At 42.5% G+C, this 72,089-nt stretch overlaps 2 protein-coding genes across 2 annotated transcripts; both read right to left on the bottom strand.

Moving 5' to 3' along the window:
• Positions 1-51,403: 51,403 nt before the first annotated feature.
• On the bottom strand, positions 51,404-59,258 carry LOC142053941 (histamine H3 receptor-like). Its single transcript, XM_075086164.1, has 3 exons — positions 58,718-59,258; positions 55,917-56,083; positions 51,404-54,199 (listed from the first exon to the last, which is right to left on the bottom strand). Exons 1-3 carry the CDS (start codon positions 59,004-59,006, stop codon positions 53,414-53,416), a joined length of 1,242 nt encoding a protein of 413 aa, XP_074942265.1. The 5' UTR covers positions 59,007-59,258; the 3' UTR covers positions 51,404-53,413.
• A 3,092-nt stretch (positions 59,259-62,350) lies between these two features.
• On the bottom strand, positions 62,351-70,865 carry LOC142053354 (histamine H3 receptor-like). Its single transcript, XM_075084882.1, has 3 exons — positions 70,506-70,865; positions 68,190-68,356; positions 62,351-65,842 (listed from the first exon to the last, which is right to left on the bottom strand). Exons 1-3 carry the CDS (start codon positions 70,792-70,794, stop codon positions 65,057-65,059), a joined length of 1,242 nt encoding a protein of 413 aa, XP_074940983.1. The 5' UTR covers positions 70,795-70,865; the 3' UTR covers positions 62,351-65,056.
• Positions 70,866-72,089: the final 1,224 nt, after the last annotated feature.

The following is a 72,089-nucleotide window of genomic DNA, read 5'->3' as shown; positions in this document are numbered from 1 at the left end:
AGAGCCAGTAATTCAGAAGACAATGGCAAAAACTAGATCAGAAACAAGATCCTCAGAGTTCTCTCCAGCACCAAAGCCATCCAACCACAGGTGTTCCTGACTACCAAAGCAGGGCTTGGTCCCTGAGACTCAAAGATCGCAGTGATGCAAGTTGCATCTCTTTCTTCCTTCCTCAAATACTGTAGAAATTTGTTGACATCTTGGAGTGAAGTAGGAGAAAGTTGTGCTGAGAGGTAGAATTCACTTCATTTACTTGAAATCTTTTGCTTTCCTTGGATTTGTTCATCTGAATGGTAACTTGTGAATCTTTCCTATTAGGCATTTGCTTTTTGCCATTAGGGGTGGAATGCTTTTTGACAGCCACTGTCGCACAGGGTAATGTTTGTATATAGTAAATGGAGGCTTAGCAATTGCCTATCATCCTCTACCCTGGAGAACCAAAAAAATTATGATTCCTGATGCACACAGATGGCTTTTTATCTTCGGGGAAATACCAAGCAACTCTCTTTGCACCAGCCTCTGATGCTGTTAATGTTCATAATTGCTATATGTTTTCATAACAGCATATTAAGTTTTTTCCTTCTTTATGAGCATTTTCATTAGCCTTTGTTTGCTTCCTAAAATGAGCACAAGTTTATTTAGTTCGCTGCCACACTTTCTTAACTTCTCTTCACACTTGTAATTACCAATGAGTTGCTTTATTTTAAGCTAGAGCAAATGTCTGCTGATTGGTACCACCTCCCCATAAAGCTGGAGGGGCCAGAGCTTTGCAGGTTGTAAGCTAGGTGTATCACTTCCCAGGGTCAGGCACCTGGCAGTAGGTAAAAGATCCTGTATAATCAAGGCTGGGTGATGGGAGTCCAACGATTATATCAGCATAAGAGGTTGTTTATCAGAACATTTATCTGTTGGTGTCTAGTCTACTTTGTTTATAAAAAGAAGATTAAAGAGTGAAAATAATCTCTCCCTTCTGAGACATCTAGATGGAGGATGAATTTAGCTCATATCAGATGTACTATGCACACACCTTGTGAAAGCCTCAAGAGTAATGCAAACCCAGGAGCTTATATATGAAAGCAGCGGGAACATTCAGGAAGACAATGTTTCAGCCTATCAGGCTTGATAAAGGCCCAGATGGGTAAAAATGTCAGCTTTATGTGTGTTCCAGCCACTCTCAATCAATCTACTTTCGTATGTAGGTTACTGAGTATGTCTTCCCCAAAGCCTTGAAGGCTTTAAATCTTGTGCCCAGAGTGATGCCATTATTTTCATGATAAAATTGATCCAGGCACACATCAAATTTCATTTTCATGGTACCAGACTGGTGGGATTGTACTTTTCAGCTCAATGGTTCTAGAAATTCACATTGCAGTGGTGATGTATTAAATTGATTCTCCTTTGCTTTATATATCACTAACATTGCACAGGAGAAGTGGGTTTATTTTTTTCTTTCTGCCCACATTTGGTATGATGTAACTGAATTGCTCAAAACCAGGGGAATTTAATAATCTTTCCACAGGGTCTTATAGTGGGTGCAACTAGTATATTATAATTCAATCACTGTATTATTAAATGCACTGAAAAGGATTCAATGGTGAAGGGAGAGGATAGGCTGGGAGAGCTGGGTTTGTTCAGCCTTGAGAAAAGGAGGCTTAGAGGGGATCTCATTACAATGTACCAGCACTTAAGGGGTAGCTACAAAGAAGATGGAGACTCCCTTTTCACAAGGAGTCACATGAAAAGGACAAAGGGGCAATGGACACAAGTTGCTCTTGGGGAAATTCTGACTGGACACCAGAGGGAAATTTTTCACAGTAAGGACAGTCACCATTGGAATAATCTCCCCAGGGAAGTGGTTGACTTGGCCACGTTGGACACCTTCAAGAGTCATCTGGACAGGGTGCTGGGCCATCTTGTCTAGACTGCGCTCTTCCTAGAAAGGTTGGACTAGATGATCCCTGAGGTCCCTTCCAACCTGGGATTCTGTGATTTTAAGGCCTGATGTGTAGCATGCCTTCCCTTTTCTTGTCTTTTCCCACATCTGATTCTGTCCCTTTGTTTTCTCTTGGAAGTTCCACCTCAAATCCTATAGCCTCTACTGCCATTATATACTGTATTTACAACTCATCTCATAAATGCTTTTTTGTCTCCTTCCCATCTTTTCCTACTTCTCTCAAAACACTCCTCATTACTCCCACCTCTTGTTCATCCCAAGCAGACTTTTTCTGACGAGGTGTCTTGGGCTTCTCACCACCAGTAACTTGCCAAATTCTCATACAGTAGCACAGCTCTGGGCATCGCAAAAGTGAACTACAGGACAAAAATCACTACCTGTCTTTGCTACACAAAAGAAAATGGAAGGAAATCTGCAAGCAGGTAACAACCTGTGTTCAAGGGAGCAGGCACAAGGCTCAAGTACAGTGTTCTCCATTTAGGTGGTGGTTTTTGTAGTGTGAGGTCTCCTTGGCAGTCAAGCAGCACGGTGTGGTGGGAAAGGCAGAAAGCTGCTCTCGACACTGTCACACATCTCAAAACCCCTGGGGATTTTCAGGCCACCAGCCAGTTTTGGTTTATGTCTATCTTCTTGTTAGACATTGAAATAACCTTTTCTATGACATACTCTGAACTTGAGGAATTTACCCACAGATTTAAATCTTCACTGACCCGCAGGGAGTTGGTCAATGAGTGGTGTCTTTCTGTTCCCTGCGATTCCATTCTATTTTACAGAGATTGCTTCTCAGAAAATAACTGCAAAATTAAATACATTTTAAGGTTTTTTAACTTTTCTTGAGGATTTTATAGGCATAAATGTATGCCTCCATATTTATTTGCTACTGTCATAGTATCTCCATGCATCCATGATACCTAAAGTTAATATGTTTGTTGCAGGGAGAATAGCATCCTCCTTAAATCCTTAAGGTACTGAAAACATTTCCGGGGGATACCTTTTGCTTTCTGTAGAACCCTGCTGCTTCCATCTGTATCAAAGTCTGTGACACTTCTCCTGAGGATTTGCTTCTGCAGGAACACAGGTGTTAATTCTCAGCAACTCTGCATGTCCAACCCGCTGTGAAAATCACAGAAACTCAGAGCAGTTCTAATTTATTCTGTGCTTCCCACTGCCTCTGAGGGAACAGGTCTCCAGCATTGTCCCATTTCTTCTCTATGTTCCCCTCCCTGATATCTCTTGGACTTTACAAAGGAGATAGAATCATAATGCTGCATATCTACCAAACATGGGGAGACCCCAAGTGCAACAGCTACATCCTGATGTGAATATCAGCTGCCACCAAAGCCTCTTAATCTAAGCAAGTTAATACAAAGGTTGCCTAAAGTAGCAGAGTCTCAAGTCCATTTTTTTAATAGAAATAATTGTTCAAGCAGCTCATGAAAGCGGAAGTAAATGTTGATGTTCAATTCTAAAAGGGTAAGATGGAAAATTCCTTTCCTTACCGAGCAATATTGTAGCTAGTCATGTAGACCTTTTATGTGTATCTGAAACAGGGAGGAAGATTAGACTGTTATACACATTTCCCATTTCACTATCCTTGTACTGGAATTTCATAGCTAAATTTCTCCAGTGTAAGTCTATAATTTAAATAACACTGGAACATCAAAACAAATCAAGCTTCACTTCCCAGGACCACAGGGTGCCTTAAAGTCTAGATCCAAACCCAAACTGCCCCAAAGTTCTGAGAAGCTCAACTGGGGCCACATTATTGATTGAAAGTGGACTTTTTCTCATCTAACTCCCTAAGTCTGGTGGCATACTTAGGTGCTATTTAACACATAGAATTTTTTGACTGGGAAGCCATTGCATCAGGGGCATGGAAAGCATTATTTATCTATCATATTTAAAGCAAGTCCATTGATAGTAGAGGCTTTTCAGGTCATCCTGGTTTAATATTGTTCAAATCAAGGACTCTTAGCCAATTTATTGGTAGGAATATTCTGATTAGTTATATACCGGTCCTAACTCTATGCTGATGGCTTCAACACTCACACCCTTCCCATCCTTTAGCCTCTCTACCTTCATTTCACTTCTAAGCTGTCAATCTTCCTACTCCTAGTCCTTTCTTTCATCATATTTTCCTTCAAAATTCTCTCTCCTTTCCTTTTTCTTGTCTTTCTTAGCTTATTAAAAAAGAAATTGAACTAACATGACATTTACTACTGCCATGACATATATCTTCATGGTGGAGGACATCCCTTCCCAATACTGTATCTGGATTGTTCTTATAGATTTATGGCACAGACTATATTGCATTATCTGTGCAGCATAGCACAACTAGGCCTGACTTTTCAGTTGGCCCTTGTGAATTATGGTTAATTATTACTCATTTTTAACAATATTAAAATTTCTAGAGCATCCCTTCTCACTATGATCTTGATCCAAAGATCACTGAAGCTAGAGGAAGAACTCCTGCTGATGTGAATGGTCCTTACATTAGATCTGGGCGCTGTGGTTGATATAGCCCAAAATGAGAACTCAACACTTGGGAAGCCAATGCACACTAAATCAAATCTTTTGAGGATGAGTCATCACTATACTCAGCTCTGCTCAGTGACATTTAATAATAGTATTACAGATTTCCCAAAGTAGCCTTTTATATCTGCATAAAAATGTAAAGAAGCAAATACCGAATCAGCTTGTTGTATAATGAAGAGGGTAGAATTGTGCAGCTTTTACCACTGTGATTCTTTTATCTCCTTTCAATTTAACATTCAGAGTTGGTGCTTTTGAAATATAAAGCAGTTTTCTTAAGGGATAACAACACTGCAGGGTGTGGAATTACACAACTGAATAAGAATATTGAGAAGGCTGCGTACATCTCCCAGTCAAACACTTCCAAGTAACCGTCATCGGTAACTGAACATAGTCCCCCAGCCCATCTTGATGCGAATATGGTTTTCAAAAAGTACTGCCTCATGCAGCACTGTTGCAATAAAAATATTTATTTATAGACTTTTAATAGTTTCTCTGCCACAGTTGCAAATTCTGACTTCATTCTCATGCCCCACTAGAGCATTATTTGCTTATGGAGTACGTACAGAAATACGAGGGAAAACAACCTATTAAAAAAAAAGTCTACTCGATTTCATCACTTGGCATGCACTACTGTGTGGCTTTCCAAAGGATGATGTAAAGCACCAAATGACAGTTGTCCAATATATCCTGCAAATTCTGGGATTTCGGATGAGCTGGTAGATGCTAACTTCTCCCAAAGCCTGCTGTTGGAAAAGATGTGGTGCTGAGTTCCCTGAGGCCATCTCCAGTGGGAGACAGAGCTCATTTGGCATTTAGTGGGTTTTGTGTTGGCTGTTGTGCACAGGAGATCTCTCTGCCTGATAAAGCACTTTAAAAAAACACCTGGGAAGGGCTGTCAGGTCTCTTGTATAAGAAAGTCCAAAAGCAAGACTCCCCAAAAAATGCCAGTACAGGAAAAAAACATGAGGCGGATGGGCACAGTGTGGGGAGAGAGATTTTGTAGTGATGGAGTCACAAGAACTCCACACTTTAGAATAACAATACGACAAAAATCCACAGTGAAGCACAGTCTAACTAGTTAATGTGAGACTGACTAGATCACTACATAGTGATCACTAGATCGCTGTAAATGAAAGAGTGACTGTAAACAAATATTTGGGGTCTAAAACCTAGGATGGATGAGCTGAAACCACTGGTTTAAAATGAAAGTATCCCTATATTCGCACTTATGATTTAGGGGTATAAAGATGATCAATGAGACATTGTAATGCTATGATACGAAGGAGACTCAGTCAACAAGTTGGCTGGTTTTTTAAAGTATTCAGCAATATAAGATGAAATAATCTTCTTAGAAATAACTTGGGACATGGCTTGGAATTCCACGCACGTTAGGAGCGCAGGGCTATAGTCTTCAACAATCTGCTGAGGAAGGGAGATTATCAAATCTGTGAAGGCATACAATGATCAGATGCACCCACATAAACATGCTACATCTCTGTGTCAGTTGTCATGCAAGGGATAACTTTCAGATATGAGAAGCAGCTCCTCCTCAGAGCAGCTAGTCTGAGCATTTGCAAGAAGAGGAATATCTACCCCTACAGTAAGCAGAAACCCTACAAAAAGTTAGTGGGATCAAAAATCATCAAAGATAAGCACATCACAAAAAGCTAACTGACTTATTGTATTAACATGCACATCAGAAGCCAGAAGTTTTCACACCAAAGTAACCCTACATGGGGAATGGACTTGAAAGGTGTATTGCAAATAAGTGTCAGTGAAGGTGTTTCAGAGAAAATTAGTAATTCAAATCACAACAAATCAGGAAGTAGGATTATTTTTTTTACCCAAAAGCTTCAAAAGAACTCAAATATGAAGTCGATCACAATTAATTTTGGTTTGAAGTAGTTTATCCAACAGTCCTGTTTCATAACACAGGACGAAAAATTGCAGCTAGTTTTTAGAAAAGCCTTGCAGGAGTGATTCTGGGAACCACAGACCAGTAAACCTGACTTCTGCATCAGGAAAATGCTCAAAGCTATAATAAAGAATGGAAGTGGAACTGGCAGACACAGGAATAAATAAATTTGGGGAAAAGTCAACACCTATTAGTCCTCTTGAATCTATTTTGAAGAAATCAGTGAGCACAACTGTAAATGGCATTCAGTTCACTTAATAGGGTTTACTGGTGGCTACTAAGCATGATGAAACTTCCAGCTCACAAACCCACTAGGCTTTCAATTGATGGAAGATGGATGTCTTTTCTGGTTTTATAAGGCAGCACACAATGATTTCCCAAGGCTTTCAGTGATATCTCTCTCCTCTCCACCAAAGCAAATGGTAGTCTTGTTAGAAGCAGGCTGAGGCTGGGAGCTTTTAAATTTTTTCTGTTTTGCTGATGTATTTGCAGTGGCACATCTTTCCTCCCCTTGTACTGCTTCCATATGAACTTTATTTATAATTTTTCTTGTCTTCATTTTAATGAGCTATTTTTATTTTAATTCTATTTTTCAGTTGCTTATCACCCCAAGTGTCTCTGCAGGAGAGTGGGACATACTGTGCCCTTTATAAATTAAGTATTAATTACATGATTAATTATTATTATGTTCAGTTCCCTGGAAGGTTTTATACAAAGACAGTTAAAATGCATATATTCTCTAAGGTACGTCTGTAGAGTGATTATGGACTTCACGCTTATACAAAGCTATTGATTTCTCTCATGTACTCAAGTCTATAATACCATGTTCTGTTCCAAATAGACACTATTTTAATATGCTTCTCCTCTTTATGATCAAGTTTTGTATAAAATTTTATGGAAAGGAAAAAAAGAAAGCTGCAGTTTCTCATCTGCAGACAGAAATTTGTTTCCTGAAAAAACCTGTTCCCTTGGGAAGCAAGGAAATTGTACTTAACCTTTGTTTTCATTAGTTGCTCTACATTGCCATTTTGCTTCCACGCAATGCAATGATGACACTAATGAATGTTGCAGGCAGAGAAAGGATTTGCACTCATAGGTAAACTAGTAAGAAACCTTGCACATAATTTTAATGCTCTGGCTGTCATTGCCACCTCAACAACAGCCTTGTTCCTTGGGGAGTTTACACTCTGTAATTTATTTCAGAGGTGCTTGTGAACCCTTTTGGATTTTGATACTTCCTGCTATTTATCCAGTTCTCCTTCAGAAGCTGAAGAGCAGTGCCTGTGTGCTGGAGGGTGAGTACAGCCCTCCCCGGGCACAGGGGCACCCTGCGCTCACCCCACTACCGGGGCTTCACAGCATTCAAAGGGAGGACTCTTTCTCCAACCATTTCCTCCCCTTCAGTAAGGCTAAGAAGGTGAAGGCTTATGAAAACCCCCCAAAAAAGAGGTGAAATGAGGGCTATGAAAATCCAAGGCAACAGAGGGGCACAGATGGCATGGTCTAGAGACTCTCCCCCATGGGGCTTCTCCAAGAGCAGCTCTCCAGCATGGCAGCTTACGCTCCTGGGGACCACAGACACAGAAAATGGGATTCTCTGCACCAGGAAGGGTTTCGCTATATCCTCCTCCTATCTAATTTGAGCTCTGTTCTGTTCCTCCTCCTTCTGATCCTCAGGTGGTGATGGGGCAAGATCTTAGTTAAAGGATCAATTTGAGAGAGCAGTTCACATTCTCAGCAGTACCCAAAGTTTATCTAACCCTATTGAACTTCATTACTACTGTCATAACTTACATTCATCAGCAATAATCAAAACAATACTAAACCATAAATCATCCTGTCCCTGAGGAGAGGAATGTTCCACTTTGTAGATTAGAAATTTTTCTTTTAAAGCCAAAGATTGTCATCAATTCCTCTAAAAATGGTCTTGCTTGACAACATGCAGGTGGAGATTGTCTCCTCCTCATGCAAGAGCATGGATGCCATTTGCCTCACTGTCAATTAATCCTCTGCCCTGGAAGGAAAAATCTATCTGCTTGTATGTCTGTCCTGTAAACCGTTTGACACTGGTAAGCTTATCTAAACGACTTCAGCACTATTCATCAACTGGAGCTTGTGTGCGATTCTTGCAGGCATTTTAGAAGATATATTAAAACCTTCTGCTGCCTCTCCTGAAGTCCATGGCTACTGGGCAGGTGACAACAAGGTGGACAACTACGTTGTGATAAACATTTGCACGGTCATTTTCTTTTTTCTACCAGTTCTCTTTATTTAAAGACATTGTACAACCTTTGGTTGTGCAGTAACAGCCTTTGATTAAATCAGTCATTTTATTGCAAACAATGTAACTAATCGTCTTCAGTTATTTAAATACATTTACATGCAAAATAATAAATTATCATACTAATAACTACAGTGTGATAAGGGCAGTACTGTCTGTCCGAGTTGTCCCAGGGGTCAGTACCTACCTCTGATAAGGTTCAGACTCTAGATTTTGTACAGAATCTAGATATTGATACCAGAGCTGTATATTTACACCTTAAGAGTATTTCTCTCTTGAATATCAGGCTGGAGGAAGTGGTTGTCTGTGCCTATGCTTGCACTTCCACTGAGACAAGTTAGAAGCGAGGAAGACGAAGCTGTTCTTTCATCCTAACAGCAGGGCTAACCACTGCCAGGCGTCAGCCAGTGCTGAAATGTGGTACAGCGGGTAAGTAAGAGCAACCCTCCGTAAAACAATGAACTAGCACAATCCAGCTGTCACCACTGAGTTTGAAGTCCCATTAGAGAGATGGAAAAACACTACTAGAAAGCAACCAAGTAAGTCATACTTTAGGTACTCGGCAGACCAAGTAACCATCGCCTAGAAGAAATGTCTTCAGCTGACCTACTTATGCAACGGGAGCTGGAGTCCTGGTCTGGACTTGTGCAGGGAGCCAGAGCAAAAGCAAAACGTCTTCCTTCCAAGCAGCTTTAACATGTGAATGAGAGTGCTGCTGGAGGAAGACACCTTCAGTCCACAGGTCACTCCTTCCAACAGAGCCAGTGCAGGGAAGGAGGGGTGGGAGGAGACGTGAGCACCGGTCTTGGGGGCTAAGCCAGCTGCCCTCGCTTGCCTCCAGTGCCCAGATTTAAGGCACTCTCCCACTACACATCCTTCAGTAGCACACAAAACACCATCCCAAAACATGCTCTGTGTGCTCAATGCAGTTACTGGAGGCAGAAAGTGGCAGGAGAGGAAAGGCGTTGCAGGCCTCACAACTGGGAGCAGGGCCCACGGAGGAATGCAGCGATAATTGGCAGCAGCAATACCTCCACTGCCCTTCTCTCAAGCTGAAGAGATCATCCTCAGCTCCTAAAGTTCAACCCTGCTGGCCCTGAGCCTGTCCCGGCCCCCTGCCCCAGCTCTGCCTCTCATGCTGGGGGATGGCTGGTGAGTCACGCCATTGCAGTGCTGCGCAGCACCTCAGCCACATACCAGCTCATGCCACCACCTCGGCAGCACATTCGGGAACAGCCAGGGCAAACAGTAAGTAGCGGTTGTAAAGCAGGGATGTTCATGGGCTCAAATTTTAAGCTTTGTCCCTAAAATGAATTGGAAGCATCTGGCTGTTTTGCTGTCAGTGGGTAATGATGCAGCCCCGTCACAAGCCCAGATGTGATTCTACATTCCTGCAGCTGTTCTGGTGGGAGTTTCAACACCCGAAACATCTGCTACTGGGAATCAGAGGCACAATACTTACATGATCATTTAGGGCTGTTATTTTTGTATGTTTGCTATTTTGCTTTTTCCTTTCCTTTGGAAAATACATTTTATTTATGTAACATCATATTCCGTTTGTCCGGCAGTGACCGCTCCCCCAGTAAGAGGGGAATCCCCACGTAAAGTTGTGCTATAAGTCTGCAGCACCAGGCGCAAAAAGCAGCAGGTTCAGTGTGTCACAAATGAGGTTTATGGGGGTTGACACTGCAGAACATTATGGTCTGTCATGTAAATATATATGTAGGGAGCTGCTAAAATTAAGTCATTACTGTCTGCTGCATAAATATGTATTTAGACCATCTTAATAATACAGAAATGCCCGTCTATCAGGTAATTACATATTTAGACTGTGGGAGAAAAGGCTGTTTTGACATCCAGTAGTTACTTACATTCATTAAAGAAAAAAAAAACTCAAAGCAAAAGAGATGAGAAGACCATACCATGACTTTACAAGGACAATAAAGGGAAGATGAGAATGTGCAGGAGAAAGCAAACTCTGGGCTGTGGGGAGGTGGTAAAGCCTTATCGTGCCCAGACTGATCTACTGAGTTTTGTAGGAGGGGAAAAGCATGGTCCGGCTGGGACCTCTAAATTCCAGGATTAATCCTGAAGTGAAAGTTTGTGATTATACTACTCAAACCCATTAGAAACAGATTTTCTAATGAAAATGCTGACTTTGCACTGTAGCACAAGCAGTTGATATTATAATTTCTTATTTCCTGTTACCATGGACATACACTGAAAAGAAACAGAGGACCTGGAAAATTTACACAAGAGGCCGCGTCATGCCATTTGTTACCACGCCGTTAATTACACTTTGGTTCCCACTGCGCGACTCAGCACAGGTTCGCCAGCCCCCTGCATCTGGAAGCCATCCTCTGCTCTCCCACTTCAGGCAGCTAATCCTACGCCTTTTAGGTGCTGCAGAGGACACACTATGCCACCAAGTCTTCTATGTGCTAATCAACTCCCAAACAACCATGAAAGTGATAATCATCATGCCTCTGGTCCCCGTGTTACGCTATAGAAGTAAGGTGCCGGGAGGCCATGGTGCTGGTTGCGGGGATGGTGGGAGGGTCCATCTGCGCAGGACTGGAAGGCAGCACCACACCCAGGAGAGAGGGGAAAAGCCAGAAAGGTGGGAGAAGTTGGGGGTATCAAGGACAAGGTGGTATAGGGGGCAAGAGAATGGGGGGAAAAGGCAAGGAATGAGAAGGTGGGAAAGGTAGGTCAGAAAAGGAAGGAAGGCAGCCTGGAAAAACTGCTGCCCATAGAAATATTGCCTTATTCATGCACTGCCTGGTGGGGCTGCCTGGAGAAGGGCTGCTTTTGGACAGGGTAAGGGCTCCTGGGACAAACTGGGAAGCCCTGAATTATCCACCCCAGCATAGGGAAGCAATGAGGTAATGGAGCTGAAGGGGGAGGTGGGGGAGTGGAGGGGAAGGCACATCAAAGAGACGAAGCAGAAACATTCTCTTCTTTTGCAGAAGGGGAGGAAGCCCCGATTTAACTTTTCCATGTTTTCTTTGGATTGTTTTCAAGCAAGGCACCCTGGGTTGAATGCTTCATCTCAGGCAAAGAAACTCCAGCAAAGCAAGCCCAGATCCTCACTTTGGCATCTCAGTCAGCAGTAATTTATATTGCTGTTCCTCCTTAATAAAATCCATCGTGCACTCCAAAAGAGTAACTAGGACACTTAGTTTTTATTCCACATGCATCTCATTTGTCTTCAGCAGGTTCTTCCATAATCTCATCATTATTGCAATCACCCTCTGAGGACAGCTGACTTGCATTAATCAGCTAGGCCTCTCATCCCTCACTAGATTCTTTACAGTTTTACTGTGCCCTTGGGCATCCTAACTTTACTTGAAAAATTAATAAACCTCCCCTCTCTTATCTTACCTTATTAATGTCTGTCTTTGTAACCCATTATCCCTGCATCTCTTCGGTGACCATTTGAGGATGTGGTTACCACCAAAGGATTGTGCCCTGGTGAGGCAGCACACAGGAGTGCCCTACATAATTGAAACAAAAAAAAAAAAAAGGAGGGGTGGGGGTGATGAGAGAAAGAAGGAAGAAGGCCATGAAAACTTTCAAGTCCAACACCATTGTTTACAACATAGAATAAAAATATGGGAGTTGCTAAGGAGCCAATATAGACTATTAAAGCTCATCAAATAGTTCCTTTTTGCCTTATTCCTCTTTCCATGAAAGCAGGCCCTTGCCCTGCAATGCCCCCATGCACACCCCGGCTCCCACCCTTCCTTTCCTGTTCCCTTTCTCTCTCACATACCCTATTAGACCTGACTCATTCGTTTTAGATGTTTTGAAATCCTGGTACATTAATCACTTGTGTTTGTGCACACTTTATGTGGGTTGTTGGTCACGGTTTGTAGTTATACTAGCTGTCTCCCTTGCTTACTTAAAAGTACAATCCAATTGAAAATAAAGATTTTGCAGGTTTGCTCATTTCACACAGCGATAGCAGCTGGTAAGTGTCTTTTGCAATTCATCAGAGGCCTCCCAGACCACCTGCTCTTGGCATCCTGCAAACAGCTGGCTCTGTGTAAGTACCATAAGCTATTATCTTACTCAATAAATAATGAAATAAAGAAAGAAAGCAGGACAAAACAACATCTTTGTAAATAACATACACTCATGACTAGCCACCTCTCCTATTTCAGAGAAGAAGAAAATCAAGGTAAGACCTTTTGCTGGTTTTAGCAGTACCTTATGACCAAAGATGGAAATAAATCAACACCAATACATAGATCTCTGTATTTTCTTTCTTTCTTTCTTTTTGAAACCTGCTCTATTTCTGAAAAGGCCATAGGGAGCTTTTGTGAAACTTCAGCTAATGTCACCAGATGTCCCACTATTGAGAGGTGACTCTCGGTCTTTGAAGGACTGCCCCACTTAGGTTTTTTTGAAATTAACTTTTGTCCCCTCTTTCTGGTCCCAAGCATAGATGCAAGGTCACTTGCTCCTCCCCAGTGCTTTGCTGCCTGTGAGGCTGCTGCTGGGTCTCCTCTGGGCAGGAGGTGGGCAGGAGCTGTGGTCGGAAGCTCCACGGGCTGCCAGAGCTGGAACACAAAATGCACTCCTGTGACTTGGAAGGAACTTCAAAGGTGAGAATAGGGAAGAAGATGATGGGGGAAACAGTGCCAGAATATTCCCCCTGAAGTTGGATAAAGGTTTTAATAGGAAAGTGTTGTATTTTGGGTACAAAGCCTGTATCTGTTAAGGATTTTTATTTTTTAATCTATGAAGTCTACGAGGTGCATCTAACAGACTACTTGCACTGCAAACAAAGGCAATAAATAAATGTAATCTGTTGCATGAATGACTTATATCAGCACGGTTTAAATTTAGGGTTTGATTTATCTTTTTTTTTTTTAATGGCCTCCCGTTTTATGTTTGCCACAAACCGAGGATGCAAGAGATGGCAGCTGGAGATAAGACTGCTTGAGTTGCAGAGAAAACTGGGAAGTTCAGTGCCTGCCACAGTTGGCAGACACAGAGCCACTCTTTCTCCCGCAGAGGAAAGCCTTGCTCAGCAGGCTGTCTCATTCCCTTTAATGGCAGTCCTCTTGTAGTAAGGTATTAATCACTGCGAGAAAGGATGCCTGACCCCAGCTCCTGTTATTGCAAGCCAGGACTGGGAGAGGAGTGTTTAAAAGCGGGCTTTTAACATCCTGTAAAAAAAATACTTGCAGTGGTTTTCAGAACTAGTGTTTTCTCCCTCTTGCCTTGCAACCACCGCATGGGATTTGCTACTGAAACTGCAAACTGAGGTACCATCCCCTCTCCTTAAATCAGGTGGAGCAGCTGACTCCGAAAGGAGCGTGGAAGTGAAGGAGCCCTCATTTGATCCCATCTGTGCCAGGCAGCACAGCGGAGCTGGCACTGGGATGTTTTAGTTTGCTCCTGTCATAGATCAGTGGTGAGTTAATACCTTTCTGACATGGTGTGCAGCCAGGAGAGGGGCAAGGCAGGTAGTCTGCCTCAGAGAGATGTCTCTGATGGGCCCCTTAAAATCCTGTGATTGACAGGGCCATGCCATGCACTTCTAATGAAGCATTTAAATGCCCCGGTAGGTACAGCAAATGTGCACGATATCCCTGCAAGTTTTTCCATTTCGTTTCAACCTTCCTGTCCTTTCCATTCTCTCTCTTCTCTTGTTTCCAAGAGAAGTCAGTTCCAGAGGCCAATTCACACATGAACATGAGATGCAGACAAACCTGCCCAGCACTTACCTCTCTTTTCTGTAGATGATGGGGACAAACAGCCACAAAGAAAAGTCTTAAGAAAACTATGGTGCAAACAACACCAGTGGCTGGTTTCTAGATTTCATTTCCTAAATGCTTTTGAGGACTGGCTTCCAAGCCTGTGACAGGGCAGACCATCTCTTCGGGCCATTGCTATTCCAGCAGCAGGGCAGCCTGTTATTGGGCACGGCTGGCTGGAGGCCTTACAGAGGGAATCGCTCACCCCGGCCTCTGCAAGCGGTGTTTTTCTAATGAAACAGGAGTGAAGGAGTGATGGGCTTCGACAAGCATTGAGCAGTTCACCTCCTTCAATGAATCTTGCGAGGTCTCAGGAGAAAAATAATATAATGGGTGGCAGCATCTCTGTGGATGTCAGTGGGATCTGCAGAGAGTGGAGAGAAAGAACTAAATTGGTTACAGATACAGAATGTTTTGTGACTCCCCTTCTGTGTCATTTATATACTTTTGCCACTAAGGAGAAGTATACTGTCCTACTGAACATTACGGCAGTGTTAGCAGAGGTTTCTTGTGCTTGCACTAAACTGGAGCCTGAAGCAAAATCTCATACCTAAATGTTCCTCCATTCTGTGTATCAGATTTTCTTTATTCCCTATATCTTACAGCTTTTCTCTTTCTGCCACTAAGCATTTTCTGAAACTTGTGGCTAGAAGCTATAGTTTTTATGATATTTTTAGTACACTGCATGGTTGTTTAAAGTGCACCTTATAAAACTTCAGTCCTCAGCCAGCTCCCTATAAACTGGTTCTGTTTTACATCAACAGGCTTCAAACCTTCCTTGCCAATCCCCACCCTCCCCTTTTAATAACGAGGCAATCTATAGCAACAATTTCTCTTGCATGTGCTGATGCAGCCTACTCAGAATTCAAGACAGGAGGCTTTTACTTTACTTTATTATTTCACCAAGACTAAAATCCTCCAGATACTATTTTCATTTTTAAGAGCAGCCTGGGTAAACACCGAAGATGGAATTAAGAATTTTGCACTTGACAGAAAGAAGCTTGAATAAAATGAGCATGGGACATAGCATAACCAAGCCAGGAACCTGAAAAAAAATAGGAAAAAAAAATAGCTAGGAATTCATTATGAGCACAGGCTCATTCTATCTTAACTCAGGCTCCAAATGTCCTGAAACACATGGGCAGTTCAGATCTCATTTCTGGTCTGGCCAAATCTGTAGTCAAACTAGTGTTTCAATATTAATTTTGAAGAATTTGGCTTTGCAGCCAGCAGCTTATGTTTTTATATAAAAAGCAATGATGGGCAAAACTCAAAGGGTATGAGTTTTGGTTTACATCCATCTTTCCATCTTTACACCTCTCTCATAAGATAAGGCAAGGATATTTCTTTGAGAGTTAAGTGAACTACTGCGAGCATTTAGATCTGCAAAACTGGGTTAGAAACACCACAACTTTTCTGATGATATCGACTTCTTTTTGATCAGGACAGAACTATACAAATATCCTTTCCTGCAGGATACTGATGTCTCTAATGAATATATTACAGTATTTCTATTGGACACTCCCTAGAACACCCAACCAAGGCCAGAGCACCATTGCAGCAGGCACATAGTATATATATATAATAAGAAACTTAACGCTATGAAAAAAGTAGCCATTAGTGAATCCCCCTCATCACTTTTGCACTGACATCAGTGGGGCTTCTTTTCTGCTTGCATGGGTAGCACATGCTTGCAAAACTGTAACCTTGTTAGACTAAGGATGCCAGAAAGGAGGTGGTTTTACTTCCTCTATTACGGTTATTGTTATTATTTTGCTTCAGTGTTATTTTCGCTGAGGGAATGGAGTATCAGACTTTCACTTGTGGAAGACCTTCTGATTCTCTTCTGAATATGATATTCCACTCTAACACTTCAGCACTTGCCTCCCTTTCTCCAAGCATCATCATGCGCAAGGCAACATGTTTTTCAATCTGCCTGCAACTGCTGTTGAAACTCCCATACTTTAGTTAAAAACCAAAAGTAAATGGAGGATATGGAATATCAATGGGAGGTAGCACTCAAGCTGATGGTGCAGCACTGTTAATTACACAATACTTTTATTGAGCAATTCAGTGGTAATTCTTACTGCTATTCCTCCTTAATAAGATCCATTGTGCACCATAAAATAGTAACTAGGACACAGTTTGTATTCTACATGCATATCATATCTCTTTAGCAGGTTCTTCCATATCCATAATCTCATCATTATTACTATTACCCTCAGAAGACAGTTGGCTTGCATTAATCAGACAGGCTGCCATTCCCTTGCCAGATTTTCTGCAGTTTCATTGTGCTTTTGGACATTTTAATTAACTTGAAAAATTAATTAAAAATCTTACCTTATTAATATCTCCTACCTTCCCCCTACCCTGTAATCTATTATCACTGTTTATCATCACTGACCATTCAATTCCAGAATGGTTGTATTGAGACAGCACACCAGAATGCCCAGGTAATGATAAAACGATAGGGTGACTCTGACACATCTTAAAATGCTTGATTTGGTCTTTTACTTCAAGTATACATGACTGTCAGAGAAGTAAAACCAAACTGCTACAGCTCATTAAAGACTATTCCGATTCCTTCCACTCACAATCCAGCTTAAATGCTCAGATCTTTCTTCTGTTCTTGTACAGTTGGGTGGAGATTTCCAGAGAATGGACTGAATTAAATGAAGGCCAACTCACTTGAAGATGCCATGACACATCCCTGAAACCTGACCACCAATCATATTAGTTGGAGTTTTACAATCTTTATGAAAAAAAGAAAATTAAACAGGGAGCTATAGATATTAATAAGGAATCCATGGAAATTACTCCTAAAACATACATAGTTTAATGGAGAAAAAAAGCCTTTCTACTAGTATTTTTAAAACAAACTACAGAACCTGGTAATTTGCTCCAACAGTTGCCCCAACATGAAATTCTTTAGGGTGGTTTAAAATTCTCAAGAGGCTGCCATATTTTGTACAAAAAATACAGTGCGCGGCAGAAAGGGTATTTTTCATGCATTTTTGTATTTTCTGCCATGCTTCTTTCAATTTCTCATCACTATTAATATGATTACATCATGATTGCACTAGCATGAGCAGTTTCACTGGAGCCAGCTAGACTAACAGCAAAGAAGAGCGCACCATGCCACAAGTGTGCACAGGCTTGTCCTCAACATTTCTGTCTGAGGTGCCAGCTGGGATCTCACCTCCGTTCTCCAGCTCATACAAAGTCTCATGCCTGGACTGAAAGATTTGCAAACAAAACCACAAATTTTTGATTCAGTGCACCATTATTTTGAATTGTCTGCTTTTAGTGACCATCCAATGATATGTCAGTGGAGCTGCTATGTATTTCCTTAGCTTTAAAACTTACCCAATGTTGTATCTTGGTCTTTGTTAAGAAGAGCCAAGAGACACATTAGCCAGTTCCCCAGGTTTCATGAATGGGGGTCCTCAAGCTGCTAAAGTGATTGATGAAAGATCACTCACCTTGCAAGGGCTCATGTCCCTTTTCCCTGGGAAGGAGAGAGACAGTACCTGTTACATAGTCATCCACACAGGGTTTCTATAGGGAAAATAAAGAAAGAAACCCAAGTTCCTACAGACATTGCTTGTGATGCTGAACTTCTTTTAGAAAGATATGGGGCCTACTGGAGACATGGTGAGATTCAAGCTTTACTTTCCTAACAGTAAGGACAACTTGTCCCATGGGAAAGGCATTTGGCTCATGGCTTGGGAGACATGGGTTAAATCCCACCTATGCGCATCCTATCTGTGCAAATAATTTAGACATTGCCTGTCTCTCTCCCTCACAGATAATCACAGCCATGTAAGCAGCTGTAACTAACACTACTGCTCAATGGACAGAGCCAACAGCAGGGAAAAAGTGAATTGATTATAGATATTTTTTTTAAAAAACCTAAAAGTCCCCAGCAGATAAAATACAAATATTCAGAGCAAACATAGCACACCTGCAGTTCTTCCCAGACAGGACAATTCCAAGAGCTCTCCATAAAGGAGGATGATCCAAGAAAAGGATATCCAAACTGCCTGTGGTTTTAGTCCTTCCAGGAACAAAGAATTTGTTTTTCAGTAAGTGTCAGAGTTTCACACACAAAGGCCTTCACCCACTTTTCATCTGAGTAAATACCTGATGTAGCAGCAGAAGACAAAGAAAAAGGAGTAACCAGTATAGCTTAATTCCTAACAAAAAGCACTTTGAGATAGTTTAAAGCTGCACATCCTATCACAGCCAGGAGAAGCTTCTGAATTATTTAGTAACCACAGGCCTTTCAAAAGGAGAAGAAACTCATTGCCCAATTCCATGGGACTTAGATGAAGTTGTGTGGGTAGGAGTATTAGATATTTATTCACCATAGACTTTGATAAATAATTTACCAGTTCAACCGTGGCTAACAAGATCGCTGAATGGTGAAATCTCTGCAGTAAGCAAATAGAAATGTTTCTTCTGTCAACTGCACAGGTAAGGCCCAGGGCTTATCAAAAGAAATCTAGGCTGCATTTTGTAAAAATCAGCCTCATAGCCAGAAAGCTTTATGGCAGTGGACGGAAGTATTCTGCTTCGTAGTTATCATTACAGACTCAGTCTTACCCGGCGTACAGCAAATTCAGAGGTTTATTAATAAAACCTTGGACTACTGGATCAGAGGGGCCCTCTGCCCAGTACCACAATGCTTTTGACACAGAGGTGTCAGAGAGATGAGGAAAGTGTCTTCTTCTTACAGTGAACAAGCGAAAAGCATACAAATCCTTCTGCTCAAAACCAGAGACGGAGCACTTTCAGCTGTGCATACAGAAAGGGAGTTCTCCACTAACACTGATAAACGTACAAAAGCAGAATTTATGCGCATTCCTAAATAGTGTATCTTTCTCACTCTTTTTAAATGGATGGCTTCTTTAAACCCCCTGCCCCACTCTTCTTTTGAACTAATCCCATTTATACTCCTGCAGTTGCATGTGCACATTGTCAAGCAATAGTGACATCAAGTGGTCTAGTTTAGCTGATTGCTAGCATTTTTATTTCCTCACTCATCCCAAGGGCAGATATCGATCATCATCAATCCTTTGTGTAAACAGATCTGAAATAAATCCAGTATCAGACATTTATCCTGTTGAGGGTATAGCTCATCAGCTTGATTTAAGTTATGTTTATATGTGAGTATAGTATGATTTACAAGAGACCTTCCAACTTTTCTCTGTATAGTAGTTTGAAAGTTCTCTATCAGAAAAATACCTGTATAATACCTGACAGTAAGAAGATTAAGAGCCACCTTCTCCCTTCTGATCTATAGCACAGGTAGACCAAATCAGCAGAATGATTATTATTTATTGTTTGTATTTCCTGAGTGCCTAGTGTCCACCAGCAGAGATCAGGGTTCTGTTGTACCAGACACCACAAACATATGAGGAAAAATGTTCCTAGCACTAAAAGACCTTGTACTTTCCCCTATGAGAAATGCAGGAGCAGTCAGCAAATGGGAGAGCACAAAACTATGAAGAGGCAAAAGCAACATAGCAATGTAGTCCTGTCCCACCAGCTTCCTAAGTAACAAGAAGGAGGCATAAAACCCTCTTTTATGACTCCACACCTCTAAAAATATGAATACAATTGTGATGGCAAAACCACCACTGTTGGCTGAAGGTATCTGGCGATGGAATGAACTGCTAGAAGAGATCCAATAAATCCAAGGTCTAATCATCACCTGGGGCCACAGCCAAACCTTCTCCTTTTCCCTAGTGATACCTGCAGTGGCAGGTCTACCTCTGCTTCTCAAAAACAACAGCTGAAAATGTCTAGCCTTTCCCTCAAACCTATCAGCTCTTTGAAGATTTCAGAGAGATGTGCTAGCTGATGAGTACAAACTATTTTTAAGATATTTTTAGCATATCCATGGTGATATATTCAATTTGCTAATTCTTGTGAGCAATAATTCACCTGATATAGTTGGATAGCCACAAATACTACTTCAGTAAACTCTCCCTGAATTCTGAAAGTTTTCTGGGCCAAAGGGTTAAATTGATAAAGGTATCTATTCCTCAGAATTACTTTGACCAGCATCAGACAGTAGGGCACAGAGAAGGAGCTGCTTAGCAGACAGTGACTCCACCACACACATTTTCATCTATATCACAGACTTTATGAGCCCTACAACCTGTAACACATGCCTTCAGTCGCTTTGGAGAGAGGGCTTAGCACAGCACATGAGGAGGGTGAACATATGCTAGTGCATGAACTGAAGATGTCAATACAGAAAAATAAGAATAGGTGCTTTTGAAAGGAGAATGTTTTCCTCCACACTCTTTCATCAGTGACTGTGATCGTGTATATGAAGTATAATTCCAGCTTTTCAGCGGTATCTTTGGGTTTCAGCAGCAGTGGACATGACTGCAAAGCAAATTGGGGGAGGGCTGTCATGAGCATGCTAGTTTTAACCTAGAAGTGGCAAGCATAAGGTCATGGAATACACAAGAGAACATGCCTATAAAGGATTAATAAGGGTGGTAAGAAGGAGAAAGGTGCACAATCAGGGATGCTTTTGGCTTTCAGATTAAAGGTGGTGGTCACAGCCATATGACTGCACAGACTCTCTAGTCCAGCTGTAGCAGTGCAACCTCCAAGCTAGTCACAGGGCATATACCCGAGTCCTTGGTTGCCAACCTGTGCAGTGCACCTTCAGGGGTACTGATAGACATGCTGGTTAACTGGTGTCTGGCACTGGTGTGCCTTTTCATGCCAAAATCACACCTTCAGTTTGCTGTGGAGGTACATCCGTGGCACCACTTGGTTCCTCTGCATCAGAACTGCAATATGAGTAAGCTGGATTTCCTGCTAGAGTAAAGCATAAGGGGCTGGGTTGACCATATGTCCTGGCTTCAGCTGGAATAGGGTTAAGTTTCTTCATAGTAGCTAGCATCTGGCTATGTTTTGGATTTGTGCTGGAAACAGTGTCGATAATGTGGAGATGTTTTAGTTATTGCTAAGTAGTGCTTACACTGGTCATGGACTGTTTCAGCTCCCCATGCTCTGCCGGGTGCACAAGAAGCTGGAAGGGGACACAGCTGGGACAGCTGGCCCCAACTGACCAAAGGGATATTCCATACCATATGACGTCATGCTCAGCATATAAAATTGGGGGAAGAAGAAGGAAGGGGGGGACGTTTGGAGTGATGGCATTTGTCTTCCCAAGTAACCGTTACGCATGATGGAGCCCTGCTTTCCTGGAGATGGCTGAACACCTGCCTGCCCAGGGGAAGCAGTAAAAGGATTCCTTGTTTTGCTTTGCTTGCATGTGCGGCTTTTCCTTTACCTATTAAACTGTCTTTATCTCAGCCCACGAGTTTTCTCACTTTTACTTTTCTGATGCTCTCCCCCATCCCACTGCGGTGGGAGTGAGCGAGCAGCTGTGTGATGTTTAGTTGCTGACTGGGGCTAAACCACGGCACTATGGTCTTGTCCCATGTTTCCTTCCTGTTTCCTAACATTTAAATAACCAGATTCCTATTTCCTTTTCCCTATATTGAAAAGTTAGCTGGTTTACATACCATTGTCTACTGGTAGAGCCCCCGTATGGGCTCCTGAGGCCCCAATCCCAGCTGAAGAAACAGTAGTGTCTCGTGGCACACAGCAACATGCTATACACCCAGAGTGACCTGTCTGACACATGCACAGTGAACACAGTACCACAGCGGGGGGAAACAAGGCCTTTGGAACTGGGAGGCCCAGATTACGGGCCCCACCACCCCATGCTGTAAGACAGCCCTGGTTATTACTGAGTACAGGTGCAAGTGAGAGAACATGTTCCTCGTTATTAGCTATTCACCATGTGTGCTCCAACATTCATTAGTCTCCTGTTTAACTAGAGTTATTCAAGTAAGGAGCAGGGACAATACCATATGACTTATGTGAACACTCACACACCGTGAATAATGAATAGTGAATAGCCAAAGTGAACCTCTCACTGGACTGAAAATGCTTTGTCCAAGCTGTTTAACAAATACTTAGGAATAATATTCTCATTGACAGAAATTGGATCTTGTTGAGGAATAACTGATGCACATGCAGAAGAAAAGGAAAAAAAGAATACCTCCCACATACATCTCCCCAGTTTACTGAATTTACTCACAGTGAATAATCTCAATAGGCTCTGCTTTCCGGCAACGATGGGAATCCCCCCTTGGATCCACAAGATGGGGAAAGATCGCTTTATATATCTACACACCGTCCTTTTTTTTTTGTTGCTGTTATGGCTTTTTGTAATTTTCTAGACAGTAGTAGTACTGAAATAATTTTCTCTGACAGCAGACTGTTAAATGGAGGCACAGTGGAAAAGTAGGACAACGTTGCAGCCACACAGGGGCTCATTCACCCTTTCGGGCTTCAGCAGGGGGGATGTTCCTTCCAGTAGCGAGTTGCCCAAGTAGGATTCAGGGACTATGCAAAATGAACGGAGTTGCCCGAGCACAGACCCGCCCCATCAGTCGGGTCTGTCAGGGGATGACATTTACTCCGGCTTTCTCACGTCGGGTTGTCATGTAGTATTGAATTCATTCTCGACCCAGAAATGAGAGGTAGTGGGATCAGAATGGTCAGACAGCTAACGACGAAGATTACACAGGCTGGAAATTGTCTTTTACAAAGCAAAAAAAATAAAACTAAAGCTAGCTATATCTCCTGGTCATTATACTAATAACAGGTAGGCTGGGCAGATATGCACGGGCTATGCATGAATGCATTGAATAGCAGCTTGAATATTTCTCCAAATGGCTTAGGGAAGCTGCTGAGAAGAAACTAATATGTTAGACTTTCAGAGCAATCAAAAGCTTAACAGAATCTGAAATGGTTGCATCTTCTGCATTGTGTTCCACCACAAAGTGCTGTGAGCCTTGAATTAAATTAGAGAGATGCAAACTGAAAGCGAGGAGCTGTAGCCACATCTTGATACTAATATAAGCTTACTTCACCTCACCAGAAGGATCCAGGATAGCATTATAAACCAAATTTTCACATCCTCTGTACTCTGGCATAGCACATAGCATCATCCTTGGGAAATATATGACCTACCAGAAATAGAAATATATTGACCCAGGATGCAAAAAAAATTTTGCCCTTTGCAGTAAGGATCAACTTTTGTTCTTAACACAACCCTTTGGTCCATTTTATTTCATATTGCTCTGTTTTGTTTTTTTGCACAGGAGCCATGGGTAGTGCTGCAGATAGAGGGGAAAATCCCAGGGCTGTGTTAAAAAAATTCCAGATGTAAAGCAAAATGGATTAATACACTTTTCTACAAAGTGGTAAAATGAAAACACATCTGATGGACTTCCACACAGTTTGCCTCAGGCAAAGAGCATTCCATTAAAATAAAAATACATTTGGTTAGAGCAAATTAAATGTTCCCAAGGAGGAATAGCTTGAGGTCAAAGGTGAAGCCACTTTACTTGCACACATGTTTTCAATCTGTTTGACCTCTGTGATCAGCAAAGCTCAGATGTGCAAAGGGGAAGAAGCTTAAAAGAGACTGGGAAGAATAAAAAAATAAAATACAAAGAAGGGCATAAAAGATCTGCATAACATCACTGTAAACTCCCTGTACTGAAAGAGCAAAAGTTGTGAGTAGTTTTCCTGTGATCCTTTTCTGGGTAATAAAAGACCTGGAAGATCTTGACCATATTGCAGAATAATGTTTTTTCTCATCAGCTGGGACAGAAAGAAACGCTCTTAAGCTGTTGTGGCAGGGATTTGTGTTCTGATGGTGAGCATGCCTGAAACGACTCAAGGGAAGTGGATCAAAAAGAAGAAGAAGAGCAAGTAAAAGACTTTCTGCTGAATCAGTGCCCCATTTCATGCACAATCCTTGCTGCATGTGCTCTGGCTGCTCTCTTGCAGGCACGCTTTTGGGGCAGGTTAGCGCCCAAGAAACCAGAGGGCTGGAGCAATCAGGCAGAGGACAGCACCCTGCCAGTGTGCCAGGTGACAGCTTCCAACACAAGCTTCGCAGTGACTTAATTTCACAAAGGAAGAGCAGTCATGTCTGCCTCCTTTATGAGACTAACCTAACCTAAGGTCATATTCCTGCACTCTGGAGAGATCTGACAGACAGGGGAGACAGGGTGAGCAGGGGCAGGGAAAACAGGGTTCTGTGTTTTGCCTCTCTCCTCTCCGAGTCAGAGTCTTCTTCAGCACAATGTGAATGTTTTGAACCCATGCTCAAAGATGGTCAAAAAAGAGCAAAAAAAAATCCAAATAAATCCCAGCTAAAGGCTCTTCTGGAGCTTGCTCACTTCAGCATATATAGCCCAGAATGCTACAAACTACAGAACCCTTTTACTGCCAGCCACGGATTTATGATGCCTGATAACGCTGTACATTCGCTGCCCTGGCAGCCAGTGTTAGACTGGCTTTTTCCCCTGTGGCTGGTGCTTGAGAAAGGAGCCTCTCAGCAGTCACTGCTCCTTGCAGTCAGCCCTTAATCAGGTCAACAACAATAGGTTTTGCTTCTCACTCCCAATGAAAGGCTGTTGCATGAGCAGACTAGAAGTCCACAGATCCTTTGGACAAACTAGACTTACCCAGGAGCCACGTTTGGTCGTATTGCTGTTTTGAAGCCAGTCAGTTTAGCTACTCCATATTTCACAACTCATCTGTTTTCTATGGGTTAGCAAATCCATTGGCCCTTCTCCATCTCTGACAGCTGTGTTATTGCCTATGTCATTGCAGGAAAAAAAAAAAGAAAGGTGCTTTACATCTTTCCCAGGTTATTACTGTGGATTGATCCATCTACAGCCCTGCAGCTGCAGGTTGTATCCCCCATGGCTCACTACCCGCTCACATTCTAGGTGGCACCAGTGCAACCAGTGCATCTGCTTTGCAGAGCCCTGGGCTCAGCTGGGGGCTCAGGGCTCATCTGTGCACCCTTCTGGGCTCAGAAGATTTGAGTGGCATTTCCTTCAGGACTTTCAGCACCCTTTTGTCTCTTCAGCTGCTTCAAAGCAGCAGAAAACCACAAATGCATTTTTCAAAAAGGTAGTGTCTGCATCTCTACTAACTCCTGCTCAAGAAAAGCAGCTCTGCAGTTGTCATGAATCCATGTCCTCACTGGTCCTGAAAACCCAAAGCCAGCACCTCAGCCAGCATGAATGAGAGGGACTGAATCAATTTCAGTTATATGATATGGGTTAAAATCAGCAGAAAAACTGGGACCCAGGGTTCAGAAAGCACATGACCATCTAGTATGTGCTTCAGGTGCAAATCAGCCCCAGACTTTGGACCATAATTCACCCTGCTTTTAGTCAGTCCCAAACCTCACACCCCTGAGCTTTGGGGCAGAGGGGATCCTGAAATCAGGCTTGAATCATTTCCAAGATCAGTGCTATTTACGCCTTAACCGATGGCAGCAACACATCCAAAAGGGGTTTGCTACACCTCTCTTGAAGTAGCCTGGATCTGTGAGGTCGACTGTTTTATTAACGGGTAAGTCTGTGCCATGTGAGGAACAGCAGAATTTACACTTGCCATCTGCAAAATGAATTACATGTTCCAGGCATCTGCAGCTTCATAAATTATAACACAGTGTCAACAGTGCACCTGTGAGGAGATTTTAGACAACAGGAGCAAAGAAACTGCCAGCGTGCCGAGGGGATGCGCAGGCAGAAACGCTGGAAAGGCATTTGGCCGCTACCTGCTTTGGCTTGCCGAGCTTTCCCTCCTGCGCGCCCATCCACCAGCAGACTTGCACCACCCTCACCGAGGGTGGGAGAGGGCACGCTTTTATCAGCCTTCTAAACGCCCGCTCCTCTCTGTAATAAGGTGTGGTGATGAGGCTCTGCTTGGTGTTCCTCTGTGCCCCCCCCCTTAAGCACTGCTGGTGAGGGCCCCTTGGGGGAGAGGGGAGCAGGCAGGAGGGCCGGGGGGGGGAGCCTGGGGTTTTGCATATGAGATTAAGGACTGAAGATCCCGTTCATTTCCCTTTTATCTGTCTGTGTGCTGTAGCACTGAAGTCTCTGCTTTCCCTGTGTTACATTCAACGTGCAGAGTGACTCATCTGCAAGCGCAAATTACCTTGCTAAAGTATTCTTAGGAGAAATAATTAGCCACAAGCACCTCCTCACCAGCCTCCTGCATATGCCTCCAGGGACTGGGGCGCTTGACATAAATCATTTAGTCCCGAGCCCTAGCACACACCTTTCCCAAAGGACTCCGTAATTGGCAAAGTAGTTGCCAACCGGGTTTAAAGTGATTTGAAATTGTTTTCCATACAGCCTTGCTGATAGCAAAAGGTTTCCCCCTTTCCTCAAGCATGAGTTACAGTAACATGATTGAATGTAACCCGTTATTCAGTTCAAGCTGTGATTCTGATACGGTATAGACAATATAAATTCCCCAGAGCTCTGTGAGGCCACCTCAATGGTCCATTTAAGTCCAATTCAATTAGGCTCACTATAGTTCTTAGGATTTCTTAGGTATGTTTGCAGCAGCCTTGGGGTTTGAATGTGAGAACAGTATTCATCTAGGAGTTTTAAATTAGGTCTCAGGTGTCATCATTCTAAATGAATTATTACAGTGGTGTGTTCATGCCATTACAGGTAAGGTTATGTTAGTATCTCCATTCAGCCATATTAATGCACCGAGGGCTGGAGCTTGGTATGTAAGGTCCTTCCCATACAGTGACTTTTTTAACCCACTTTTCAAAATAATCAGGATGCTGGGCACCGAGCTGTATTTAAAATGCATGTAAGTTGTTTACTTTCAGCTTCTGAATGATTGTCAGCGATGTGGTTTAGGAGATGCTGTTATACCTGTAACAGTGCCAGTGCACTCCACTCCACAGAGAATGAGGGGGAAAGGGTCCTTGCCCTGCCTGGCTCGCCATCATTGCCCCTGGCAAATAGGCAGGCAGTGGGGAAGGGAGCGCTGGGACAGGCAAAGTAATGGGGGAAGGAGTGCAAGCTGCTGCCTTGCTCATGCCTTCGATTCACCAGCTGGGTTTTGAAGTCCTATTTTTTCTTTATTTCCCTAGCCACAGCTGGTGGGGAGGGAATCATAAAGATGATACTTTATTTTGCTTTCCCCAGCTTTTTTCCATTTGTGTCTGAATCTGATCTCTCCCCAGTATTTAACACTCCTCTCAGTGCTTTCAGGAATGAGTGTGTTGAGGGGAGGGAAGCACTTTAGCAGCCCGAACAGCCTCGCCATATTTTGTGTCTGCAGATGGACACCATTTGGTTCCTCTAACAAGGCAATGCAAATGCCAGGTATGCAGATGAAGCTTAGTTCAAAGAAGGAAGAAAGAAGAAGGAGAGAAGGTGTTTAATTTTTGGCAGGTAATTCTGGAAGCCTAACTGACATTTGGGTCGATTCCCAAGACCAGTATTTAAAGGGTAAAGATAACATGTCTTTATTGGCCTACATGGTGAAATTATTTTCATTATTTTACTCTGGTCCCCTCTAGTGGCTCCAAGAGAAAGTGAGACCCCCTTGGTCCGTCACTGCATTAACAGGAAAAGTCACAGTCCTGCTAGGGCTAAATAAAGAAGGGGCAGGGGACATTTCACGGGCAGGAAGCTGAGGCACAAAACAATCAGGCGGCCTTTACATACTTTTACACAGGCTGTCGGGTCTCCTGGATCCAAGCATCCTGAGACTCATGTTGTACTTTCTAGAAGAGTAGCCTACCCCTCATAGCCCTAACCTTTTCCTATTGCTTTTATCCTATAAATTTCATTTAGTTTCTCTCCATTCAGATTTGCTATGTCTTACCCCTGTTCTCCTGGGAGAAACATGCCAATATTTTGCCTGTGTTATGCAGGGGAATAGTCGGAAGAAAAGACTCAAAATCTCTTTCCTCCACTCTCTGTCATATCTTTGCTAGGGCAGACTGTAGCCCTAAGATCCTTCCAAGATCAAATAAATGCCTCCAGGAAGAAAAGATCAAAGGAGAAAAAAGCTTAAGAAGTCACTAGTCTGGGTATTTCCTTGTATTAGAGTAGTCCATCATGATTCAAGCCGTCTCCTGGGTTACAAAAATTAAGGGGCAAAGCATGCTTCTCTGGGGACAGAGACCCCCAGGTGAGGAAAAGCATCCATAGGGCACATCCACACAGACAGGAGGAGACCTTGTGCTCTCACTTTTCTCTTCTCCCAACCATCTAGAAAAGAGTCAGACCCTACCCACAGGCCATGTAGCAACATTAGTACCAATTATTTCCAAGATTCACAGCAAGTCTCGTGAGCATCAGGGTGCTAGCGTGATGGGCTCAGTGAGCCAGACATTTCTAGGCACCTCACTCCCTCTTCTGCCTGCCACAGCCAGGGTCCTCTTCTGGCTGAGCACAGAGACATGAGGATCAGGAAGGTCACGGCTCCTCCAAAGGTATTCAGAAAACAGACTGAGGCATGGCTCACTTGTTTATAGACCTGGGCTGGGATGTCCTCCCATTACTCCATGAGAGCTTTTCTGTGGGATTAACACTAACCTGCCTGCACTGCGCACAGATTACCACTTAACCAAACATGTTAGGTCACCTGCTAAGTGCTGGATGTTTTCCAACCCTTCTTCAGTATCAGTTTCTAGGCACGGAATTTCAGCAATTCATTTTCTTTTAGCTGGCTTCACATTTCTATCTTAGTTTTGTTTTTCATGGCATCTTCCTCACTTCTTTTAATACTGCTACTATTAAAGTACAATTAAGGTCACTTTAGGGTGTCACTCATGGGACTGTCCCTTGTTTGCAGAACCCCAAGGGAATTAGATCCAAATGACTTAAAGTTAGTAACATATTTAGATATCTTGTTGGGTCAAGATTACAGTGAAAGGGAATGTGTTAAAAGAAAAAACAAATATCTCCTAAGGAGCAGTGTTACTTTGAGACATTTTACCTTCCTTCAGGTACTGGAAAAGCCTATGCCTATCTGAAGTCTTACTTAAGTAATTGATTTGTTCAGATGTGGTTTCTTACCATTTAACTGTCTCCTTTTGCTAGAACCACTTTAGGAATTTTTTGCATCAACTGGACAATGATAATTTAGCAGGAAAACAACAGGCACCCACTTTCTGCTTTAAGAAAGGTGGGATATTTCACATGAGAAGACAAATCCTGACATCTCTACAGAGTTAATCTAAAGCCAGACTGGCAGCTGGGAGCAAAAAAAAACCTTCCCTAAAGCACAGAGCACAACAGGTCTGTGTTGGATTCCATGCTGATGATACCAAGCTGGGAGAAGTGGCTAACACACCAGAAGGCTGTGCTGCCATTCAACTGAGACCTGGACAAGCTGGAGAGCTGGGCCGAGGGGAACTTAATGAAATTCAACAAGAGCAAGTGCACCTGGGGAGGAACAACCCCATGCACCAGTACAGGCTGAGGGCTGAACTACTGGAAAGCAGCTCTGTTGAGAAGGACCTGGGAGTGCTGGTGAACAACAAGCTGACCATGAGCCAGCACTGTGCCCTTGTGGCCAAGAAGGCCAACGGTATCCTGAGTTGCATTAAAAGGAGTGTGGCCAGCAGGTCGAGGGAGGTTATCCTCCCCCTCTATTCTGCCCTAGTGAGACCACATTTGGAGTACTGTGTCCAGTTTTGGGCCCCCCAGTTCAAGAAGGACAGGGAACTGCTCGAGCAAGTCCAACAGAGAGCTACAAAGATGATTAGGGGATAGGAGCATCCCCCTTATGAGGAAAGGCTGAGAGACTTGGGTTTGTTCAGCCTGGATGAGACAAGACTGAGGGGGGATTTCATCAATACCTATAAATATCTAAAGGGTGGGTGTCAAGAGGATGGGGCAGGACTCTTTTCAGTGGTGCCCAATGACAGGACAAGGGGCAATGGGCACAAGTTGGAACACAGCAAGTTCCACCTCAATATGATAAAAATCTTCTTTCCTGTGAGGGTGCCAGAGCAGTGGAACAGGCTGCCCAGGGAGGTTGTGGAGTCTTCTTCCCTGGAGACATTCAAAACCCACCTGGACACGCTCCTGTGCCCCCTGCTTTAGGTGTACCTGCTCAAGCAGGGGGTTGGATGAGATGATCTCCAGAGCTCATTTCCAGCCCCAACCATTCTGTGATTCTGTGATTTGTTTGATGTTGTACTGGCTGCAGCCATCCTCTCCAGACAACCCCAGTGGTGTTTGTCAACTGTCCTCTGCAGTGGGAGCATGAAAAGGCACTTCCCACCTCCCTAACGGGGCAGCTCAGTTGCACCCCAGCCCTTCACCCAGGCAAGATTGGCCGCATGCTGCCTCTCGCAAGCCTTGCTTGCCCCAGGAAGCGTGCACAGGTGTGCTGGCAGGGGGTGACCTACTCTTCCTAGCCTCCTTCCTGGCACCCTGCAGCTCAGCCCCCATGCTCATTGGTTCATGAGCTGCAGCCCGGGTGCCCTGGCTGGACTCCGGCTGCCCTCAGACCTCCGTATGCAGTGGGAAAGGATTAAGTGAGCAGCCACAGGAAATGTCAGAGGCACCCTAAAGCTGCTGCTGGGAGGTCCTGCGGCTGTCTTGCTTGGACTGCCTGAAAAGAGGCTTCATTTGGGCCAGAGCTTTGTGTTACCTTATTTCTTCACACTTTGTGTTTATTGCATTTTTGCAGACTGTGTGCCAGGCAGCTGAGAATCCTCTGAACCCATTCTCAGCCCGGACCCATCACTCTAAAGAAGCTTTTTGTGTCCTGTAACTCAGCTAATTTCACCATGGTTTCCTTCCAGTGTCCATAAGGAACAGACTCTGTTACAAACAACATGCGATGCCACCAGGGCACAGCCTCAGAGCTTGCAAAATGTGCCACCCGTACAATCCATGCCTCACACCCATAGCATCTATAGGACCCTTTGCGTGAAACTGGACTGCTTAGAGCCACTTCGTGCAGCAGACCTGGCAGAGGGTATAAAAATCTGTGCTCTGCCACCCAGTTGCCACCGCATCGCCCCTGTCGGTGGCTGCCAGGGGAGTTCCGCGGAACAACAGTGACATCCAGTGGCCGCGACCACCCGGCCGAGCCGTGTAATTCCTGCTGTAGGCAATGCTCGGGAGCGTGCAGATGCTTTGCCTTCATTATGGAAAGAAAAAAAAAAAAAAAAAAAAAAAAAAAGATGTGCAAAGTACTGCCAGGCTGGTGAGGCAGCAGCTTTAGGGGAAATGCAGGTCTTGCTTTTCAGCAGCAAACCTGCGCGCTACTGAAGGCAACTGAAAAGGCAGGGTCACCGCTCAGCCAAGGAGACTTGGGATCAGAAACTGTGTAAAGAACGCAGACTAAAGCATTCCGGTGAGCAGGGAAAGGGTATCTGTGGAAGCAGAAGATCACCTCCATGCCTCTGGCTACTACCCCCAAAAACAAAAAAGTGATGGGGTGCAGCCCCACATTAGCAAAATTGGCCTGGCGTTGGTTTTACTTCTCATTGTTTCAAACCTTACGACTGTAAATCTTCCAGCCACAGTCAAGGGACTTAAAAAAAAAAAAAGTATGCTGTGATTCTCCTGATATCTGCCCAATGCTGGAACCTTGGCTCCAAAATAGTGAGTACTGGGAAACTGACAAAATCAAAGGGCCAGCGATGCTGCAACCTCTCTGACTTTTTTCCCCAGCAGTCCAGCGTTAGCGTAAATGATGACAAGAGCTACCCTTACAAAACTGACCCGAGGCTACATCTACACTGGAAACCTCTATCTGTGGAACCACATTGGTTTAAGCAGTGACATTTTTATTCCTGTTTTTTATTCCTGGTAAATCCCTAGAGCAGGATTAGCTGTACTAGCAAAAGCTTCAGTGAAGGAGTGATAGGAGGCAAGTTAACAGGCAGTAGTCTCTGCTCACTAACTGTGCCTGGGGCAGCCCTAGCCCAGTTTCAGTGTCCTTTCCTCCTCGCCCTCCTCCTTCTGAACCATAGCCCATTGCCTGTGAGCTGTGCCTGTGCTGGAGGGCTCTGCAGCTGCACCAGCTTAGGTCTCCTGCTACAAAGCAGCCCTTCATCATCATCCTTGCCTGTAAGATCCCTTTATACAGCAACATCCCAGTATTTCCAAGAATATTGATTTACTGGCAATAGTACTGATTACAAGCACTTCAAGGCAATTTACAACAACTCCTACACCAATATTTCCTCTCGCAAGATCTCTAAAAGTAAAGGTACTCATCGGATGGGAAAATGCCATCATAAAGGAGGGAGAAGGGGTCCGCACATCTGAGTCATTGTTTGTGCATTCAAGAGCAAGGACCAGAGTAACTACATGAGAAGCCACTTCCCAATGTCATCATCCTTGGCTGTACTGTACATATCATAGCTGTAACATTTAAATAAGTTACATGGGTACTGAGGGAGAAATCCATGACCCATGAATGTTGGGAAGTGGCTTCTTGGTTCCTGAGAGGATGGGAAAACAGATAATTAATTAAGGTAACTAGTAGCTTTATTTCTAGCTTTCCCAGTAGTCCCAGGGACGTTCATGACTGTCCAGTGAACTGGAAGAAAATCAATAACTAATTGAGAAGTAAACATTCATGGTTACAGGTCATCCTCTGCAATCTCAAGCCACAGAAGGGGAACCCTGTTCTTTTAAGACCTCCATCCGTGGGGCTTGTTGAAGACATTGCCAGAATGTTAGTGCGGTCACCTCCTCCTGCCACATAGAATCAGAATCGTTAAGGTTGGAAAAGACCCTTAAGATCATTGAGTCCAACTGCTAGCCTATCACTTCCAGGCCCACCACTAAACTATATCCTCAAGCACCATGTCTACCCTTTTTTGAACACCTTCAGGGATGGAGACTCAACCACTTCCCTGGGCAGCCTGTTCCAGTGCCTGACAACCCTTTCAGTGAAGAAGTTTTTCCTAATATCCAACCTAAACTTCCCCTGGCGCAGATTGAGGCCATTTCCTCTCATCCTATCACTTGTTACTAGGGAGAAGAGACTGACAGCCACCTCACTACAACCTCCTTTCAGGTAGTCATAGAGAGCGATAAGGTCTCCCCTCAGCCTCTTCTTCTCCAGACTAAACAACACTAATTCCCTCAGCTGCTCCTCATAAGACTTGTTCTCCAGACCCTTCACCAACTTTGTTGCCCTTCTCTGGACACACTCCAGCACCTTGATGTCTTTCTTGTACTGAGGGGCCCAAAACTGAACACAGTATTCGAGGTGCGGCCTCACCGGTGCCGAGTACAGGGGCACGATCGCTTCCCTACCCCTGCTGGCCACACTATTCCTGATACAAGCCAGGATGCTGTTGGCCTTCTTGCCCACCTGGGCACACTGCTGGCTCATGTTCAGCCGGCTGTCAACCAGCACCCCCAGGTCCTTTTCCTCCAGGCAGCTCTTCAGCCACTCTTCCCCAAGCCTGTAGCGTTGCATGGGGTTGTTGTGACTGAAGTGCAGGACCCGGCACTCAGCCTTGTTGAAGCTCAACACATGGGTAGACCTGAGTGAGGACAAGTCCCCCTGGGGCCTTCTGCTAGAACAGGTGTTTGCAACCTCACTCCCAATCATTGCCTGCTTCTCCCATTTGTGTGCCACTCACAACAGTGCCTGGGACATCCCCTTTGTTCCAGCCCTGCTCATGCCTCCTAAGAATTGCTTCCTTTTTAGAAATCCTGGAGGTGGGTTCCTCACTAGCAGTGAACATTTTGGGGATGCCATGGGCACCTGAGCAGAGCTGGAGCCATCCTGGATGAGATGACACCAGCAGGTGACTGATGGCACAGGAGAGCCTGCACAGGTGCCACTTCTAGAGGCACATCTGTGGGTACACACCCAGGACATGAAAAACTCCCCTTTCCCAGGATGCACCCCACCCCAGGATGCACCCCACTGATCTCATGACAATAAAATGGCTTTTACCACTGCCACTTTCGTAGTTACCATTGCTGGCTGTCCTGGCAGGCAGGCAGAGGGCTATGCTCCCTGTCCTAATTAGGGAGCTACTCCCATCACAGGGCACCTGCGACTGCTCCACGTGTGGAGGACACAGAGAAAGAGGATGGACTCTGCTTTCCCACTCCTCACTCAGCAGTTGCAGCAAAAAATGGACTGACCCAGCCTGTAAGAATAACCTTCTTACCCAAGTTGCTTGTTTAACAGTGTTGGCTACTGCTGCTGTCTTCCCCCCCCCAAGCCTAACAGGCAAAAACCCATGGGAAACCAGCTGCTGCTAGGTGCACAGAAGCTCCAGCAAGGGGCCTGGGTCAGCAACAGTGGTGGTAACATGCCAGGACTCCTGGAGACAGGGTACGGCTGTCAGCGCAATAGGCGGGCGCCAAAATTATGCCAGCACCTCATTAACCTGGAGAGGCAGCTCTGCACAACGGAGGAGGCAGGGATGGCCTAGGCGGGGGAGGCCAGGCTGCTGCTCGTGTGTCAAAGCACAGGCAATAATTGACAGCTCCATGCTGGCAGGCAGCAACAAAGGAGAAATCTGTAGACCTGTCCTCCCAACATGAGGAAAGAGCCGCGTGGTTCTCTAACAACCTCACTTCACTATCGCCTTCCTTTTCATGCGCGTAATAACTACCAGCAGCAGCAGCAGCATCTCCTGTCAATTGCTGACAAAGGATCCCACCTGGCACCGTGCAGATGCTGCCTCACGAACAACAGGCCACCAGGAGAGAGGTGCTGAGTGTTGGAAGATTTATAGGAATCAAACTCTTCTTTGTGAAAGAGAAAATATGTGGGTGGCAAGAACAAAAAGGATGGGAATAGAAAAAAGACAGGGAGGAAAACCTGCTGGAGGAAGTACAATAATGGAAATAAACTACAGGAAAGAAGACTGTGGCCCAGCCAGGCTGGTGTGGTGAATTGTAATGCTTTGCTGGTTTTGGTCCCCACTCCTTATTTGGTCCTGCACTGATTTACTTATTATCCCTGGGGACCAGAAGTGGGGCTGTGATGGGACTCCACCGAAACGCCAGTAAAGTCCATTGCTTGTTGCTGTCATGATCCTGCTGACTTCTGCTATAATTAGGCCAGCAGTACTTCACAAATTCGTGATATCCTACTGGAGTTTGAGTGGGGAACTTGAAATATTTTGCTTATGTATGCAGTTACATGTAATTCTTAAATAAGTCCATATTCAACTTGGTCTGGCACCAAGATGATGTTACCACAGCTCTGTCCTCTCCCTAAGTCTCTGCAGCCAGCAAAAATCTGCATATCTGCTGACTTCTACCCTGTTCTGTCTTTTGCTTTTAAACTGTGTCAGGATCTTCAGTCACAGATACTGCCTTCTAGATGGAGGTCTGAATTTCCAGAGGTAGCTCCTACAACTCTTTTTAACTCATAAAACTTCCCAGTAGTTGTCATATACCTTCCTCCAGGAGGGCCCAGTAGGTGAGAGGAAAGACACAGCACACAGTGGCATTTTACCTGGATACTTCTCCATCCTTTCTTCTCGACAATTTAAGCTTCAAAAGTGCTGAGGGTTTTTCCTCCCCTCTAAACGTCAGTAAGTGTTGTCAGGTACCCACTGCATCTATGTCTACAGACACAGCTCTATGACATGTCTTCATTTTTCACCTTTTTGTTTTGTGGAGGCACAGCTCTCCTTGCTCACCTGCCAGACTGGGTCATCTGACATTACATTTGCACTTTCCCAGAGGCCAGCAGGCTTCAGCTACTAAGCCATCATCATCTAGGCTCCCCCTATGGGCATAATATGCTAATTTATACCCACAATCAAGCATCTGTGATACCATTTGTGTTGCAGATACTTTGGAGGGAACTGATGGTTATTCAGATCTTGCATTAACTGAGGAAAACCTGATTTATTTCCCCACTGAGCAGAGCAGTTACTAAAACCAGTATGGACGAACTCTCCTTTTTCAACGTGCCTTGGCTGCATGCTAATATTTTGGAGTCTAGGTGATTCATTCACTGGAGAAACTTTGCTCTCTGAATTATTTACTTACTCAGCCTACTAAGCCAGATAATAGGAGATGGCAGAACCTTTCCTCATCTCTCAGAGGGTATATTAATGCCTTTTAAACATTCATACTCTGCCCAAATTTATATATTTCAAGACTTATTTGTGCCTGCATTCTTTTTCTTTAGTCAGTTTGATACTCTTTTGTTCTAACTTTGCTTGTATCACAAAAGTTTGGCCGGGGATAGAGACACGCTTCCACACAAAGAAAGATTTCCTTTTTTACACAAGCGTCTTATGTGTGAGGACGCTCAGCATTTATTCCCTATGATGGGGACAATCCTACCACCACCTCCCTCTTTCCTGTCCTATAGACATTGTTTGTATCCAAAGATACAGTCACTTCAAATCTATTTTAAAACAAAAACGTCTCCATCTATATGATTGAAGCCTTCATTATCATTTAGATTGATCACAGCAGCTTTTCTCTGAGGTAGAATCCAAGATGCATGTGTCTATTCAAAACAGTTCTCATGACACCTTTGTAGCTGTCTGCCCTTTTCCTTATGCTGATCCCCATTTCGAGTTCACCTCCTGCCTTACACTCCCTTGCTGTGCCAGGGTCAAAGTTCCTGAAGTGCAGACCCCCTCTGCCTGCTCTCCTCTCCCCACGGGACCCGCTCCTCTGTCTGCTTTGTTTCCCCTTTTGAGCCACAAGCAACAAAATTAACCTACTACTCCACCCCTTTACTTTTCACACCTTCTTCTACACTGATCCCTTCTCCTGGAGCAGGCTCTCCCCACCACAATGCTTGTCACTTGCTGGGTCCCCAGGCTGTTCCCAGCTTCTCCAACAGAGATGAATCACCAAGACCCCACATCAGGGAGATTCAAGCCCCAAAGAAGGGAGGTACCAGAAGACCCTGTGCACTGGCAGGGACTTCAGCATTGCTATTGCTCTTACATATGTATCACCACATATTTATATATTACCATATATTCTGTTAATGAGGAACAATACTGAACCCAACAAAGACAGAGAGACAAGATAGGTCTGACCCACCATCCTAGATCCCTCTTCAAGAACCACCTATTCTAGGATCTCTGAAGGTTGAGAAGGAATTGCAGATGGCTGAGATGCTCTTCATGTACTAATTTTATTTTATTTTATTGCATGTGTATCAAGGCTGTTAACACTCCTTCAGGTAAGGACCAGACCATTCAGTGATTATAAAGCACCTAGCACAGCCAAATCTTGGTCCAGCCTGTCTGTCAGCCTCCAGTTATGCAAATTATGATAATAACTGATTGCATGCCTCTCCCTTTGTCCCTCCCTTGGAGCATCAGGTCAGAAAGTCAATCATGGACCAGGTAACATTTTGCATTTTCTATTGCAACAGACTTTTGTCCCAAGTTCCTCTACAAAACTAACAAAACATAATAATATATAGAAAGTCTTTACTCGTATTGCTTTTGCGACATTTACTTTTACTATAGAAACTTACCAAGATTACATATAATGATGATAAGGAGATTAAGCGTAATTTTGAACATATATGAGGACAGTCGCTGATCACAATAAGCTGAAACAAGCTTTTTTTTATTCCTGTTGAGGCCTATTTGCTCTGAGTCATTATTTACCTCTGACTCTTCACAACCCTGCTGTGCTAATACTGTTTCAACACAGATTTTTAACATTTTATGAAGGCACTGTGTTAGCTTTTAACCAACTGATTGCTATATTCTGCATTGCTGAACTTAATTTTTCCCCTTCACTTTTTCAGCCTAAGCATTACATTTCATTTCAACAAAGTCAGTCTCTGAATAGCCCAAATTTAAATATCTACAAACTTGCTTGCGTTTTCTCCACTTCAGGATACTAAAGCACATATGAAATGCATGTTTCTGAAGTTTGGTGCCGAATGACACATTGAGAAATAGATAACACAGGCAGTGATGGGTGAGAGAAAGAAGTGACATGGTGAGTGCTGTTTTACGAAGAATTAGCAATTTCAAGGTGAAGAGAAAACACAAAGGGACTGTGCCTGGACCATGGATATGAGCATGGGAGAGACTCAAACAGATTCCTTCTTGCATAGCCAGTGTAAGCCATAGCAATACTCTGTGTCTGGTTGCAACTTGTAGGGTAGAGAAGCAGTGAAAATCCAATGCATATATATAGAGAGAGACACTGGTAGAGCCAAAAAGAGAGATCTTCCTCAGAAGTATTCAGAGTCCTATGGGTCCATGTTACTGCACTATCTAGCCCAGAGCAATTGCCATCCCTTTACAGCAGGTGAATAAAAGAGAGACAGTGTTAAATTTTCTGGTATCTAGTTTAACACATCTTCCATTCTGGGACCTTAATTATATCCAGGTGGTGTCCAGGTGCAGTTGTCTGGACTATCTCCATTGGGCACATTTGCTTATAGAATAGTCTGGTTGGTGGTTTTTTTGTTTTAGAGAAATGTGTTCTCCCGGCCATTCATTATGGAATTCCACTCTTCCCAAATTTTCCCTATGTCCCCAAACTGAATAACAGCTAATCAAAGCCAAAAATAAAAGAAGCCTGCTTTGACAACTGAGAACACTTCCAACATAGTTTATACAATATGCTTAGCCTCATTGATTTTTCCAAAATCCACAGCAAGGGTATATTTTAAAGCATGGAATATTATCCCTGAGATGAATATAGTTGGGTTTTTTTCTTTTTGTTCTTGAGACCACTGAATTTCACCATGAAATTTAAAAAATAACCTGAACTTTATAAGGCTGTTATAGAAGGAAGCCATAATAAAAAAGAAAGATGGCACCAATATACAAGAAGAGCTTGAGGACAAAAATATCACTGTTGGGGGACAAAGGCATTTTCCAATGATCAGCCACTAAATTCCACCACCACATTTGGCTATGCCCAACAGCCTCACTAAGGTTATTCGAGAGGTAAGGGCTGTCAGAAATGTTATTATGGCAAACTATGACAGCCTAGATATAGGTTAGCAACCAAGTGCTTCTAATGGTAGTATGGTCTGACAACACCACTAGCTAGGATGGCCAACAAGTGTCTTCATCCCCAGCAACCTTCATTCAACAAACATGAGATGATCACAGTCTAGACTTGGTGTAGTTCATATTAAAGGCACTATACAAGACAGCTGACCATAGAAAATATTTTCTACAAAGTTATTACAAACTGTTTCAGCTTAAATTAAATGGGAAACACAGCAAAAAATACTTTTTTAAGTAAGATCATTGATTTCAAAGAGCAGAAGTGCAGGTAAGTCAGACAAACTGAATACTGAATACAAACAAAAAGGTGACCAGCGTGCTTAAATAGGATAGATGAAGAAATACCCAATTTTAAGTTAGAAAAACTCTGTCGGGTGATATTTCAGGTCTGTTAGTAAACCTTTCTGATAAAGTAACCAAGTTGTGTACAGTGCCATAGGACTGGGGAACAGCAAGGGTATGACCTGCAATTAAGAAGGTGAGAAAATTGACCCATATTTACAGGCCTATTAGAGCCACTTGAATAGCTTGCTAGGCTTTAAAAAAGCTTCTGTGGGGAGTCTAATTAATGATGCAGAGGTAAAAGCAATATGGGATAAAATGCAACATGGGTTTACTAAAGGTAGACCTTGCCAGACTCACTCAATTTCTTTTTTTTGAAAAGGTAACTATGAAGGCAGCAGGGGAGGTATTTCCAGCAAAAATAGGGAAGCATTCATGTCTTTATATGAGGCCCAGGTGATACCATATGGAAAACTGCATACAATCCTGGTCACCCACGTTTCAGGGAGATACCTTCCAGCTGGAAGAGGCACAGAAAGGTCAGCGGGAAGGTTAGGAAAATGGATGTGAAATGCCTGGCTGTTCAGCCTAATGAGGGCTGGCTGACTGGGGATGTGGCTGCGAGAAGCAGCCTAGGGAAAGGAGACCTATCTAAAATAAAAGACAACACTGGCACAGAACCTATGCATACAAAGTTGTCAAGAGTAAATTTAGGCTGGAATGAAAATGAGCTGCAAAAGCTTTGAAGCTCAGGCAAAGGTTTCCAACTAGAGTTTTGAGACAGGAAACTAATTACGTCTCAGGATGAGTAGTGGGTATTTGAGAAGGGGTGGCCCAACAAAGTGTCCTGAGAGTAGGGAACTGTCAGACACTTGGAGGTTGTCTTTGCTTCCTCAGCTCCCACTGCTTTTCAAAGGCCATTGCTATGGCTTTACACAAAACACATTCTCTGAACTAACTTCCAAATCAGATTATTCAAATTAGATCATGTTAAGAATACATCATAAAACTAGCATTACTACTAATTTTGAGAAACAGCAATTAAATGCAAGGTTACCCAAGAACCAAAATAAGTGGGTCATTTTAAAACTGCACATAATTTGTATTAAAAAATCCCTGTATTTTGATGTCAATTAATATTATATTGAAAATAATTTATCATGTAAATTAATAAAATGAGGAATGGAAATGAAGCCCAGCAGGAATACACAGTTACTGGTATAGGCTGGATGTTACTAGCCATTAATTGGACTTCCCATGTGAGTTAAAAAAATGCAAAGACCCTAATTGTTTTTCCAGTTAAATCAGTTGGGCAAGAGTCCAACACTCCCCCACTCTTTGATTCAGTTTCCCCACCTGTAGCACTGTAACAGGGCATAGCATTTTCAATCAAAACATTTTTAACGCTCACCAGGTTGTGAAAGAAATTGTGACAGCTTACAGTGCTCTGTAGGTGCACAAAGACTGGGAGACATTGACATAGCAAATGTAGGCAAAGCCCTGGAAAAAAGCAGAGAAAATATTTGTTTTAATGTTATGTCCACTACCACTTTTGATATTTGCCACCTTTAATGTCCAGTTTTCACTAGACACTAACTACATTACCAAGTAACTAGTCAACAGAATAGGACCTGTCAGCATTGGCAGGAAGGAGGTGAGGTGCCAGGAAGTGTTGCTGGCTGCTCACAGAGTGCCCTGGACCCGTAACAGCTTATTTCCCCCTCTGATGGGGCAGGGACCAGTAGGTAGGTTGCTAAGGTAAAACTTGTTTACATATTTAAAGTATTTTATCTTGAACTAGGTGAGCTTCACAGGACCCCTCCACCCAAAATTATTCTGCGATTATATGAAGTGGTACTACTGGCCCCCTCAGCCTCTTCTCCCAGCTGACCACTATCGCAGAAGCTGGAAACAACAAGGAGCAGGAGAGCTCCATTCAGGGCTGGGTACAGTCTACCTACAAGGGTGACATTGCAAGACCAAGCCATAAGAAAATGGCTTACAGCATCCCTAAACTCATGAATGTTTGGGGGAAAAGATAAACTTTGGGTAATGGTCGTTTCAGTGGCATAAATAACTTTAAGAGGGACAATGTATAACCAAGTCAGCTTTGAAATATGCTGGATTTGAATTAATCTCTGCTGCACAAGGAAGCCTTAAAATGTTTAAAATATCTGAGGGATGGCCTGCAAAGGTGCAGCTAAGCTGCGTTAAAGGTTTAAAGACAATTTATTATTTTCTACTGGTCTAAATCCTTAAATCACCTTAAACTCTTAGCTCACCTAAGACCTTAAAATAAAAGAACCAAAACTCTCTGTGTCGCTGTATCAAGCATTAATCTAATCAATATTTATTAAACTTAAGTATGTAAATAAAAGTATAAACTTTATATTATTAAAAAGTTGTGAGGTTTTAGAAATGTCATGACTGAATGTGGCTCTCAGTTGACTTTACAAAGGCAGTCTGCATTAGTGTGAAGGTTCAAACTTCAGATATAGTTTACTCTCTGTATTGAAGACACCCTTAAGTTTGGGGACCCCTCTTTGTCATTTATGAGGTTGGGGACCAATATAAAAAGGAATAATAGAAATATACTATAGCAAATTTTTTTTTTATAAGGAATGCATCCCACAGGTTTGAAGCTTGTGTGAATAACTGCACTCTCATTTTGTTTCCTTCAGTGTGGTTTTAGTCACACATTGCACAATAGTCATCAACATTGTGAAACATAAACAGCCTTGCAGACAGTCTTCTGCTTTCTTTTTCACATCTTCTCTCATTTTCCAGAGAAACTTTACTTTCCCTACTCACTGTTAAATAGCCTTGTACTTCCTCCTACAACATCTGTTATTGTAAATGAAGGGTAGCTTTGCTTCTTCTTTCTCTTCCTTTTAACAAAACCACACAGATGGAGAGAGAATTTTGCTTTCCCTAGCACTGAAGAGATGTCCAGAGCAGTTAAAGATGAGAGATGGAAAGAAGGAAAGAAAAGAGGCTTTAAAGGATTAGCAGCTCCTGTTACTAGAACCACCCTCAGTATTGCAATGGAGGGGGAATTCACACCTCAGCAGAGAAAAGGGACTGCAGCACCTTCACACAACCCAGCAGTGCAGGGGTGATGGGGGAGCCTAAGGACCTGGCCACAGTGTGTGCTCAGCCAAAGGTCTTCTGTGCTGGCCCTTGTCTCTTTGCTTCACTCTTCAAGCAAACACCTCAACCATACTCCCTCTTGACCAGCAAATAAGCAGATTATAGACTGGAAATCTCCTGGAAAAGCATTTGCAGCATTAATTTGAGGTATTAAAGAGGAGTCAATACCATTTGGCTGTAAATTGGAACAGGAATCAAACAAAAGTTTGCAGGCAAAAAAAAAGAGTTGTTTTTTTTTTGTAAAGCCTGAAATTTAGTGCAAAACCAAAAGAATCCAGACATTGCCCAGCTTTGAACTCACAAGCTGAAGGAAAATCATAAGTTAGGCAAACCTGCCCCCGATGATTGTTGTTACATGTGAAGATAAATTAGAATTGGAGCCCCTGCAGGCTGGGCTATCCAGGTCCCCATGCACAGGGTAGCCAGTCCTGAAAGGTGCCTCCTGGGCATGGTGCTATGTTGCCCATGTTGCATCTCTGCCCTCCTCTCTCTGGGGCAGAGCACGGCTTTCAAATTCACCTCACAGCTGTGGAAACCTTTTTGCCTATTAGAAAAGCTAAATTGGACACTAAGTGCCCTGACTGTCAGCAAAACACAGCTGGCGGCATTAGCCACCAGGGCAGTCTGAAACGCAGCACTTCTCTTTGCAGGCTGCTGCCCCACCACAGGCTCACCAGCAGCCCTTCAGGTGGCTGGGCCTTGGTGGCAGCTTTCCTTTCAATTAATAAATCTAAACTGGGAAGAGCCATGGAGAGTCAGGAATTATACAGGGCAGTCAAAGGGGACAAGGCAAAAGCTAATGGCCTGAAGCGAGAAAGAAAGACAATCCTAGATGAAAAGATCTGAACAGCAAGGTCCACCAAAAAGCACCCACGGGAACAGTTACACTAGTGATTTGTGCTTTGGCAGGATCAGGGGGAGGAAGGAGAGGAGGCGATGGCCTATATGAACACTTTGCGGCTTCAAGCGCAAGAAATAAACAGACTCACTCCAGGAATACTAATCACTACAGAGAGACTTTGAGTTGCTCCACTGTGGGTAAGGTAGTCCACTCTCCTCAACCTGACCATAAAGCTGTGATATTATCAGCAGTGAGAAAGTCCAACACACACTTTTCCCACTTTTCCCTCTCTGGATATTTCTTTACACAGCTGACATGTCAAAAATTAGAGAAACCATCTTTTTTTAATGCCAGCAATGCGATAAACTACACCCATGTTACTAACATCCTTTTTAAAAGGTAATTCACTAAAAACCTAGCAAAGTTGGAATAAAAAAAAAAAAAAGACCCTGTTTAACCTGTCAGATCTTTTCCATGCCGGTACTGGATGTAGCATAGCACGGAATCGCACCTGCTGCTCTGCTGGTTCCCTTTCTCATGAAAAATACATCCAAAGAAGTCTGTTAGATCTCGCTGTGGTAATTGATTCAGCTGATCTTCAGACAGTCCTTTCTAGCATCTAAGGAGCTATGTGAGAAGAGACATTCAGATACAGCTCAAGGTCTTTACCAAAACCAGAAGTTTTTTGCCTGTTTGCTGTTTTAATAGGCAACTAACTACTCCCCCTCACATTCTCCATTTGGTTCAGGCTTTTCCTTTCTACCTTTCAGGATCTGTGTGTTCCAAACAGAATTATGGCAATTCAACATGTTACATTTGGATATGCCAGCAGTCTATGTGACTTTTATTCATCCATTAAAGAGATTTTGTATTTTTATCCACTGGAGCACTGCTAGCTAAAATGCATTTTATTGTGCAATATTCCAGGTCAAGCAGTTAAAAAAAGTAAACAATAATTTTTTGCCAAATTAAGAGTAACAAAACTCCCCTGGAGCTGACCCAATGGTACTGGCTCCAGCACCCCAGTGCAACAGGAACAAAATGCACAATCAATCCTCAAATGGAGCTACAGTTTTAGTGTCATTTTCTCCTCCCAACTCCCATCATCACGGGAAGCCTGAAGTCCCATCAGTATGAGTGTCAGTAAAACCACTGATTCCAGCCTGTGACCCCAATCAAATTAGACAATTAGACTCTTTCCCAAATAAACCCTGCCCTGGTTGGCAAGGGACAAGAATAAACCTCCTTAGCTCCATCTGAAAACTCAATCCCCTCTCCAAGTTGGTCATGGGTTTATTCCATTTTTCAAATGACGAAGCAGCTCCTCAGATCAACATCACATATTTTTGCAGGTTTAATACTATGGTGATTTTCTTTCCACACTGGCTCCCCAATGGAGTTCAGGTCTCTCTTTTAAGGCTCAAAAGCTGGAATATATTTAATCCTAACGTCCTGCTTTTCCTCCCTGTGCAGATGTGTCCTCCCACAACACCAAGAATCAACAAATCTAGTAACTTTGCAAGAAATAACTTGCACAGAGACCAGGGTCTAAGCTCTGGACATGGCAAGAATCTCTGAAGGAAATTAAAGCACCTTTTTGCCTCAGTTTTGGTTTAAACTCTCCTTTCTTCAGCCTCTTACATGCAGAGATTCAAGTAGGAAGGAAGACATAAACCTGCATGCTAGATGGGAGGAATATTTAAAATTATAATATTGCCATTCTTCATCAAGAAAAAAGTAACAAGCATTTATACACAGCTCCTCAAAGGACCCTATGCCCTGTTCCTCCAACATGGTAGAGAGGAAGGGTACAACACCAGATGGAAGGCTGCAAAAGGAGGTGAGTCAGAGGCCAATGCTGTTTGTTCTCTAACAGGATACACCTCGCCCAGTCGTCTGGTACAAAGGGGCAACTGCCCAGGCAGAACACAGCAAAGGAAACCTGATGTATAGTAACGAGAAATTAACCAGTGCATTGTGACATTACCCAGTGTGAACAACCCACCAATAGAGAACAGAAAAGAAATAGTGTGCCTGTCAGTATAATACCAGAAAAGTGAGGCAATGAGTTAACCTAAAATAACACTAATAGAACAGATTGAAAACTGATTGATCTGTGTACACCAGAAATTACACTGAGATATAATACAAATAATGTAAACAGTTAAACTTCAGAGGCTATACCCATTAACTTCCACGGCATTGTTCCAGAAATTAATTTGGCTCATGTCCTTTAACGCAGGCATTTGCACTGATGTACTGTCATTGTATATACTTGAGGACTGACTCTACTTGCAGTCAGTTGTCAAAAGCGGAAGAATCAGTTGAATGTAAATGTCTCAGCAGGGAACTCCCCTAATTTTAACAGTTACAGACAGTTTCCCCCATACAAAGACCTCAAGAGAGAGCTAAAGTTGCTAAGACACTTAGCACTACCAGGGAAAGCAGTAAAATTGAGATCCGTCCCGCTGGGGAAGTCCTCCATCTCCAAAGCCCAGCTGAGCAGATCCCCTTGAGGTTGTCAGCTGAATAGATCAGGCAAGGTCCTACTCCATTCTAGTCTGGCACAACTTTGCTAAAGTCGCTGGGGGTTTACCAAGACAGCCAAGCTAAGGTTCTGATCTGTAGAAAATGGCTGAGAAACATATCCACGTACCCTTACCCAAAGCTGCAGCTTCCTCATTACTTTAATATGACACAAAAGCAAGCTGCTGACAAAGGGAGAGGTCTCACCTCTTCTGTTACACTAGCAGCTAGCACTTCTGTGCTTGTGTGATAAACTAGATAAGGTACTCGCCCTAAATTAACCAAACAGAAAAACAGTTACTTGCCACCTGGATCAACCCCCAGACTGTATTTCCTGCACAGCTGCACAAACCTTCACCAAGGACGGCAGCAGGGCCAGGACCATGGGGCCAGGAGCAGCAGCAACAGCAGTAAGGAGAGATGGAAGGCTGTTTTAGCAGCAGTCCACAATTAGAATAGCCTTAAAGCAATAATGAGAACAAAGCCCTTTATATCAGCGGAGAGGACAGATTTTTTCAATGAGCCAATGCTGAGGATGTGCTCTCAGCTCAGTATGACTCTCTATCCTTTTCCACGGGAGATATAAAGCTCTGGTTTAAATGCAGAACACAGAATGATTTCTACGCAGTGCAACTTAGGAAGAAGTCCTGCACTGACTTACGATTATCTGTGTGACTGAAGTCTCCCTTTCTTTGCCAAGGTAATAAGCCGTACCTCTAATCTTTTCTGCAGTAGAGTAAATATTAGATGTAATATAACAGATCTAACAGAAAGGTGCTGGTGTCATATAATGCAGGATTGTATATACAAATAGCACCTTTTAAAAACCCATGGATTTGCAAGGTTTTAAAATACCATGTAGCGCTAGTGACATCTGCAGGGGTATGTCAGTTGGAACAGCCAGAGGAAAATGCCAAAAATCAGACTACTCTGAGAAACCCTCATAAGGCAAATGAGCAGATAACATTCATTACACCTGCCTTCACAAGCCCACCAGAGGATAAACAGACCCTCTCAACTGCTGTCTCAAGGGGTTAAGTCAGACCCCTCCTCTAAATCATGCTCTGTAGGAGCTTCTCATTTTGTTGACAATTCAGGTGGGGGGAGAACCTGACCTCCTGTTTTACAGGGCACCTACACAGCAGTGTGGCTGTCCTCTTTCCTAGGAGTGAGAAATAAAAGTGTGATCTTCAGGGGAGGTTACATTATTTCCTTGGTCAGGCCTAGGTAGGGTGACCAAGAGACACCAGCGTGAAGGTGACAAACACAAATCATTGTGCCTTGTCCTACAGAAAAGGGGGAAAGGGAGCAACTGATTTAAAATGTTTCCACAGCTCAAGAAAGAGCACATCAGTGAAGAGTCACTATTGGTTGTATTGAGTCTTGTTGCAACTAACAGGTGCAATGAATGCTCTTTAAAGATACAGTGATAAGAGCGAGTTCCTACAAAAAAAAAAAAAAGCATACTCAAGATAAAAACTTTGGACAGACTTGTTTAACAAGGAGAGAAAATGGGTGAGCGAGTATGCACTCAAGTGAAGATCAGAGCACTGTGCAAACACTTAATGGCAAGCAAGTTTGATCCAGCCTGAAGTACAGTAGCCAGGTCCTGAAAAAAGAGCTGGAGGGAAGAAGTCTTAGGAGGGCAATACCTAGATTTGGTGATGTAAGGAAGGAGACAGTCTGCTTTTTTCATTTCCCCTCTGTTCAAGAAAGCAATCCCTTCTGCAAAGTGAAAAATTGAACTTCATCTCCTCTCATTATGTGATGTTGTTTCAGTTTTGCCAAACACGAATCCAGCCAATCTACTTTATAACACTTTACACTACTTACACTAGGAAAGCTATTTCTAGCTCACTTCATTAACACTGCTGCTGAAACATTGCTTTTAAAATAAAGGCATGCAGGCAGAAAACATAACAAAGAGGAATTGAATTTTTCTGGTCTGTATATATCTGTTGTGTTTCTTTGCTTAACATTTGTTATTTTCTGATCTTGGTTGATTTTTTATTATTTTAAATTTTATCTGAAATAAAAACTTTGCATTTTACATTATGTTTAATCCAAGTTCTCAAAACCCTTACAAAATAGAGTGCCAGAACCTCCACACCATCAAAGGGAATCAGCTATGATTATTTATATTTCTTAGGAACAGAGGTCATCAAGTTTGAACATTTGTGAGATAAGGCAGCAATGTCATTTTAGTGACGATATGCAAGAATCCTGTGTTCTACCCCAAAATTACAGCAGCCTAACAGCAGGTAGGCTATGAATGGTAAAGCTTGTATAAGGTAAGGGGAGGTATTTATGGTTGTGCTAACACATTAACAATAACAGATTTTACACAGGGAATATTCAATTTCTGTGTAGATCTCTTAAAAGGAAAGGTATTTTTACAGTACAGGAAATGAGAAAGAAAACAGTAATGTGAGTGAGAACAACAATCAGATCTATGATATGTTTAATGAAATAGCTGTACTAATATGCCCAGGGAACCGTTGAGCAAGGCTCACAGAAATATATGCTGTAGCAAATATATAGGCGCTACAACAATATGTAGGAACGTGAACTACCTGATGCAAAATGGGAAACTAGGTACTACAGGTATACAAGAAATGTGGTGAGGTGCCAAAGAAAAAACCAGCATTGAAGGATGCAATAGTAAGGGAAAATTGGTATAACAACGAAGTAGTATGATAGCACTGCACAACGTGCCATGGTAACATGATAAAAATAAACAAAAGGAAAGGGTGGGATCTGGAACTGTTTTAGGGGAAGAAGAGGAAGAGACCCTTGTCAGGCAGAGCTGGAAATCTCCTTGGGAGACCCTGATCAGACTAGATTTGCTTTGGAAATCACTTGTGTGATTTCTTTCTGAAAGACAAGTGGTGTCACAGATAGTCTTCCACCGTGGAAGACTTCAGTTCCCCACATATGACTGGGGGACATCATGACACAAACAAGAAGTGACAAGCTGGGTCCAAGGCCAATGTCAGAAGTCCACTCAAAACCTAAACAAAATGCAAAGCACAGAGCTAAGAGCAGCCCACAGGCACTCATGTAGCTCAGACGAGGACCCCTTCAGTCTCATGGTGCTCCAGGGCCCAAGGTTGATATTGGCGGTGGGGGCCCAGGTGAGGTTGGCAGTTAAGGTCTATTGGGTGCCCACAGGGCCCTCACCCAAATAACAGTAAGACTCAATTGTCCTTGACTAAGGTTTGCTCAGCAAGAGGTCCTTCCCTTCATCAGTTATTTTGGTTAGAGCCCAAAAAAGATTTTCTTTTTCTGAAGGAATACACTGTTGTTCAGTAATGAAACTAAAAAGCTATGTCTCCAGAATCCAGACAGAATCCACCTAAAAAGCATGACACTCTCTTTTATTCAACCCTAGCTTTTGCACTTAGATACATGTCTGAATTTTGTTAATAAAGGCTTTTTCTTTACACATTTTTGTAGCAATTTTCAAGTAAATTCTGTACTTCAAAGTAAAGATTTACTCCAGTACTTTGAAACAGGATTTTTTTTTAAATGCATAAGAAAGAAAGGAAGTTGTCTGGTCACTCTCACTTACCAAATAATACATAGGTAAAAAGGCCCATATGCTTCTGTCAATCCAAGGGAGAAGTGAGATTTGCATTTGACAGCAATATCACTTTTCCCTCTAACCAGCACCCTTCCTGATGCCTTTCATCAGCACAGACCCCATGCCATGGCTTGCAGGACCTGCACTGACCACAAGATCAGAGCAGGTGTAGGGAGAATTTGATGTCAATGGCACTTAGGTCAGTAATGCAGCTTACTTGTGCAACTTCCACGGGGACTTACAGTCCACAGGAACCTTTTTGGACTAAACCCTTGCTCTGACAGTTCCCAATATTTCTGCTGCCTGGCTCGAGGATAAGGAGTACAATGTACAGATGTCCTTTGCCTTTCTCAACTGGAAATAACTACTACATCAGAAGAATTAAAAAGACTGATCTAGCTCCTCGCCTCAACTACTCCTTTTTTCTTGCCCATCAGCTTCTTTCTTACTCCCCTATCCTACAAACAATAGCTTACAAAAAGTGAGGAAGACAAGACCAACTAGATTCCCAACTTACTTGCCAGTACAGCTGCAAAGGGTGCCAGAAATAAGCCAGAGGTATTAGTGAAATGTCTGCCCATGCCCCTAAAACCAAGTTTGCATCAAGAAGCACTGCCCGGTTAGAGTAGTTATTCTGGCAACTTCTAACATGTCAAGTAAGCCCAAATGGAGGCAACATTAGGTACTCCACTGCCCCTCAATGGAGCTAGGCTTGTACTCAGTGTCTTTCATCATCTTCAACTTGCTTTTCCTAGGCATTGCACAGTGCACTCCTGCAGGCTTCCGAAGGCCTCAGGCTGCTTAAAAAGTCCCTCTTGATAGCAGCATTCAGCTGCTGTTCTGGCCTGTACCAACTATCTGTGGCAGAGACCACACTGGTATGAGAAGCAAGCAAAAGGCAGGAGCAAGGAAGAGGAAGAAAAAAAACCACAAACCCAAAACCCAAAAAACCCCCACCATGTCATAGATATAAGAGTATGTGTACTTATCTGCACACGGCAATGGCTTAATTTCAGAGATAGCCTTTTGACAAGCTAACCAGAATGAGTTCTTTAAGCCCCTATTGCTAACACTATCAAAAAGCTTGTCTTATAAAGCATTGAGGAGCCATGTGCTCTTAAGGCTGACACAAAAGGATTTGTTTGCCCATGTTCAACATTACTGAATTTGCAAGTTATGTTTTAAAAGAATTACAAAAGCTTTGCAGGGCAAAAAACTGGTGCATGCTGCACTTAAAGAAAACAGATAGGTGTATTGAGCACTTGTGTTTTGTGTTCTGACCTGCTTTGGATATATCTGTTGACTTTCAGCAGTAATTACAAGCCCAACTCATTGGCCAAGATCCTGTAACACCTCGTGCTGCTTAGACATCAACTAAAAAGATTACATCTAGTCTGAAGAACAAATAAGAAGGGTATTCAGAGAATGCTGGAGAGGAGCTAGAAAAGCCAATATGCTTTTGTAAACCTCTCAGTTACACCATGGGCTTCCTAAGTTTACATTTTAATCTATGTTAATCCAAAAAGAAATGTCACAGAAAGAACAAAAAAATTAAAGGAAATTATAGTGGGCCAGAATCTGTAGAAGGAAAGAACTTTTCACCTCAGCACCTGAGTGTGACAGTGGAACAAGGTCAGGTGAGGCAAGGTAATCACCTGCTCTGCCCGGAGACAATATCAACAGAAGCACATCGTCTTCCTGTATTTGCCATAATGCAGCTTTTTATTAGTTATTAGACAGTCAGATAAGGGCTGTGTCCCTGGCCATCGTTCTCCTTACACTGAACTTACGTTCATGTTTCTATCTGCAGATGTAAGAACAATCCCCCTTCCTCAGCACTTCACACCTGAATCTTGGGCAAGTTTGTTGCCAAAAGGTTGGCTACCCTTCAGTTTCTTAACATTTAAAAATCTTGAAAAATATAAAAATTTATATTCTTCCCTTTAAGTTTAAAAAAAATTATGTATTTTTTCACATATTCTTTGCATGATTATATTATTTTCAGTTCATATGTTGTACTCCATGATTAACATCTTCAGCAAAGCTCTATTTAAAAAACAGGTCTTTGAAGTAGTTTCTCTTAACTCTTACAGTTCTCAGCTCATGTTTGAGAGACACTTCCTACATTTGTGAATACATGTGTATTATCTGTAAGTAGATCAGTTTAGATTATTATACAGCATAGCAAGAAAAATAACTGTGATTAAGTGGTAGTTCAGCCCAAAAGGAGAACATTCAGAAGACTATTTAGTAAAATATACCAATATACTATATGAATATACACTAAATAAAACCAGAAGATAAAAGGGACACCCACTACTTCTCACATTACTTTAGTATTTATTCTTCCATTTATTTGCTGCCCTTATACTTACTGACAGTATGCTGAAAAGAAGCTATTTGTATTTTAACAAGTTAGACTATTTAATAAGGAATCTAGTACCTGGTAATTCCAGAATTCTGCAGCTAAACAACCCTTAACAGCTTGGAAACTGCATATTGAAAGAAGATTACCTCCATGCTGTCTCAGCTAAGTTACCATACATGCTATAGGGAGTCATCAAGGTCAGTCATTTTCCTGGCTCATGCAGCAAACCAAACACAGCCTTACACAGTGTGTAAGAGATTTGCCCATTTATCATAACCTCCAAAAAATGGCATGTAACAGGAACTGAAGTAGTGCAGAAGAGGGCAAATGAGATATAATACTCACATTTAGCCTGTTTCTCAGTTATTCAAATTGCTTGCCCACTGGCACACTGAACCAAATGGGTATTTGCTCAGGTGTGGAGTTGAGTTGGTCCCTGTGCATTATGTCATATTAGGAAGTGAGCAGGGCTTGTAAGACCAGCATTTTTCACAGTGTGGGTTAGAGCTTCACTGGGAGTCACAAAACGATCTAGAGGGGGCTATGCAGTGTTAGAGCTGCTCAGACTGCTGCACACATCCTCCCCTGGGCCAGCAGCAGCAGATTTTCTCCCTCAAGGAGTAAGAACATATACTACTTTTTTCTATGATCTCTCAACACTATAGCTGTAGAAGGCTTGTTTCTTGAAGAATAGCTGAAGATGCACATAAATGCTTTACATGCCCAAATTCTCTACTGTTGCATCTGAGCAAGGAGGCAGATTAATGCCCGTCTGCAGAGAATACCTTCACTAGAGTTTTAAAAAGTAGTCCCTGTATTCCCCTGATGTCTGAACATCCTTAGTGAAAGGACATAATCCTACTATGTGCCTCAGAACAAAAGTCATAATTTAACTGGATGTTTTATGATAAGGAAAAAAATGCTTCTGAATGCAGTAGAAACTGTTCAAAAGAAGTAGAACAGAGAAGATATTAGCTTTAGAATACTATTGACCTTATGGCAAGTACCCACCTTTGTTATATTTTTAACTAATACCACCCATGAACACATATATAAGCTGTACTGCAATTGAAGATAGTATCTTCAACAACCAGAATGAAGATAATGTGGACAGACTACTAGGGAAGGTCAGACAGAGGCAATATCCTTTAACCAGCCAATTGAAATAGCTGGAAAAATTATGCAAACTTTGTGCATGCATGTTTATCTGAAGGAGGACTTATTTCACGGAAGGCTTATCTAGGCTTTCTAACTAGACTAATCTCCTGGAGGAGACTAACCCTAATTTCAAACTCTGGCTACCTCCACACCTCACCCTGCTCTCTGGATCCTTTTTTTCTTTTTTCTTCTAAAAAGACCCTGATCTTAATCTTGCAAACCTTTTGGGACATAATATTTTCATGAAAGCCATTCGAAATTTAACATGACAGAGAGGGTAGAGAAATGGATTCAGAGAGGAATTGAGCCACAAAAGCCAAAAGGTTATTTCATACAAGGAGCTATGGACACAGGTTCCTTTGCAGACCCCACGAATAATCATTAGTAAAGTGTATGGGGCCCAGCAAATGGCAAAGGCACATACAATTATGGCAAGCGACTTGGCTCTTTTCTTGTCCTGCTGCAGTTTTGACCTGGTCATTGCACAAAAAGAAACAGAGAAGTCATTTTCTGGGGTTACAGAATTGCCTGTGGACGGAGACGAGCTCTCAGTTACCAAAGACCCTTTCTTTGGCCTTGTGGAGATAGAAACACTGTCCTCTGCTTCTGATGGAGTAGAAGATGCTCCTGGCCTTGGCAAGAGGCAGAATCGCCAGGACAGGGTGCCGCTCCTTGGAAGCTCACAGTCCTGCATGCTGCTGTGCCACTGGCGCCTCTGGATGTTGTAGAAGATGTGCACATTGAAGTAGGTCACCGAGAGCAGCGGCACGAAGAACTCCAGGGTGGACGCGCACAGCAGGAAGTACCAGTTGTGGAAGAACTCAGCGTAGCACTGATCCGCTGCTACCACGCTGCATCCGGCCACATACTCCCAGAAGAGGATTGCTGGGCAGTAGAGGAGGAAGGCAAAGACCCAGATGGCCACCATCTTGACGACAGGGTTGGACGCTATTCCCTGCTGGACTCTGTAAGATACCTGCGAGGGAAAAAAGAAAAAGGTTGCATCTGTAGAGACGCGTTTTGGAACCAACAGAAGTAGCAGGAGAGGCATTTAACACCATGCTTGGTAATCTAGAGCTGTGGCCATGCTGTTTAGGTGAAGCTCACCTCAGTGTGTGTACTTCACCGATGTTGACATAACATAAGGGTGTCTCTCTACAGGTTAATGTAACTGTGCTAGGGTCCTGGTCCAGGTGATGAAACATGATCATCCATCAGTATCTAGTAATTTGGTATGCCTTGTTTGAGATATCTGTGACCTGAAGTGCCAGAGCAATTAGCATTTTCTAGTTGTTCAGAGCATGACTCCCATTCACCTGCAACTGCACTGCTTTTCACAGCATTTTACAAGCAGGTAGGACTATATGCGTCACATTGGTCAACAGAAAATGTGCCACATATATTTAACACCCACCTTTGAGAAATTGTTTATTGCACACTTCATGAGGAGGTAGGAATAGATTCCAGCTCTGCAATGCAGCCTTTAGCTGACGAAACCACAAAGTCATCCCTTTTCTTCCTTTTCCCCCCACTTTGGGGCCAGTACATATTTTCCACTGTATGTTGCAGAACAGACATATCTTGTAGCTCACATCCTGCTCCATCCCTTTCACAGGATGACAGAGTGAATGTGTAATTCTGGGAGCATAGATATCCAATTAAAAAAAAAGTATGAGTTAATGTCATTAAAGACTATCATACAAATGTCCCTAGGTCTTAATTACACTTGCGCAGGTGGTCTTAATTTTGCACTTTGTAAATGCTGAGTCTTTGGCTTTCCAGTGTAATATTCCTTATGTGCAAAATATTTTGGTGTTTGATTTCCCAGATTTTTTCCTTTACATAAAATAAAATAACAGAAAATAATGAAATGCCATAAAAAGACAAGTATAATAAGTTAATTATAATTAACAAAAATAAGGCTGAAATTCTATTATATGGCATTATGTTGACACTCTCATACATCACCAAAGAGCTGGAACCTTTAGCTCTCTCCAGCACTTCCCTGCCACTTGAGCTAGCAGAGTGACTAGTGAGAAATTCTGCTTTCCATCCTTAGCATGAACCAAGACATAAAGCACACAAAAGCAGAGACATAAAGTGCATTTGAAGTTTTGGGTTCTGCCCCAGGCACCGAGGGGAGTTTATTGCCACATGTCCATAGGCAGTCTGTGCAGTCTGTCCCTTGTCCCACCCTCTGCCCTGTTTGCTCTTGCTCCCAATCTTCTCCAGGAACATTTGGGACCACATCTCAGGCCTAGCCATCCTTCCCAGTGTCCTTCACCTCACTGCCCTAGCTCCACTGCCTTTTCTTCCCATGCCTGATTTTAGGTCCAAATCCAAATCCAGTTTATTTTTAATATCCTCTTTCCTTGCCCCCTTTCTACCAGCCTCCTGTCTTACCCTTTTCACCCCTCAGCCTGCTTTTCCTCAAGCAGCAGCACAACTGCAACCTCCAGCAGAAATTGTGAGAAAAGTCCTGCTTGACCGGCTCTGGACTGGAGCATGCTCAATGCAGAATATTCACCACAACTAGCAGCAAATATCTAATAATCTCCACATGCCAGCATATTTTTGAGGGCCATTATCGCAGTTAAATTTGGCTTATACTCACCAACATGGCAAACATTGGTCAGTATAATCCACCAATGATTTTGTGACAAAATCAGAGAAGCTATAAACAGGGTACTTACAGCTTTAGTAACTGACAGGAAACGGTCGTAGCTGATGAGAACAATGTTAAATACTGAAGCTGTGCACAGGACATAGTCTGTAGCTAGCCAGAGCTTGCAGGCACCTTTTCCCAAGTGCCATTTCCCCGTCAGGCTGTAAGGGATGTAGAGAGGCATGCAGAACACACCTGTGGAAAGCAACGACAAAGACACCGTGTGGTTCATACAGATTGCAAATGGTACTCCTGGAAGCAGAGAAAGAAAGTATTCTGGTCTTAGGCTAAAAAAAAAATAAATCTGTAAAGGTGCATATGTAATTTAAATACATAACATCTTTCATTCTCAAGAAATCTGACCATGCATTTCTACGTATTAGATCTTAGCATATTTGGGTATGCTGATTGTTGGGAATAAGCTCAGGGCAAATCAGCAAAGAAGGATCTGCTGAAGAAGAAATTACAGTCTAACCAACTTATAGTTTCTAAAGATATATAATCAGTGTTGCAGCATATATGCATTGAGTTTGTGCCCTGACATGTAACCTCATTGCTGTATATCCTCTAGCCTTTTATCTGTTTTAGAGTTTTCCCCCTAACACGTCTACAGATGTTGCTAATATCAGTTATTAATGTAGGAATGGTTAGCATTTGTAAGCTAGAGACAATATATTGGATAGTCTTTGTGGTATCTGGAAACCTCTTCTACCAACGATAGAGCAGACACAGCAGAGGTATAAAACGCTCTCCCACTTTTAAGAGGTGTTTTAATCTTGTACTTGTTCTCCAACTGAGATTAACTCCAGAACTATTTTTTTTTTGCTTGTTACGTTTGTTTTTCTCCAAAAAGCCTTCCACTGAAGTACTTTTATAAGAAAGTCATGTTTGTGTTCTATTTTCAAGGCAGCAACTTCTTCATTTCACGGCTAATATTCTTTCAAAAGTATGGTGTAATATCTGATCCTACATTCCTGAAAACACTGATCCACTAAAGACAAATATAAAACTATATGCAGCTCTAAGATACATTTTAAACTCTTCAGATTATTCTTTTTCAATATGTCCATCAAGATCTTAGAAGTTACTGAACATATCCAGGCTGATGTGGCCCACTGACAATAATCTGAGCAATGAGCTGACAGACTCATCAACAGGCAAATGCTCACAGCGTTTCAAAACTGATGGCTTGCTTTAACATATACCTTAAATACAACAACATCACTTTTGTACAAAATACTCATTTTTCAGAGTTGCTGATGATAGTTGCTGCTTTCATCAACTTCAATGGGATCAATGTTTGGCACCATGCCAAAAGTAATGACTGCTTTATCAATAGATATAAATTCAGAGGCAAGAACTAGGTCTTAAGTATTTATATTTGAAACTATTCTCGCTTTTACTAATTAGAGAACACAAAAGATGTGAGTCAAGTGACTGGAAAGATTCTAGATTTCTAAGAAATTAAAAAAATACCACAGTAGTTTCAGAAAAGAAAGCATTTTCTGACCGATCCCAGAGACAAAATCCTAGATTTACATGATCTATAGGCCAACATAATACTGATACCAATAATTTCCTCTTGGCTGAGTTAAGACTCCACGGGGCACCAGCCACAAACCAGAATTGATGTAGAAGGCAGATATTTAAATCTCTTGACTAAACTGTAAGATAAAGGAGAAACAGACTTTTGCAGAAGACCTGAGCAATGAAATGGCAGTTCTAGCAAATTCTTTCCCTGGAGGAGGGAAGCAAAGGCTCCAACACACGTATTATTTGGCTTCTGCCCTGGTGGTGAGCCCCAGAAATAGGCACAATGGGTTATAAATGGCATAAATGAAGGAAAATCTTAAATACACGTCACCACAGAGCACTGACAAAGGAACAGCAGTTAGGAGGGACAGTATTGCCAGAAGTGGAGCAGGTTGATAAGCATTTTTTCCTTCCTCATGATTTAGTGAATATTGGTCTCTGTGGCTGCCCTGAAGAGAGAGCACTTGTGTGCAGAAATACCTCCTTGCTAGCCTCAACTCAAGATGTCTGCTGGAACATATTCCATGGGACCATGGTTTTTGTCAGGCTTTCTCTGCTGCACAGGCTCTTTCCCTGGCCTGAACCTTGAAGGACTGCTACACAAGGCATTCACATCCTGCATCTCCTCACCTGGCATCACACACCAGGACTGGATCCATGGCACCTCAAGGGCCCAACTCTGCTGGGCTTCTGCAAGGACACTATGGGAAGAGGGGACTAATAAGGAAAACGGATAGGCGATGCCAGCAGGCTGTTGGTGGCATAGAGCAAGCCACCTGATCTATAGCCTGCACTGAGTTGAAGCCTGCAAAAAGTCATAGTAGTAATTGTTTTGGTGTAGTGTAATACACTCATAAGCCATTAGTACTACGTAGAGAAGTAATTAATTTACCTGGATGTACCATACGTAGCTGTATAAGAAAACAGTTACTCTGTCCATTATAAGGATGTTCTGAAGCGTGTGATCTTAAAGGGGGAGCAAAGGTAAGTCATGAACTGTAGCAAAAAACACTCTTTCCTTCAGTTGGTACTCACATATAGTAGTTGTTCCTTTTCCCTGAAGCAGCAGTAAAAGTATTTATATGAAAAAAGGATGCATTTCTCATTATAACATATTTTGAGACATAATAGGCTGTTAAGACACTTAATGCAGCTTTCACCATTCCTTACCCCTCCCCTAGACACACAGCTGGGAAATAGTTCTCTTAGAAGAAGCCACCCAGCAAAAACAGCCCCCTTGCTTCTCCTAAGATTCCTAGGAAACAAACAGGACATGCCTCCACAGCTGCCACTTACCCACCGCAAAGTCAGAAATAGCAAGGTTGAGAAAGTAATAGTTACTCCGATGCCTGAGGTTTCTGTCCATGATGAAAGCAAGGATCACCAGGGCATTTCCAAGGATGGTGACCAGAGCTAGCAACACCATGAGGAAAGCCAGCAGCACCAACACGCCCAGTGAAAACTCGGAGCCCGGTGACTGTGTGGACGAAGTCTCATTACACATTCTAGCCATATGAGGAGCTTCAGCTGTGCTGTTGTGCATGTTGCGTATCCAGGTCAGTTCAGTCTGGGAAGAAATTCGCATCTGGCGGAGTTATCCAAAAGTTTGAGACAAGTCCATTAACAGGATAGGTTGAGTACTGACACATCCAAAAAAATTCACAATATTAAAATAAAGGATCAAAGCCTGGAGTCTCTAACATTCCTGGATCTGAATGCACCTATTGGCCTGAAAACAAAATCTATAAAAAAGACACCTTATAAGCAGCAGCAAGTGCACATTTTAAAACAGATTATCTCTTTCTCTCCCGAACACTGATCATTATCTGCTGAGGTCAGAAAAGCTGGTCTGAAAACAACTCTATTCACAGTCAAGCAGTTTGCATATTAGCATTGTGTAAGCTTTTTTACACATTGAATTCTGCTGCAGCTAAAAACAGATCTCATTTTCACTTCCCCAGTGGTCAACAGGATTTAAATTATTACAATTTTATTTTTGTTACGGTAAAATTTCGGCACTGTTGCACTTGCTGCTCTACCACTTACTAAATTTTACAGTTAAGAACAGAGATGTATATTTCTTAATGTTCCTGGTTACAGAGCATTTATAATTCAGTTATACACAGCAGAAGTACCACCAATACCTTTTCAGTTCACCCTAATCAGAAGAAAGTCTAGCCCTGGGCACAGCAAAAACAAATACCTGGACTTTGGAGGACCTTCTAAACATGTCCCATCTAATCCTCCACTCCCCAGGTAATTCCAGGTAAACTTCCATTCCACAGACTGCCAAACACTTAACGCTTTGCAGGTGTGAGCAGGTGTATCCCTTCCTCATCACAATTTCATTTATTTTGGTCAGAGTGCACAGAGGTTGGCAGGCCATGGCTGACTCATGCCTGCAGCTCACCAGCTTCATAGCACCACGCCATACCCTGTGACCAGCTTTTCCAGCTGCAGCCATAATTCTGGGTTCTTGAGAAGATGTAGGGCAAGAAACAAGGCAAGAGAGGGTGGAAAAGATGTAGGACGGGGAGGTGCAGTGTTCTGATCCTGTCTTGGGGAACAAAGGGAAATATATTGCAAAAAGTAATTAAAGCAAAAGGTGTAGGGCAACAGGACCAGAAGAGACCTCAAGAATCATAAAATGTGGCAAACAGACACCTGCCTCGGGTGCCTGTGCACAAACACAGCCTGGGAAACACACAAGACGAACTAGAGCACTCTGTGCAGTCACAAAGTCACCAGTCATGAAGCCAGTGGCATGGGCGACAGTGGCAGGAGTGTGTTGCAGAGCACCCTGATTGCGGTGAGGAAGGTAAAGTCTTTAAGCAAATCAAGGAAGCCTTTGGGTCACAGACCCTGTTTCTTGTGTGGGACTTCAAAGATCATGACATCTGCTAGAAGGGCAACACAGCACTTAGAAGCAGTCAATGAGATTCCCAGAGAGTGGCAGGGAGAACTTTCTGATACAAGTACTGAATGGGTCAATGGAGGTGGCACACAGCTAGACCGGCTGTTCACTGGTAAAGAGGAGCTAGTTAAGGACATGGAATCAATGGCAGCCTCGGCTGTATTGACTATGAGGTAGTGGAGTTCAAGCTCCTAAAAGGGGTGAGGAAAGAGAGTAGCAGAGAACAGACCATGGACTTCAGGTGAGCAGACTGGTTTATTCAGGAAAGTGGTAGGTGGGATCCCACAGGAGGTAGCTCTGAAGTGCGAAGGAGCTCAGGGAACCTGTATGCCTAAACAGCAGCCTCCATGCACAAGAAAATCCCAGTTCTCAAGAAAACGAATAGGCATATCAGGAAACTGTCTAACCAGGGAAGCTGCAATCCAAAAAGGCAGCGTAGAGGAATTTGAAGCAGGAACAGGCTACAAAGGAGGAATTTAGAGATGTTGCCAGGCCACATGAGTATGATGTTAGAAAAACCAAAGCTCACCTGGAGTTGATGCTTGTAAAGGACATCAAGGACAACATGAAGAACTTCAGCCACCCCATTAATAGTAAAATGCTGAATAAGAAAAATGTAGGTGCTTTGTTGAATGGGGCCAGGATCTAGTGACAGCAGATGCAAGCAAGGCTGAGGTACCCAATACTTTCTTTGCTTCATTCTTCATTAATTAGGTCTCCCTCTCACAGAATCACAGAATGGTAGGGGTTGGAAGGGACCTCTGGAGATCATCTTGTCCAACCCCCCCCCGCTTGAGCAGGTACACCTAGAACAGGGGGCACAAGAACGTGTCCAGGTGGATTTTGAATGTCTCCAGGGAAGGAGAATCCACAACCTCTCCGGGCAGCCTGTTCCACTGCTCTGTCACCCTCACAGTATAGAAATTTTTTCTCATGTTTAGGTGGAACATCCTGTGTTCCAATCTGTGCCCATTGCCCCTTGTCCTGTCATTGGGCACCACGGAAAAGAGTCCTGCCCCATCCTCTTGACACCCACCCTTCAGATATTTATAGGTATTGATGAGAAGCCCCCTCAGTCTTCTCTTCTCCAGGCTGAACAAACCCAAGTCTCTCAGCCTTTCCTCATAAGGGGGATGCTCCTGTCCCCTGATCATCTGGGTAGCTCTCCGCTGGACTTGCTCAAGCAGTTCCTTGTCCTTCTTGAACTGGGGGGCCCAAAACTGGACACAGTACTCCTCCATGCTTAGTGAATGAGTTCAAGGAGGAGACCTGTCAGGAGCAGATAAGAGTTAAGACAGGGATTACTTGAGAGGACTTGAGCTATGAGTCCATGGGACCCGACGGGCTGCACCCAAGGCGGCTAAGAGAACCAGCTACCACCCTTGCAAGGCCACTTTGTGCAAAGGCCCCGTTGAAAGGTCATGGAGATGAAGAGAAGTTCCCATCAACTGAAGAAAGGCAAATGTTGCAACCATCTTTCAAGTGATGTCAGAAGGACAGAAGGTCAGCCTCTCTGGTCCCTGGGAAAATAGTGGAGTGAGCCCTCTTGGAAGGCATTTCTGAGAATTTGAGGGAGGAAAAGGTGACTGGAAACAGTCAGCATGAGTTTACCAAGCTTAAATCATGCCTGAGCAACTTGGTTGTCTTCTTTAATATTATGCACTATAATTTAATATTATCCACTAGATTAGTGGACACGGGGAGAGTAGTCATTTGCTTTTAAACATTAGGGAATAAATCAAATGCTGAAGTTTGAATTGTAGTCCTTCTTGGGGCTGAGGGAGAATTCTGTGTGGTCTCTCCTTCCTTCCTTCATTGCTTCCTGTGAAGGTAAACCATAGCCTAACATAAAGGAGACAGACATTAGGAGAATCATTAGGGTTAAGTGCTTGGCCCAGAAATAAACAAAGAAATGAAGAAACAATAACACAATTTCTTCCAACATGTATGTTTTATTTGGGTTTTCTTTTTTTAGGACCTGGGAGGGTCAAGCTAGATACACTCTTGTGGTTTGAGTTGAACCTCACAGAGTCACATACCTAACTGTGACTTTGTATTTACAAGACCTATTGGACATCTGCAAAGACAGAAGAAAATTCAAGGACAAGAAATGGTAAAATGAATGAGAGAGTGGATAGAGACTTGGCTTAGAAATCACTTTGGCAAGCAAAGTCCATTTGTATCAGTGCACAAAAGGTACATCCAAGAACAAATGCGGAATAACTATCTTACCATAACCCTGCAAAATGTCCAATAGGGAGGAGAAGACTTAGAATGCCACCTTGACCAAGACAGCTTTAATGCTGTGAGCACAGAAGCTAAGTGCTTGACTTAGGCTAGGAGCACTGAGCAGAATCTTCAACAATTAGAAAAATACAACAAATCATTCAAATACAAAGGATTGTTGTAACAAAACAGTTTGAACTCTGTGTGTGCAATATAGAACATCAAAAACATTGATATCTAGCAGATTCACTACTCTATGTAGTTTCAAATTTGCTGCACATTGTGCTTCCTGACAAACACTAGTTTTCCAGTACTGCAAAATGTGGATACAGTTTACTTAGTGCATAATTTTGCAGGCCATTTTTCCAAAGTAAAAACCACATTCTTTAATTACAAAATGCAAACTGAGTTTTTATATTAAAAGGATAGGGATAGAAAAGCAGATGACTCAAATACTTTCCCATTTTGGGCCTACCAACAGTTTCTCTGTTTAAAAGGTGTTTATTTAGTACACCAGCTATTCTATAAATGTTTTAAATGCGTGTGTGTGTGCGCGCTTGATTTTTTAAGTCTCACAGAGAAACAAATCCCACAAAACCTATGCCAGCGCCTTAGCTCATGACAGTGAAAGCAACTGTGCTGAATGGCCTCCTCCTGAAGCTGTATCTCTCTCAGCAATCAGGCTCACAATCCGTAACACTATCCATGTGAGGCAAGGAAGCATAATGAATGGTGAAAGTCAATCTTCCACCAGCATGAATACTGGCAAGAGAAGTCTTCTTCAAATCTGAACAGAATGGCATTTTAGCTCCTCAAAGCCTTCAACTTTCGTGCTATGATTAAGTTTCTTTCATGCATTTGGACTGTGCTTGCAAAGGAGCACTCTGCTTTTGCAACACGTCTACAGCCAATTTCATATTCGGTAAAAAACACTATTTAAATTGACTATTGCTCTTCGTTGTTCTGTGCATCAGATTTCTCTTACCATATTTTATACATTTATACACACAGAGAGGAAAGAAAATCAATAAAAAGAGAGAAAAAAAAATTAACCAGTGACTCTCACCCATTCACGAAAGCTTTCTGGGTGAGCTGCAACACCCAACACAAGGCAAGAAAGCTTGGTACATGGAATGGGTTATAGTCAAGCTCCATTGCCTTCAATACTCCTTTCAGCCCTGGATATTCACTCATATTGTTTATTAAAAGCTGCTTAAGACACCTCTGTGTCAGCTTTCAGATAGACCTTTATGAATCCCATTCTCAAGCAGCAAATATGGCCCTTGTTCAGTGATAGAAAAAATCCAGTTTGATACTGGTTCAGTGGCAGAGAAAATCTGTATAATGTCACAGTAACAGGACACAAAGAACTCATCTAGTACAAAGATCACTCTGTCAGTTCAAATTTGTTCCAGATATTTTGATGCAATATCTTCACACTTGCAAAGCTTTACACCCAAGAGGATATTGTCTGTTCTCTCACAGCGAGCCAAAATCATAAATCCAGCATGAACTTTGTATTGCTTGCTTTGCCAATCCAACAGGAATGTGATCATGTGCCCAAGCCTGGCATATCTATTAGGTGGTCAAATAGTGCACAAATCTGACAATGATATTTACATTTAAGCATGACCAGAGGCAGCCACTCTCAGGAGAAAAGAGTACTGGTGAAAAAAGTAACAATCATTTATGTCTGTGACAATTTTGATAACCATTCTTAAAATTCCATTACCACCAAAACTTTCATTCTCTGAAAATCATCCAGGGTTACTAACTCACAGGGTAAGTAAGTTACAGGTTACAGGTACTTACAGGTTACTGTACTTACAGTTACAGGTATTTACAGGGTTACTAACTTACAGTAACTTAAAGGGTTACAAATGCACTGTGTCCTGCAACACCAGGTATGGACTACACTAAAATTAGAAAGGATAGATATGCCAGATTAGGCAGTCCATTCACTTGCATATTGCTCACTGTGGGAAACGACTACAGGGCACTATCTTGTCTTCATAATAGTTTGTAAAATGAAATTATACTGATCCTGTGAGTATTTTTACAACCTTGCAAAAATGTAGCAGAACTGCTTCTTCACTGACGGATTTAGGTTCACAAATAGGACATAAATTTTAATTCCACACATACATGAACATGTATGTCCTCCAATGAACCTCTACAGAGATAGCTATAGAAGAAGCTTCTTTCTTAGTACCAATTCTATATAAAAAAAGGGAAAAAAAGAGTATCTCAAACCTACAAACCAAGAAGGACATCCAGCAACACTTATTATTCTTTTCATTGCACTAGGTGGTGTTTAAGTTGGCATCATGCTAGCAAAAAACAAAATCCTGAAAACTAGCAAAATCCTGCAACCTTAACCAATGCCATTAGTAAACAAAAGTTTTTTTGCTAATTCTGTTGAAGATACATATGAAAAAAAAATAGCACTAAATAAGAGAGGATCCTCTTATCTGCAAGTAATTTATTTTAACTTTCTAAAAAGAGCCCGATCTCAACCTTGCAAACCTTTTGGGACATAATATTTTCATGAAAGCCATTCGAAACCTCATATGACAGACAGGGTAAAGAAAGGGATTTACAGAGGAATTGAGCCACAAAAGCCAAAAGGTTATTTCATACAAGGAGCTATGGATGCACTTTCCTTGGCAGACCCCACGAATAATCATTAGTAAAGAGTATGGGGCCCAGCAAATGGCAAAGACACATACAATTATGGCAAGTGACTTGGCTCTTTTCTTGTCCTGCTGCAGTTTTGACACAGTCCTTGAACGGAAAGAAGCAGAAAAGTCCCTTTTGAGGGCTGTAGGACTGGTTGGTGTTCGAGATGGACAGTTAGACATCACTGCTGGTCTCCATGACTTTGTTAATGATGAAACACTGTCCTCTGCTTCTGATGGAGTAGAAGATGCTCCTGGCCTTGGCAAGAGGCAGAATCGCCAGGACAGGGTGCCGCTCCTTGGAAGCTCACAGTCCTGCACGCTGCTGTGCCGCTGGTGCCTCTGGATGTTGTAGAAGATGTGCACATTGAAGTAGGTCACCGAGAGCAGCGGCACGAAGAACTCCAGGGTGGACGCGCACAGCAGGAAGTACCAGTTGTGGAAGAACTCAGCGTAGCACTGATCCGCCGCTACCACGCTGCATCCGGCCACATACTCCCAGAAGAGGATTGCTGGGCAGTAGAGGAGGAAGGCAAAGACCCAGATGGCCACCATCTTGACGACAGGGTTGGACGCTATTCCCTGCTGGACTCTGTAAGATACCTGCGAGGGAAAAGGACACGTCACATTGAGATAACATTTTGGAACAACTATCTCAAAAAAACATAAGCAAGCACATCAAATATAATATTCATTCTGTAATTCCCCAGACGCCTAGAACATCTTCACTTATGTAAGGTCCTGAAAAACTGTTGGTCTTGCTCATCAAATACTATAGAGCTATGATTGATTTTAACTCTTGGGATTGGAGAGGAGCAGAAATTATGATGGCTAAACTACTGTTTGGCTTCCAGGTGTGAAAGGACATGGCTTGTTTTCATCATCACCACAGTAAGGTGGCAATAAGGAATCAGTTAATGCTTCATGAAATGCCCAGGCTTAGAGGAGAGCTAAAGCAGCTGTGGGACTTCCTTGCTGCATGGGCAAAAGTACTCAGCCTTCTATGTTAGACTGGTTGCTATGTGAGGCTACAAACACTGGACAATGTAATTTTTAATACTATTTCCTCTTGCCATAGCAGAAGAATCTATCACACACATATATATGCTTTAACATACCATACGTTATTGAAACATTGTTATAAAACTCACTTTACCTTGTAAACAGCTCATTCTATTACTGCGTATCTCGATGTTTTTACGTCTACCCAAACTGCATTAATTTATTTTACTCTCTAGCCATAAATATCTATCTTTGAAAAAAAAAATATTAAGAATTAAAATCATGTGGTCCAAAGTTAGGAAATACAAGACTTTAAAATGCCCTTGTATAGCCCAGTCAGTAAGTACAACGCATACGTCCAGCTCTTGGTCCCCTGCCCCTTTCAGAGCACAAGATGATCAGTTAATGAGAAACCAGACAAATTTATTTCCTCCATACAGTTCAACACTTGTCATCCCAGGCTTTCCTCAGAACCAGAGCTACTACATTCCTCATCAGCTTCCCATGCTGTTCATTAGCGTAGCACCTGCATGCTATAGAAATATTAATGAATGTTATCTTCACAACTGCATACGACATGAGGGGCATTGTCCCGGTTTTACCAGTGAGCAACAGAACAGTGATGCAGTGTTACACACTCTATCTTAGATTCTCTGTTTTAAATATCTGTAGCCTGAAGATTCAGACTCCTTTATGTCTTAAAGCAACATATCAGCTCAGAACACAGCTCCAGTCCTGCATTAATGAATTCGCAACCCTTTGCAAGATGACAAGGATCTCAATTTAGTAGGCAGAAAACAGGAAGCTCAGCACAGCCTCACAGAAAGATAAGTCTGAAATGACTGTCCCCTGGCCGCAAGCTAGGTTTGCAGCAGAGGCAGAGGTGGATCCCCAGTCCATGAGGAAGCATGATAGTTTTTTCTTTTGGATATCAGCCCTATGTTACACACTCCTGGACTCACTCCATTGTAATATCCTAGAGGAGAAAAACAGAAACGAAGACCATCAACAGTGGTAAGAACACGGAGCTCAGTTGGGTTGCAGAGGCCTTTTAAATCTACATTTCTCGCATTCTGAGCTCTGCAACTTCATTAATATTTTTCAGTATTACTATTTCTTAAATACGGGGGTTTTCACATTTCATTGTTCAGCTTTAAAAAAAAAAAAGTGGCAACAACCAACCCCCAGACCATAACACTGGGGAAGAAGAGAAAAAGATTAGACATTGTATCAGCACTTTGCAAACAAGAACCTCCCGATCTAACACAGCCCATGCCACTCAAACTAGCAGACCTATCAATAGCAAAGGATGTTGATCCCCTTCCATCTGGACCAAACACCAGGTAGTGCTTAGAAATGGTGAATGGATGCCCCAGATATCTTCTGAAGCAGAAGAATGAGAATATTAAAGAAACTCCTCTTGCCTCTCTGCATATTTTGATTCATTATTTTTGCTTCAAGGGATTAGTTTCCACCCAGCTGCTTGTTGGTAGCACATGGCAATCACCCCCTGTAGTAATGCAGATCCTCATCTGATCTTCAGTCAGTCCATCCCACAACTCTCTCCATACCCTTTTCTCCTTTTACACTTTATCCCAAGCCTAAAAGCATCCTTGACCCAACTTCGTTTTGTTACCACTCTTCTAATCACCAAAGCCCAAGTTCTCCATGTTCCTGCTGCCCCTTTTCCACCTTGAGCTTCCCATCTCCTCTGTAGTGTAATTAAAGAGTTTCTAATCCAGGCAGCAGGATGGAAACATTGAAATCATAGGCAAGGCATTGTCCTATCTCTACGTCCCAGTGCAACACTGAAGCATCAAAGTTTCTACAGAAAAAAAAAAAGGTACAATAATGAAGGACTATTTAGCTTGTAGTATTATTGAGAGCACTCTGAGTTTTATAGAAATCTCAAGATATATAAAGAAATAATTAGAAATGTTCTTCTTACAGCTTTTGTAACTGACAGGAAACGGTCGTAGCTGATAAGGACGATGTTAAACACTGAAGCTGTGCACAGGAGGTAGTCCATAACTAGCCAGAGCTTGCACAGGCCTCTCCCCAAGTGCCACGTCCCTGTCAGGGCATAAGGGATGTACAAAGGCATACAGAACGCACCTATGGGAATAAACCAAATGCACGTCAGTCAGCACTGCAGCCAGTGCTCATGAAAGCAAAGAAACATTTCTGCAGTATCTGATAAAAGCGCAATACTGACTGGAATTGCCATGTGGAAGGCTCTGTGTTCTCATGCAACAATGAACACTTGATCACAAGCTAAGAACCAGTAACACTCTTATTATTAATACCTTTCTGAAAGTTGTATTATGTTTATTGTGTATCATTATTACTTCTCCTGTTTCTATCACCTGCTAAAGGAAGGAGCAGCTGGCTTTTTCATTTGCTGAAGTAAACACTATTCTATATTTAGCTACTGAAATTAAAACAAACAAACAAACATCTCTTTTTCCCCCCAATGCAGTTTACTATTTTCTACAATAAACAATCTAATTACCATTCTTCTATCCTCTTAAGAAGCATGGTATAGTGTCCAAAAGTGCTCCAGAAGTAACTTTTATAGAAATACAATATGAATTTCAGACTAATCTTTAAAACTATCTAATCAGAAGGCTGACAAAAACTGCACAGTTAATGAAGTACATCCAGTCTAACATTTCTTCTCATCACAATTCTTGACTACAACCACTTTTCAGTGGTGAGCTGATAGGGTATTATTTATGGAAACACACCAAACGGTGGGAACATACATAAGTGACCGGCACCCATTGCTATCTAAATTTAAGCTGTTAAACCCAAATGTTGCAAAAGTCCCAATAGGATCTCATTTTAATGGATTTCTACGTGATTCCACTACACACAGTCACAATGAAGCCCTGCAAGGCTGAAGAACTAACGGTGTAGCTTGCTGCGATGCAGAAACGCACCGAACAGCAGCGACGCTGCAATGAAATGGCATCACTGCATCTACAGAGCAACCAACGCCTGCCGCTTCCAGCAAAAGGTTATAGTACACGTTTTAACATTCACGGGGCGGGGAACGGTATTATCTCTACTTCCTTCTTTGGTAGAGGACATTATTTACTTCGTACTTCTCAGCTAGGTGCCAGTATTTGTTCAATATGATGCTATATTGTGAGGAAGATGACAGAACACCACTCTGTCCACTGGTTTTCTGTCACTGCTGTGGTTTTTTTTCCCCCGTGTACTGTAGCCAGGCAGCAGAAGTTCTGTGGCACAACAAGGCCATTATAAGCTGGAAGAAGACATCATTCATTATGGGGGAAAGGGTCAAAAGATTATACAAGGAGATCTGGACATCACGAGGACCGGACTATTAGAAGTTGCACCCTATAACAGGATTTCTGACACTGGCAATAAATTTTAAGAACAGTTTCAGTTATTCCGGTATCCTTTTTAAATGTGTAGGTAAAAGAACTAGAAAAAAAAAACAGTTTCAAAAAATTTTGTTGTGATGTGATGAGTCAGAATATAGATTTCATGAAATAGCCACATCTGTTTAAAACCATCCATCTCCTCAATAATTTAGCCAATACTTTTACCAGAGACACTCAACACTTCACAGAATATTGCAATGCATCAATCTCCTTTGCACATCATGCTAGCATTTTAATTGCACTTTTTCTCAGTACAAGTTTCAAAACAAAATGTGTGCCTATGTATAAATACATACGTATAACATCAAACTTATTAAAAACTGTTTGATTTGTTATTTTTATTTACCTATACAAACACATATTCCTAAGGTACGACCCTAGATAGGGCATGTACGGCAATTCATCACTATTTAGTTGCAAACTCCAGCTGATTATCTGTATGGTGTGAGAGTAGATTGCAGTAGAAGGTATCAACCATGTATGCAAGATCTGCAGATAATATATGCTGCATTCATTTGACTACCTAGAGTTTAGTCAAGACTCTTCACAAACAACTCCCATTCTTTATTATTCCACATCGATTCACACACAGCAGTGTTTCTCCCTGAAGCAATAATATTAAGTGTTACCCGTTTACCTGGCAAAGGATCCACTTATTATGATAAGGCATTTCTGAAAAATAGTAGGCTGTTAAGACACTTAATGCAGCTTTCACCATTCCTTACCCCTCCCCTAGACACACAGCTGGGAAATAGTTCCCTTAGAAGAAGCCACCCAGCAAAAACAGCCCCCTTGCTTCTCCTAAGATTCCTAGGAAACAAACAGGACATGCCTCCACAGCTGCCACTTACCCACCGCAAAGTCAGAAATAGCAAGGTTGAGAAAGTAATAGTTACTCCGATGCCTGAGGTTTCTGTCCATGATGAAAGCAAGGATCACCAGGGCATTTCCAAGGATGGTGACCAGAGCTAGCAACACCATGAGGAAAGCCAGCAGCACCAACACGCCCAGTGAAAACTCGGAGCCCGGTGACTGTGTGGACGAAGTCTCATTACACATTCTAGCCATATGAGGAGCTTCAGCCGTGCTGTTGTGCATGTTGCGTATCCAGGTCAATTCAGTCTGGGAAGAAATTCGCATCTGGTGGAGTTATCCAAATGGTTGAGATTCATAAGGAGCACAGACAGGATGGGCCAAAAATCCAATAAACATCCAAAACATTGACTCAGGAGGTGAAAAATTTAAAACTTCTGATGCTAGATAGATCTAGTTTTCCTAAGATCTTGTTACTTTAATAAATACCAATGCATCTGAAACCATGTATATCTCTAGATGTTACCAGTAAGAAATATGTAGTTTTTCCAAGCTCATATTTTAAAATGCAAGTTCTTCTTCATGCAACCTGATTTTTATCTGTGGCGGTCAAGAGGGCTGACTTGAAAATATCTCTTGCCTTCCTCCCTTCCTCCCTTCCTCCCTCACTTGCCGAAGCATTTTGCTTGTTAGCATTATGGACATCAGCTTTTTCTTGGGTAGCTATCCTCATGAGAACGTAAACTACTGTCTAATTTCATCCTTGTTTATCTCATGTCATTTTATTTCAGCAAGTGTGTGGTCCCTCTCTATTGTGTTATATATTTTTGTTGACCAAAGGCATGGTCAACTTTGTTGTTGCTGTTGTTCCTCTTTCTGTGGACCCTAGGGATGAAAACTGTAATTCTGTAAGTAAACATATATACAATTAGTTACCAGCGCAGTTAACCAGTAATAGTCCAACCCTCAGAGATCAGCTGCAAAACTCCCACTGAAATCAGTTTCAAAACTCTTAGCAACCTCAGTGACGCAGCATTGGCTACTGCCATCCCAGAACCAAGGAATGAAATACTGATTCCTTGAACCTGAATGAGAGCTTGGCAATTAACTTTAATAGGACCAGGCTTTGCTCTCCACACTGGTGGGAGAAACTGTGAGTCTTCCACAAGTGCTTATATTTTTGTATGAGTTATGAAGCCATTTGCAGAGCTGTGAGTATTCCACAGTTGTAAAAATTCAATCATTTTTATTATGGTTTCTAAAAACACTTTGGTGTCTAATTTCAGGTAGTTAAATTTGAAGAATGTTGGCTGTCATGTCTGTGCTTCTGTTGTGGGAACAAGTTCGTTAGCATTTGCCAAGTACTTTTACTAAATGTTTTAACGGCAGCAGTATAAAAATACAACTTTATTATCCATACAAATATCTTCACAGCATGCATGTCCATTACTGCTTTAAGCTTTATTTTGTTTCCAGGTAATGCTGGAAATGTAGAAAACACACTTTGGCAACAACTACTAAGTAACACTGCTAACCTTTCTTCTGCTAGCAATACTGAATGTGATCTACATGATGTTTAAAGGTCCAAGCTATTAAAAGTTTGAAATGAAAATAAAGTGGTG

The sequence above is a fragment of the Phalacrocorax aristotelis genome, chromosome 2, assembly GCF_949628215.1.
Source record: "Phalacrocorax aristotelis chromosome 2, bGulAri2.1, whole genome shotgun sequence".
NCBI lineage: Eukaryota > Metazoa > Chordata > Aves > Suliformes > Phalacrocoracidae > Phalacrocorax > Phalacrocorax aristotelis.
The sequence above is the reverse complement of the archived record's forward strand: the minus strand, read 5'-3'. Positions and strand labels throughout refer to the sequence as shown.

Excerpts from the sequence above, each read along its gene's own strand:
- LOC142053354 (XM_075084882.1), bottom strand. The coding sequence starts at position 70,794 with ATGCGAATTTCTTCCCAGACTGAATTGACCTGGATACGCAACATGCAC. Across the intron at positions 68,357-70,505 it reads TATTTCTGACTTTGCGGTGG|GTGCGTTCTGTATGCCTTTG; the intron begins GTAAGTGGCAGC and ends TTATTCCCATAG. Across the intron at positions 65,843-68,189 it reads TCCTGTCAGTTACAAAAGCT|GTATCTTACAGAGTCCAGCA; the intron begins GTAAGAAGAACA and ends TTTCCCTCGCAG.
- LOC142053941 (XM_075086164.1), bottom strand. The coding sequence starts at position 59,006 with ATGCGAATTTCTTCCCAGACTGAACTGACCTGGATACGCAACATGCAC. Across the intron at positions 56,084-58,717 it reads TATTTCTGACTTTGCGGTGG|GTGTGTTCTGCATGCCTCTC; the intron begins GTAAGTGGCAGC and ends TGCTTTCCACAG. Across the intron at positions 54,200-55,916 it reads TCCTGTCAGTTACTAAAGCT|GTATCTTACAGAGTCCAGCA; the intron begins GTAAGTACCCTG and ends TTTCCCTCGCAG.